This window comes from Akebia trifoliata, chromosome 1 (genome assembly GCF_017979445.1).
Source record: "Akebia trifoliata isolate Shusen 1 chromosome 1, ASM1797944v1, whole genome shotgun sequence".
NCBI lineage: Eukaryota > Viridiplantae > Streptophyta > Magnoliopsida > Ranunculales > Lardizabalaceae > Akebia > Akebia trifoliata.
This window is the reverse complement of record NC_141375.1, coordinates 20,397,294-20,469,382: the sequence shown is the minus strand read 5'-3', so window position 1 is coordinate 20,469,382 and position 72,089 is coordinate 20,397,294. Positions and strand designations below refer to the sequence as shown.

Here is a 72,089-nt window from a genome sequence, read left to right as displayed (position 1 = left end):
TCTACGTAACTCAACCGAGGCTTGCTCATCAATCGGGTTGAGCCCATGTTGAGTTATGGTCCACCTGCCCAGGTTGCAGTCCTACAACTTATTGAGGTTAATCTCCTCCTACCTTGAATTTGATATTGATGGATGAACTCGATTCAGTTGACCAAACCACCTTTATTCATTTAGTTAACTCTGCACCAAAGGCATTATTGAAATTCAACGTAAAAATTATCACAAAAAGTAGAAGTTGAGTATGTCAACTCGAATAAGTTAAAGAGATCATTCCTATCATCCCAAAACTTTTCCCCTATAAGACCATTGTTGCAACATAAATGCCAAAATGGGTTAATAAATAGTTTTGTACACCGTTTCGAAAAGATTCTACATAGTTAAATCTTTGTTTATCTTTTTATTATTTTAGTCAATGTTAATATGAAAAATGTTATATGAATCGAAAGACTATATAGAACCTGGATCGTTGTCTTCTTTTGGGGCAATGTGGATAGTGGACTGCCATATTGGCCCAAATGACACCTCAACTCTCGAAAGTTCATGGTTTAGATTGGGTTTAAAAACATATTTGAAAAAAAATCTTTTTTTCTCGGGCAACTACTGAACTCTCAAATTTAAAATACGCTGGCCAATGGTAAAACAATATTGGTTTCCATAACCAAGCCAATGCTTATGAATCACCGTCTCATTCTTCCATAGGCATGCGGTCAACTTCTTTCTACTTAGGAGCTTATGGTTTCATGTTTTATTTTACTTCTTAATAAGGGTTCCTTTCACCATTCCCTCATGGTATTTCTTTGCTATCGGTCACCTAGGACTAATCTTGCAAGGTAGTCCTTAATGATTCACACGAGTGTCCACGGGCTCCATACTACTTGGGTCCATGGTGTATGCTACTGATGCTTTCAACTATTGAATTCTTGCCATTAGGGTATACCATTCTATTGCTTTGCCTAGCAACATGATGCTTGTATTGCTCTCCCATAACATTTTTTCATATTTTAGGTTGCTCTCATTTTGCACGCTACTAATATGATAATCACTTTTTCTTTTCTTTTCCTTTGGCTGCTGAGATGTTTAAGTTAATTATTGAAAGTGCCCTCGATCCACGGGGTGTACGGATCCACTTTTGATTTTTGAGGTTTGGGAGTCGTCACCAAGTTATTATGGTCTAAAAACTAAATATTGACTCTTGAATAGATAAAATAACTAATCTACGAATAAAAAGAAACTATGGTCCAGGGATCACGTTACGGGATTGGAAAGTGTTAGGCACCAACCCCGTCCAACAAACGCCGGTCTCTACTATTTTTCAAAAAGGATTATATTGCAAAAAAGACCTAGAACAAATAAAAAAGGTAAAAAACTATACCTAGATGATCGCAACGATTTGTTCTCTTAGAGTTGGCGAAGAGACTCTTCATATGAGATTTCTTATTTTTCCTCCGTTACTGGATCTGCTTCAGATCTCAAAGTTGAGGTATCTTTTTCTTAGATCTGAATATTTTCTAATTTTTTTATGCATTTCTAGGTGTTTTTGAAGGGTTTTTGGATGTTTTTTAGCAAAAGTTGAGGCCTAGATATTAGGTAGGGAATTGAGATTTCAAATTAGGGTTTGGAGAAGGCTAGGGAGACTTTTTGACCTATATTTTCTAGGATTTATTTTGACCTGCGAAATTAGGTTGTGGGGGCTTTATATTTATAGAGTTTTTTGGAAAAATTAGGATTTGACTAGGTCTCCTTTTAGATGAGGTAATTAGGATTTTGACTTAAGTCTTATTTGATTGACTAGGTTTCTTTAAATTAGGGTTTTAATTAGAATTTTAACTTAAGTCTTATGTGATTGACTTGTTTTTTTGAAATTAAGTTTTTTAATCTTACGTACAATGAAAGAACATATTTTTAATTCTTGTAGAGAACCCCCTAATTATATCTCTAATTATTTGGACCCCCAGATGGAAGGGTCTTTTAATAAATATTAGGGTGCTCTACTTAAATAAGTGGGACCCCATCAACAATTTTGCCTGAGGGCTTGATTGATTAATTTTGTTGGTTCACATTTTTAAATCAATTTTATTAAGGTTGTAATTTACGTTAATTAATGTTTTATTTATTAATTTTAAAATTAGAAAATTATCGTTTTGTCCTCGAAGAAAATTTTTGCGTTTCAAGTCATTGTTTGATGTTCCGCGATGTTTAGGAATCGATTTTTCATAAAGAATTCGATAGGATTATCAATTTGTGTCACTTATGAAATTTTTGGCGTGAAATGATTGTGAACCCTTATGAGGGTATTTTCATAATTTTGTCAAATTTGGTGAAAAATGGCGGAATGATTTATTTGATTTTATTTTGCTATTTTATGTGTTTAAATGAATTTTTATAGCATAATAGGCTCTAGGGATGTTTTGATGTTGGGTATTTTGGTAATTTGATCATTTTTAGTGATTTTTATCGTAAAGCTTCTTTTTGTCTAAAAATAATGATTTCTACATTTTGAGTTGTATTTTCCTAGCGTAACGTGCTTTCTAGAGTTTTGTTTGCTTGAGATACCTCATCTGAATTTCTGAAATATATCTAGTAACAGATATAGCATTGGAATAATCATCCATCAGTGGGAATCGACACGATCGGGTTGACAAGTTGATTAATCAGGCGAGTGCAAAAATGGGGTGTCTACAGATGCCCTTCTTTGGCAGAGGGTAGAAGTAAATTAGATAGCAAATCTATTTTGGTAGATAGTACGATATCTGAATGCTAAAGCTAGTGACAGTTCATTTTACAGCCTGATTTAACAATTTGTCGAGGCGTTTGGATCCTTAAGGGTAAAACTTTCCTTGAACTAAAAGTTTGTCAAGTCCTCGAGCCCGAACTCTTATTGACGATATCAGATCCTTGAATTTTGAAAAATTCTCTCCGACTAATCAAAAGTGCACGTATATGCAATTGTGATACCTACTGAGTATTCTATCGGATCATTGAGAATAAACTCTCATCGATAACCACAAATATCACATCCTAGAGATTTTTTCTCGCTGACGATGATGATTCAAATTGAAATGCATATACGCAATAAAGATAATCACATGCGATAGGTGATGTAAAAACTCCATTAAATCCTATCAAAATTCTTTTTTAGAGGTCGAAAAAATTTGAGTCTCATTTATCGGATTCTAGCTAAGGTTTATAGGAACTTAAACAATCCTGTTAATTCAGGTTTGTAGGTACTTCAAAAAACCTATTCATTCTATGATTCAAAAAGTTGGAGTTTCATTTCTCGAACTCAAACTTAGGTTTGTAGGTACTTCAAAAAACCTACTCATTCTATGATTCAAAAAGTTGGAGTTTTCTTTCTCGGACTCGAACTTAGGTTTGTAGGTATTTCAAAAAACCTACTTATTCTATGATTCAAAAAGTTGGAGTCTCATTTTTCGGACTCGAACTTAGGTTTGTAGGTACTTCAAAAAACCTACTCATTCTATGATTCAAAAAGTTGGAATCTCATTTCTTGGATTCGAACTTATTGAAGCCATGCTTCTCAGGTTTGAATTAGTTAAAAACTCAGTATTATCGAATTCAAAATTTAAAAGATTAGGCCTTTATTGGCTTAGCATACATCTGGATTCATAATTATCATTGGGGTTCGTCGGACTTTTAAGCTTTTGTAAGATTTTCTTTTTATCATGTGATCAAGAATGAAAACTTCAGAATCACAGTTATTCTAAAAAAATGCCCTTTGTTTCAAGGTTGGTTTCTAATTGGACTTTGACTATGAAACTGATGAAATAGATTACACTTGGAAAATTTGAACGAGCAACTATGAACTCTGATATATGACAGACAGAAGAATCGACATTCCTTTAAATTCAAGACTCTTAAGATTATCATATGTATAATAAGGAATTTGATCAATTTATTTTGAGAAATGCTTGCGCTGGGCTTAGAATCTTGATAATTAGTAGAATAAAAAATGTTTATCTTCAAAGTGGTCAATGGTTCTACACTTTCCTTTGGTGAACACTTAGACAAGTAAACATATTCCTAAGGATCTTACAATGTTCAAGATGGCTTCTGAGTTTCTTCGACTTCAACCCTATCTTTATTAGATGTGAGCCTTCAGTTAAAAAATGAATGTTGTGACTTGAATAATTTTTTGCATTTCTTAGTTTCTGCAGAAGCTTCCTTCTGAATTTTTCTTCTTGATGGGACATTTCCTCCCATTTGATGATGCCCTAATTTTTGTCTAGATCGTCTATTCAGATTTTTAATCTAGCGGACTTTGTTTTTCTTCTTTTGATGATGCCTTGATTTTTGCCTAAGTCGCCTTTTCAGGTTTTCAACTAGCAGGCCTTTTTATTTATAGTTTGGCCCTAAGTCGTCATTTTGAGTTTTCAACTTAGTGGATTTTTTTTCTTCTTGATGATCTTGAATATTCAACTCAACAACTTCTTAGTTCTTTGGATCTTTATCGAGTCAATTAGCATTCAAGATGACTTAATAGGTGGGCTTAGGACATGGTTTAGAAAGAAAAAGTATAAGGCTCAACTTTCCAAAATGCCCCTAGTTTGATATTCTCTCTTTTCTGTCAATTATTTTGATTTTCCTTTTTTCTAAATGCCCCTAGTTTGACATTATTTTCTTTTTATCAATTCTTTTGATTCTTTTTTCTAATGCCCTTAGTTTAACATTATTTTCTTTTAAACATTTTAATAGGAGATTTTCCTTTTAGATGACATTTTCCTTAAGAGAATACATTTTTTTTTGTGACCGGGCCTGAAGTAACTTCTTAGATTGTCTACGTACCCCAAATATTTCTTTTTTTTACTTTTGGGATAAAGTCAAACGTAGTTCATATTAAGATTCCCTCCTAAGGTTGGTTAGTGTGCTTTAGAAAGAAAAGACTATTGATGTTTCTAAAGGCTGCGATGGGCTAAAAAATATTTTCTTTTTCTTGGTAAGACAGGAAAATGGTTTGACCAAAGAAGACCTTCTTGGGTGAAACACTACTTGATTTGGTCAAAGTTTAAGAAACTTGATGTCTTGATTGATCTGTCGAGTAAAGTCTTCTTCTACGAAATTGAGAATGAGTAATCTTCAATCTTCTTCTGAGAAAGAATAATCTTCAGTTTCTTTTACGAAATTGAGTGTGATTGAGTTATTTGTATTTGACATTGACTCGTTCAACCCTTTCTAAACTTTGAAGAATATCTCATATTCTTTTGTGAATGAGAGCTCTTCTCCTTCTAGTGAAAAACATGATGGATCCCTTCTTGTGGGTCTTAGCACATTTATCGATGGTTTCAACTACATCATTCTTAACCGATAATATTTGATTTTGAAGTTCACCATCGACTTTATTTCTTGATCTATTTTAGTGCAATCTATCAATATATCCTCATGAGACAATGCAGGAACGTTGTTGAATTTCTCAAGTAAGTCTATTATTCTCTCATGTTCCCTTGAGGATAATGTAGTACTCATTTGTACTTTTTGAGTATACCCTTTAATTCCAATATTTATCACATTTAATTAGTGAGTTTTGAGGCATTCTTCATGTCAAATTTATATGTTCACACCATTATTGCATGCATAATAATCGAAAGCTTCTTTATTTTATTGGAATAAAAAGACATAGACTAACAAACATAATTAAAAGTTAAAAAATAAAGGAATTAACCGACTGAATTTCAAGACCGACGAAAACTGAACTGAAACTAAAAGGAAACTCAGGGACACTTACTGCAAATTGGGGAAGTCCTTCTAGGTGGATGGACTATGGTGTAAGGGTAGACTATTTAGACTTGACATTGGTACTTTGGCTAGACGACTATTTTCACAGACCCAAAGTGGCACAGATGGTGGTTTAAAACGTTTGGGACCAACTATCATGTGAGTAGACGTATACCAAGATTAACCATTGATTCTGAAGATTTGATTCTTAATCACATGATTAAAATTTTGAGATTAACCTAAGTTTGGTGGAAAACATTGAATCCAATTGCACTATAAGTCTATAGTGACTAAGAAGGTGAAAAAGGTTAGTTACGGGTCTACCCCTGATTAGGATAGAACCTTTGATCAGATAAAGTAATTTGACAATAAGATCGAATCTTTTTGGTATAAAATAGTCTGAGTTTTTTAAAGTAAAACCAATTGGTCCAACTGGTTTGGTGTTGATCAGTTTGATCCATTTTTTGATTGGGCCAATTGATTTACATTTCACACATTGGGTCGGACCGATATTATGGGTTTAGTTTGAACAGTCTGGATCTGTCCGCCCACTTACCTGTTGATTGGATTTATTATAGCAACCCAGAAACACCCATAGTTAGTTCAGATCGTGACCTATAGGAAGGCTTTTAAATTCTAGGTTTACTACGTGCAATGCAATTTATCCGGCCACCCTTACCAAATGCACCTATATACCTCTTAAGTATACTCAATCAGATGGTACGTGGTGACTTGATTTGATATACCATATAGGTGATAATCTAAGACTCCAACTCAAATCTTTGAAGTCAAAAGCAGCCAGTTTAATCAACAGTTAAAAAGTGGCGCATGATGCTGAGCAAGGGTCCATTTAAATACCTATCATCTAGAATAGACGTTGGCTATCACCCTCATACAATAGGGTATAGCAGGATCTCACTTAGGCACTGATTTTAACCAAGAAGTACAGTTGGTGAACTTAGATTAACTTTGATATACCGTATAGGTACGAGTCCAAGGTTGGCGATTGGGACATGTGACTATGCGGCTTACAATAGGACAAAAGGCTCAGGTCGTCCTAGCATGGGTGTATTGATATACCTTTCATTGTCACCTAATCAAACGGTACTGATGTCCCAGTTTTATATACCTTAAGGTACGTGATTGAAGTTGTGATTTTCATGAATGACGTCGCATCTCCGAGGAGATCGGGCTACACATTAATGCCACGTTGGCTAGAAGGGACATACAAGCATGCAATGCAATAAAATAAACGTGCTAGTGGTATGTGCAAAATAAGGTGAGGTGTACCAGGGGCGTTTTTCAAATAAATAGGCCTATGGGCCTGATCATATCATTACAACATAGAATATCACATGATATTAACCAAACATTCAAAATCCACAACGTTAATATCAAGACCTGCACATCTCATACGTATATCAATTAAGATTATGGCATATCAATTAATGAATATAACACAGAATAATCGATCAGATTTAATATTGAAACAGGCACAAAAATCAAAATGATTTTTTTTCTATGGTCCAATCAAGGGTTATTTTAGACGATCCAAAATAAATTGAGATTTTAATGAATATTAAATCAAGGATAGGATGATAATTGTTGAGATAAGGGGTGATGACTTTTTTTTTAAAAACAAATTATTATTATTATTATTATTATTATTATTATTTTTTATGATTTTTTATTGGAATCCTCTCCTCATCACGAACAACATTAAAAAAATAATAATTTTTTTATTTCTTAACGTATCACTCACAAATAATTTATTTGAAAAGAAGATGAAAAATAAAAAATCGTTTTTACTAACGGCACACCACGTATAAAAATAATTTTTTTTTTGTGATTTTTTATTGGAATCCTCTCCTCATCATGAACAATAGTAAAAAAAGTAATGTTTTTGTTTCTTAGCACATCACTCACAAATAATTTATTTGAGAAGAAGATGAAAAATAAAAAATTGTTTTCTACTAACGGCACACCACGCAGAAAAAAAATAATTTTTTTATATTTTTTACAATTTTTTTCTTGGAATTCTCTCCTCATCATGAATAATATTAAAAAAAGTAATTTTTTTCATTTCTTAGCACATCACTCGCAAATAATTTATTTTCACAACTTATCACCCATGCATAGTAACGTGCTAAAAAATTTTATCCAAAAATCTTCTAAAATAAAAATAAAATTCCATGACTCTCACCCCAACCACCATCATTCTTCCATCTTCAATTCATTTGTCAATTTGAATATTTCATTATTTAGAGTCATTCTAAAATGACCCTAAATTGAATCATAAAAAGTGATACTCCAAAATAACATACCCAAAATCAATCCAAATAATGTCAAGAGAAGATAATACAACCTAAAAATATAAAATAAATTAGATTAAAAAAAAATGGGTCAGCAATCATTATTTCATATCATTACCCTCTTGAAATCTTACATGATTTAGGATTATTCCGAGTGACTCTAGATTGAACCATAAAAAAATGTGCCAAAATAAAATATTCATCATTCAAACAAGTAATCAATAATTGAACAAAAAATAATGATAAAAAAATAAAAATAAATAAATAACTAAAAATAAAAATAAAAAAAATTAGGTCGTTTTAGCAATGCTTCTCATACTTGGGGCTTTTCAAGTCTGATCCTCAATAATCCCCAATGGAGTTGCTAATGAAAACGTCATCAATCCGCGGGATGTGCTGATCTGTTTTTGATTTTTGAGGTTTCGGAGTCGCCACCTAGTTATTATGGTCTACGAACTAAATATTGACTCTAACAGATAAAACAACCAATCTACAAATAAAAAGAAACTATAGTCCGGGGATCACATTACGGGGTTGGAAGGTGTTAGGCACCAACCCCGTTCGACAAACGTCAGTCTCTACTATTTTTCAAAAAAGGATTACATTGCAAAAAATAGCTAGAACAAATAAAAAAAATAAAAAGTATACATAGATGATCGCAACGATTTGTTTCCTCAGAGCTGACGGAGAGACACTTCGTATGAGATTCCTTGCTTTTCCTCCATTATTGAATCTGCTTCAGATCTCAAAGTTGAGGTGTCTTCTTTTTAGATCTGAGTATTTTCTAATTTTTTTTATGGATTTCTAGTTGTTTTTTAAGGATTTTTGGATGTTTTTGAACAAAAGTTGAGGCATGGATATAGTTAGAGAGTTGGGACTTCAAAATCAGGGTTTGGAGAAGGTTAGGGAGATTTTTTTGACCTACTTTTTTTAGGGTTTATTTTGACCTGCGAAATTAGGTTGTGGATACTTTATATTTATAGAGTTTTTTGGAAAAATTAGGATTTGACTAGGTCTCCTTTTAGATGAGGTAATTATAGTTTTGACTTAAGTCTTATTTGATTGATTAGATTTCTTTAAATTAGGATTTTAATTAAGGTTTTGATTTAAGTCTTATGTGATTGACTTGTTTTTTTGAAATTAGATTTTTTAATCTTTCGTACAATGAAAGAATATATTTTTAAATTTTATGGATAACCCTATAATTATGTCTTTAATTATTTGGACCCCTAGATGAAATGGTCTTTTAATAAATATCTGGGGGCTCCACTTAAATAAGTGGGCAACCATCAACAATTTTGCTTGAGGGCTTGATTGATTAATTTTTTTGGTTCAGATTTTTAAATCAATTTTATTAAGGTTTCAATTTAAGTTAATTAATATTTTAGTTATTAATTTAAAATTTTAAAAATTTAAAATTTTAAAAATTTAAAATTTAAAAATTTTAAAATTTAAAATTTAAAAATTATCGTTTTGTCCCCGAAGAGAACTTTTCGTTTCAAGTCGTTTTTTGATGTTCTAGGATGTTTTGGAATCGATTTTTCTTAAAGAATTTGATGGGATTATCAGTTTGTGTCACTTATGAAATTTTTGATGTGAAATGATTATAAACCCTTATGAGAGGCATTTTCGTAATTTTATCAAATTTGGTGAAAATTAGCGGAATGATTTATTTGATTTCATTTTGTTATTTTATGTATTCAAATGGACTTTCCTAAGCATAATGTAGGCTCTAGGGATGTTTGATGTTAGGGGTATTTTGGTAATTTGATCATTTTTAGTGATTTTTATCGTAAAGTTTATTTTTATCTGAAAAATGATGATTTCTATATTTTGGGTCATATTTTCCTAGCATAGTATGGTTTCTAGAGTTTTATTTGCTTGAGATACCTCATCTGAATTTCTGAAACATATCTACTAACAGATATAGCATTGGAATAATCATTCATCATTGGGAATCTTCACGATCGGGTTAACGAGTTGATTAATCAGGCGAGTACAAAAATGGGGTGTCTATAATTATATATAATTTTTTTAGTTTTTAACATAATGTGATCTATAACCACAACAATTAATCATGTTCTTGAGTACCACATTAACACGCGAGCCATATAAATAATTGGTTTTTTGTTCAATGCAACCCAAGTTCTTGATAGCAAAAGTTTTTCGATCAATGTAAGGGTTTGTTGATTGTAGGAAATTCATTTTTAAAGAAATCCAATTCCTTGGGAAATTTGGAAAAAAAAAATGAATAAAGTGGTAAGCTTGATTGTACCTAGGAAAATATTTAGAAGAGAATTGGTTTTTAGTGTAGTTTTAAAACTTATTAAATGAACTTCAAACTAGGCCAAGTTGTCTCGACTCAATTAAATTTCAAGGTGATTTGGCCCCAAAATTCAATGGAACCAACTCGTTGAGTAAATTTGGTAAATCATCAAGCAAACAAGGTCAATTCAACTCAAAAATTCATCTTGTCAGGTCTTAAACTCGACCAAGTTATTTGATTATATGTAATAATTTTGTAGATAAAATGATTAATAATTTATTTATTTTTTAAATTAAAAATTATTTTTAGAAATCTATAAATTTAATTTTCCAAACTCGATTTGTTGGACATCCAAGTCTAATTAAGTTTGAGTTTTAAAATTCTGATATTGATTTGAAGGCGGGAGTAATCGTTAAAAAATATCACTACATAGTGGATAAATCATTTTCCTAGGAATGGGATGGGAATCCGTTTCATCCCATGGTGGAAAATCACCTAAATTGGAAGTTAAAATCAAAGAAAAATAGATAACCATATGCCTAAAAATTACATTTTTAAGGGGATTTCATTTTCGTGCCCATTTTATCTTTATTATTATAATGACAAAAGACGGAGGAGATATCAAATTTTGGATCTTACAAATGACCCTACCTTTATATTTGAAATTTATATAATTAAGGTCAATTTGGTCAAAAACCAAGAAAATTGCAGCCCACAACCCTAGAATCACATAATTAGGTTGGTTTTCAAAATTTAAAAAAATTTCTTTTTTTACTATGTAATAATTAAAACCCCCAATAATGTTTTATATTACAGAAAATCCATTTTGATACATTTGCAAAAATTCTTAAGCACTTATGAATTGATGAATTATGCAAGACAATAATGAATACAACCACATGAACTAATTGCATTGAATAGACTTTGTGTAGAACTTATTTTCTTGATTTACAATAACGACTAGGTAGTCCAACATACCATGTTTACTAAATAGTTGTAAGTTTGATTGGTTTTCACTAAGAAATGTTCAAATCCACAAGAAACCTTTCCTGATGCAAAAGATATTCATTTTGTACTAGCACTTTGTATATCTTTTTATTTTTTCCGCATTCATATGGAGGGTTGTTGAAAATATATGGTGAATTTAGAAAACCTAATGTGCTTCAAAATCCCTTGTTTTAGTTGGATTTTACCTTATTTTTTATTTAGCTCCACATTGGAAAGAAGAAGAATTGAAAATCAATTCTTGTATTGTTGTTGTTTCTAAGTCTTGAAAGCTGAGTGAGTTAGTAGGCGGACTCACACACGCATGTGAGGGCCAATGAAGGAAGCCATGGTTTCTAGTAGGATTTAGATCTAAGCTCTGAAAATCCTCAGTGCGTGTGTGTTGGCGATGCACATCCTACGCGTTTCACACACACAACAAGCTGGGGTTGGGCTTGGATTTTAATTGACTTTATTTTTATTCAAATTTTGTTTTGAAAAACTTGATGAATCATTTTTTAAAATCTTAGTATGCTTGAGACCATTTTTGATATTTTGGTAAGAATTCTCTTTGGTGACAGTTCTCGAAAGAGGTGGTCTCTTCCAAACACCATGTCTATGTGAACAATCACCTTTTCCTCTATTTAATTCTCATTTTGCTTCTGTTTTCAATATACAATCGATCAAATTGCCAATCTCTTTTTCTTTAATTAGTTGTGATCTATAATACACAATAGTGTTCAATACATTTGGGTTTGCCATTAACAAAGATTGGAGTGCTACCTTCTCTGTTACAAATCATTATATCCTGGTACACATAAGCCTATGAATTGTTGGCAAGAAGTAGGGATAAAATCTGTCTTAAAGATATTACGTTCAACATGTAGCCTTTATCTTCTGAATTTTCTTTCTGATGAGTTTTCCTTCATTCTATTTATTTAATTTCTTTCTTTACATTTAATTTTGATTCAACTTCTCCTATCCTTATTTTTTATTTAGTTTCTAAACAAATTAATTTACACCCTACAAGTGGCACCTAGAAAATATCAAGCATAGAATTGATTTTTAGCATAGTTTTAAAACTTCTCTAATGAACTTCAAACTAGGCTGTGTTGCCACGACTCGATTGGATTTTGAGGTGACTCGCCCCCCAAAATTCAATGGAACCAACTCATTGAGTAAACTTGGTAAATCATCAAGCCAACAAGATCGAGTCAACTTGAAAATGCACCTAGTTAGCCAATAAACTTGACCAAGTTATTCAATTATTTATATAATATTTTTTTCGATAAAAAGATATCACATCAAGAAGCATAGGGGACGCACTCCAGAAAATAGAAGGGAAATATTTGACAAATCACATTCACAACTTTGAAACACAATTGAGCAAGCATTTGGAGTTGTTAAGAAACGATGGCCTATGCTATCGACAGAGTCACATTACCTATTTAGAATTCAAGTGAATATTGTAGTTGCATGTTTCATATTAAATAACCATATCATGGGGGTTGGTCCAAATGATCCACTATTAACAGAAGTGGATCTAGAGCTTCAGAATGCTTTTGTAAATGCTGATGAAATTAGAAATAATACACCTAACTTTAGTAATCGTTTCACATTTATCATTTATTTTAAATTGTTGGTGGTTATTGTTGGAAATTTCTTTTTGTTAGCAATTGATGGTTATTGAAATTTGAATTTATTTGTTATATTATCAATTGATGGTTATTGTTGAAATTGTTTATAATGCTGATTGTTAAGAATGGATTTTAGGGCAAACAAAGACAATTCGATGTGAACAATTACAAAAATCAGTTGAGTTGGAATACTAGCATGGACAATATTTTGATTGAAATGTTGTTTGAAGATGCGAGACAAGAGAGGAAGAGTGGCAACCATTGTGATACTAGTGTTTGAAAACCTATCACTTCTGTATTATCTAAAAAATGTCGACAACCTATTATAAAGAGAAATATCGAAAGTCGTTTACGTATTATGAAGATAGAATACAAGAACTTCTCAGAGTTAAAAGGTAAGAGTGGATTTGGGTGGGACAATGTTAGAAAGGCCGTGATAGTCTCAGATGATCAATGAGATCAATTTCTACAAGGTCCAGTTAAGTACTTATTGCATTTTACTTTATATTTTACATGTATTAGTTTTATAATATGATGTATGTTTTACTAAGTCAGTTTATAACACAAAATTTATATTTTTATATGTTTTTTTTTATAATGGAGATAAGAAGTTTAGGCAATTTCCAGACAAATGACTATATGGAGCTTTGACAAGTTATCAATTGTCATCGGCAATGATCATGCCATAGGACGTTATGCATATGGAGGAATGAAATATATGTATTTGGAATAGAATGAGGGTGTAAATGATACTAACCAATTGCCAGATGTACAACTAGATCAAGCTTGGAAGATATTAAAGAAAATGTTAGTGTTACAGTTGGAAGTGGAAGTAAAAGGGTATGTTCTTCTAAAAAAAAATGACATCATGGTAAGAAGTCACGGAATGTTGAAGAAGTTAAAGAAATGATCCCAGGGATTAATGAAAATATGAAGGAGCTTAGGATGACCATTGATCCCTTCTCTATTCTTAAAAAGTTGTACGAGGAAATTATGAAGACAGAAAGATTCAATGAGGACTATTTGGAGGCAACTTTTATAATAATTAGGATGGATCCCTATGCTACAAAAATGTTTGTAGTGAAGAGGGAAAAATACAGGAAGAAAGAGTTGGAGTCTTTATGTGAAGAAATTGGGGAACTCTAGGAGACTTTCCTTTGAACAATTGTAGAGTTTAATTCGTAGGAGACTTTCAATTGATATGAACTTTAATTATTTAATTTTAAACAATTTTAGAAGTTTCTAAGAGTTTAACTTATTTTCGAATTTTACTATGTTGACTTCTTCATTATGAAATATTGAATGGTCATTGATTTATTATATTTGTTACTAGTTTCTCAAATAATTTGTTTTTTTTTTTTATATGTATTTTTATATAGTTTGAAATAGGTTTGATTTTCATGGTTTAATATGTTTATGATGTCATTTAGATATAATAAATTAATTCAGGTTAATGGCCAAATGTTAATTTCATATGAAAATGCTTTGTTTGTAATCTTTCAATTTTCTTTAAATGATACATGGAGCCATATTTTAATTTTTATTTAACTTTAAACAAAAATTTTAGAAAAAAAAAGTTATTTTTATATATAAAAAATAGAAATTGTGTGTGTGTGTGTTTTTTTTTGGCGTTTGTGGGGGTAACCAAGCAAACATAACATTTTTCATTGGACCCAATAATTGCAAAATTGTGTAAATTACACAAAACCCTATAAACATAAAATTTCGTGTTTGTGATAATTTGCAGTGCAAACGAGCAGGGCCTTAATGGGCTTTTCTCACTTAAAAATGAGAAAAGCTGACGCTAAGAGCTTAAATGAACAAGCCCTAAGATAAAAAGGTCTCACTTAAAAATGCGAAAAGCTGACGCTAAGAGCCTACACGAACAAGCCCTAAGCCAAAAAGGTGGGAAAATCATTTACCTAGGTATGGGATAGGAATATGTTTCACTCCCAAGTAGGAAAATTACTTTGATAGGAAATTGAATTCTAGGTAGATACGTAATCATATGCCTAAAAATTATATTTTTCAAGAGATTTCATTTTCTTGCTCGTGCTAAATTAAACCGACACACCCTCAAAGTGGAAAAGTAGGACAAATTGTATCTAAAATATTTCACAAAACATTATATTGAGAAATTTTTTGATTTGAAGGCCAAAGGGCGGTGAGGGAACAAAACCTTCAGCTCGTGAAGCAGATTGGTTGGATATTCCTCTAGGATTGGATTGTGAATTTGTAATTCCAAATTCATTCTGGACAAAATTACCCTCGGAAATTTTCATTTATTTCTAATAAGTTTATCAATCCATGTTTCGATAATTTGGTCAAAATTGTCTTTAGGTCACCTGGCTGTCAGGTAAGGAACAAAATAAAAACAGTAACAAGAGACAGAGATCCAAAGCTTTAAAACGCCAAGCGGCTCTTCTTTCTTTCTTAGACTATTGTTTTTCTTCGCGAGAACCACAACAAGAAGATTCAAATGACGAGATCAGGGAAAAAAGGACTGAAGAAAGGAAATGGGACGACTGCTAAAGTTGATGAACGCACAAGAATTCGAATATCGAAAGTTCTTGAAGAGTTTAGTTCAAGAGATGACGAAGGTTTGTCTTTTTTCTCCAATTTTTTTTATTATAGGTTTTTTTTTTTTCCCCCTTTATTTCTACTGGAATTTCTGATTTTCATAGTGGGTATTGTTTGAAGCTAAGAAATTTCAGCGTTTTTAGGTTCTAAAAGCTCGATAATGAAATAGGTTTTGAGTTTGAAATATAATTTTTTTCTATGTTTCTTTTATTTATTTTTATTTTTTTTTTTTTTTTTTTTTTAGTTATATGAAAGTTGCAGTTCCTTTCGATGGTAAATTAGAAAATTTTGGGGTATTTGAATTCAGTGAGGAATTGGGTTTTCTTTGTTTCAATCTCAAAATTTGTTACAAGCTAGATTTTGTCTGTTATTGTGGATTTCATGTTCATTTCAGTTGACATTTTATTGCCGCATTGAACAATTTTCTGTAGCAAATCCAGGCGGTCCATCCTATAAATGGCCATCTGGATTTTGACCATATCGACAGTGCCCTTATCCATGTCACACCCCATATATGTTGCAAGGTAGGATGTCAACGTGGACATTGCGTTTAGTGCCATGTAGTGCCCATCACACCCATGAGTATGCCAACAGTTTCCATAGAGGCACCACTAAGACAACATTGGCATGCCAGGGAAGGCTCCATAGGCAATCCTATTTTGATGTCTTAGTCCACCACTTTGCACCAATTGTTGTCACATGATGCGATAGGAGTGCACATTACTCTCCCATAGGGCAAATATGTGGCATCGAATGGGACCCACAAGGCAATACTTTTCTCAGCAAGTTCCACGAGACAACTGGATGCCGTTGTCCATTGAGGTCGTCATTAAAAGTTCTGCCATAGAGCAATAATAACATTCTAGAGTTTGTATAGACCATGAAACATGCCTTCATCACACTAAAATGCTTTTTTGTTACCAAACGAAGTAAGCCATGTCTCAAGGTCTGCATCAACAAAATGACCTATTGACTTCTATATTCAGCCTCGATAGAGACTCTATGAATTCTAGCTTTCTTTGAGTTGCATTCTACCAACAAATCGACATCAACTTTTGTTTCGATAATTGAAAACAAGCCATGGAGAGCCCATGATGATCGACAGAGCACAAACAAAAGATTAAGCACACACCACGCCTTGGTGTTCTCACACTAGCCATCCACCTAGCCAAAAGGATCTGACCGTCATCCTAAAAAGGCAAGATATACCGATAAAAAAAAGAAGGGCAAGATACTTGTTGGGAGGATGTTGATGATGTGCTTGATTTTATGCATCATTGAAAATTTTGACAATATCTTGTTGCTTAGATTCATGACTTTTGTCATCACAATACTCTCAAGAATTGGATTCATCACATTTTTCATCTAACTGCCCTCACGTCGTATCCTGTCACATCCATAGTTAGTTTGGCCATCCAATAAGGACTTGCAAGGTTTTAATGGAATTTCATGCATGCCAAACTCCTCCTTTAGTTTCTTCCCAATGCTTCACTTGCAAAAGAAGACATATTAATAGGCTAGTTTGACTTGCAACGCATTTAACTTTGTTCTTAAAGACTTTACAGTATCCACTTATTCGACATGGAGATTACTTTTTGTTTCTTATGCATTTGGGGGTGGAGTTCTGAAATTGAAATCGTGTAGTATCTACGTTTTTCTTATACAAGGTGTTAGATTTTGGTTTTGGTGCCTATTTTGGTCGGCCTAGAAATAGATTATTTTGATGAATGCGTGTTAATTTCTTCTAAATGATAGAAATATTTGATGAAATTTTCACATAAACCATAAAAGATGATGAACAAGCATAAAAACACACTTTGATAAGCCATTAAACTACAATGTACAATATAGGAATTTTGGAAATGAAGATCAATGGTATTTTCTCACAATTCTTCACAGGTTTCTAAAAGCCTGCCGGCCAAATACAACTATATTATATGTGGAGATGGAAATAACCATGTTAACTACATACACCTTAATATTTAAAAAAATTGCTTAAATGAACTAACTATTATTTTTAATCTTCTATTGCCTTGTACTTGTTTTTCATCTTCTAATAAAATTCTACACCTATCAAAGCCTTACCCAAAAATTTGGGGCCAACTGAACAAATCATGTTCCTCCATTCAATTAAGTACTATAAAAAATTAACAAAATATTAAATAATTTTCCTCCATTTACTAAGTACTATGGAAAAATTAGCAAAATATTAAATCTTACATGATTATCAAAAGTTAAATAAATAAATAAATAGGTCCTAAACTCACAATATTACATATTTGTCGGTTAAGTAATTGGTTCATACATATTTTGGGATAAGAACGTTGTCGAAGTAAAGAAACACAAATGAGATTTAGCATGGTCTCCTCAACTTCCTTGTTTTATATTTTTTTTCCTTCCTTTTTGGCTTTGCTAGCATTGATGAAATCTTGTACTTTATCAAGAAATGACGTATATATAAATTAGCATATATCAACTAATTAGAACTTGACTGATTGTATGTCTGTGCTCCTATGTGTGTACAATGCATCAAAACAAGATGGTGCGGGGATATGTAATCAATCATGATTGTTTTTACTAATGATGAATGTAATGCGTAATTTGGAATTCTTTTTTAGGAGTAATTCATATTTCTTCAATATTTTTAGAAAGACGAATATATCAATTGAAATTTACTGTTCATTGAAAATATCCGCAAAATCTTCGATTGTTATTAACTGAAATTTGATATTTTTGGTCAAAATTTACTGTTTATCAAAATATTTCATGAAACGATCTTTCCCTCTGAAATATGTACCAAAAAAAAAAAAACTATTGGCTGAATTTCCTGCTGAGCCCCATGAAAAGAGAAGTCTTCCTGTATATTTGTGGATTATGCAAAATTCAATACCATGGCTCTATATGTGGAAAATTTAGTAATTTATCGACTTAGGTTAAATGGGAAGGTCTTAAAGATCTTTTCTATTGAAGTATGACTTGCCCTAATTGATGTCTATCAACCCCTTCTTTTCGAGATACAGTGCACACATTTGAAGCCGGTCTAACGAATCCTGAACGGGCTGTGGTGCATGAATTGTCCAGGAAAATGGGTATGGTGTCGAGAAGTTCTGGGTGAGTTCAAGTTAGTTTTGTTGATGATTTACTTCTGAATTTTCTTGTTTGCGGAGCTACCAAACTTGTAACACCCTTGCTTTAATTGGGTTTGATCGAGTGTACCTCAACTTTGAACAGGCGTGGCAACCAGCGGCGTGTTTCTGTTTTCAAAAGTAAAAAGAAGAAACAGCAAACTGTGAAGAAAAAGGATGATCTCACTTGTTTGTCATTTTCAGAGGAGACAAAAGAGGTTCTACGGGATTTATTTACCCACTATCCTCCTGATGAGGATGAGCAAAGTGAACAAATGTTTGCGAATCAAAGTGAGAAGGCTTATAAAGGACTGAAGAATAAAGATAATAGTTTCTGCAAACCTTCAATGAGCAAAGTTGATATTGCAAACAAGGTGGAATCACATGCTTCTAAAATGAATAAGGGAAATCTAAGACAGGTTATCTCTACCTACCAGATTTATTTTAAAATTTAACTCAATTTTGCCAATCGTTGGAGTCTTGTGCCGAAATATATTTACCTTATGCTCAAATTTTGCTTTGATGAAGTTTTACAATGGTTTCATGCTTGCAGATAGCTGAAGGAAGGTCTAAGCTTCCAATTGCTTCCTTCAAGGATGCCATTACATCGGCAGTAGAATCTGACCAGGTTCTAATATTTTTGCATATACTGTTGTTCTATTGCTTGATAGTCTATAAAATGTTAAGAGCCATGAGCTCTACTAACTTCATATTTATACTAAAGGCAAGAAATACAATTATAGACACTTACTACACACACATAAACTGACCTATACAATTCATAATTACCTTAAACATGCCAACATCCCTGCTCAAGCTGTAACATATACATCAAAAAGGTTATCAAAAAACATATACATCAAACATGGCCAGGTTGATAGAAAAATCATGACTATTAACAGGTCCAATTGCTTTGGTGAAGATATTTGCAAGTTGTTGAGAAGAAGAATCATGCTGGAGAATCAAAGAGTCATCATAAACTTAAACTCTCTCTAACAAGGTGCACATCAACATTAATATGCGGTCCCCTCATGAAGAAAGAAATCAGATGTAATATTTTGAGTTTGTTCATCATTGCAGTCAAGAGGCATGAAACCACTGATAAGGACATTAGAAATCATGGGCCGTTATGTAGTAGTTTTTGTAGCCCATTAATGCGTTCACGAATGTTAGGGTTATAAGAGTCTTTTTAGGATATAAGAGTCAAAAAAAGTTCTTTTGGAGGCGACATCTACGTCTCTTGTCCATGATGTAGTTGTACTATCACTAGAGTATTTCAACTTGCCTAAATTCTTGACCTCTAAAATTACAATCAAGCTCACCATTCACATGGGAGATGAATGAAGAGTCATCCATGGTAAGAATATGTAGACCAAGAGAATAGATACTAGAATGTGTGAAACTTGTAAGGTCGGAGTAACATCTCTGAAATCCCATACAAATAACCACCTCACTAAAGTGACAAAATCAAGCATGAGGTGACTATTTCAAATCATATATGGACTTTCAAAGATGATAAATCTTCCCCGTCTCCCTCTAAAGTAGGAGGCCAAGAGGAGGATCCATATAGGTCTCCTCTGTGAGATGCCCATGAAGAAAATCATTCTTCACATTCAACTAATATAAAGGCCAACCTCAATTAGTAGCAATGGAGATAAGGATGCGAATGGACATCAACTTGGCCATAGGAACAAATGTGAGATCATAATCTAGACCTCATGATCAAATGAAACCTTGTGCTACAATGCGAGCATTGGACATCCCAATTCCCTACACTTTCATTAGAGTTGTGCTCTACAACAAAGACCTAGTAGCAACAGCCAACTGTTGTCCATTTTGATGGAAGAGAGACCATCTCCCGAGTATTATTAGTCCGTAGGGCTTTCATCTCCCCCACCATCACAACTTTACACTCAAGATGACGAAGAACACATGAATAATACAAGGAATAGCAAAGCATCACTAACAAAAAGAAAAACTTTATAAGGAGACATGGATTGGTAAAATGCATAGATTGAGCAAGAGGGTAAATGGTGAAAAACAAAGTTATGAAATCCCTTTCCGAAAGAAATAGGTATATCAAGATTAGAAATAGGAATGTGTGGAATATGACTAGAAAAAGTAGTATGATGAAGAAATAGGGATTGATAACATCAACTGGAGCAACCTGTGAGGAGGATGAAGGTTACAATGTGATAAAGGAAGGTGCACACGATCTTCTGTGAAGATATGTAAGATAATCCCTTTGCTGCAAAGAAGAATCGGAAAAAAGCCATAGAGGCAAGTAAAGGAGTAAGAGGTATTGATCCAGATATAGAACAATCTAGAGAAAAATAAGAAACCTATTAAAAAGGAGACATCCATAGAAGTGAAGCAACTTTGGGATGCAAGATCATAGCACCTCTAGCCCTGGAACACTTTAGAACTACCCACTGAATACATGTTGAGTGACTTTATCATCCATTTTTATTTCCGATTAGGATGATGGTTTTGAACAAAATAGGTACACCCAAAGACCCAAGGCTCAATGGGTAAATGGAGATCCTATAGATAGAGAGTGTATAAGGGAGTATAACCCTCTTAAGATCTTGGGAGGGCTTCGATTGATCAAGAACAAGCGATAAGGAAGGCCAAGGCCCAATAAGACTTTGATTTGTTCATATCTTGCAAAAAAATCTGGGCATGCCAAGATGTTTGTTCTAGAATTTTGCAACGCTATTTTGTTGAGGAGTGTATAAACATAACTACTTGTGCTGTGTTGCACCAACAAAGGAAGGGCATTTGGTGAGGAGCGATGGTCCGGTGGCTGACAAGCCACTTCGAGGAGGCGATTGGATTGGAGTGCTCGAGGTCACAATGGGATCGGGTGTTTTCTCGTCTCATCGTAGTGCCCGGTTTGTCTTGATTGGAGATTGATGAACGTGTATCATACCATAATTATGAAGATAATGGAGAAAAGACCGCTCCAGTGGTTGTTCAATGGTTCACCAACTTGGGTGTGCTCGTCAGTGTCGGGAGATCGAGTCTCCCCATCCCCGAATTTACGCAATACGCTTGTTTGTAGTTGCAAGGTGTATTTGTAGGGATTAATCACACTTGGAGTAGGGACACCTTGTAACATAAAAAGAGACATTGGAAGAATGAGTTAAAAGATTTTTAGGATGGGATGTTGGTTGCAAACAAGTGTATAGACTCAAGGCAAGGAGCCAACTATCTAGGGGTGGTGTGTAAGGTAGATTTATAGAAGGCATGTTAGCTGGAATTTCTTGAGGTACCTTCTGGTTTGTATGGGTTTTGGGAAAATATGGATTAATTGGGTGATTAAATGTGTCTTTATTCCTTCGTTCTCCATTTTGGTTAAGGGGTCTCTTGCTAATGTTTTCAAAAGCTCTAGAAGTATCAGGTAACTAGACCACTTTATCCCCTTCTTGTTTCTTATAGTGGCCGAGGCCCTTGGAAGAAGGTTTCAAAGGCGGTGGTGAATAGAGATCTTTTGGTTTTTTTGCTGGGGGATGGATGGCCTATGGTTTCCCATCTTTAGCTTGTGAGTGACATCTTGATTTTCGTGGATGTGTCCATCCATTAAAGCCAAGTCTTTTTTTTGGAAACTTGATGTACTTCCGTAAAAGCAAGGTGTTTCCAGTTGGCATCGGGGATGACTTAGAGGTGATTGGGGTGCCATTACTCATTAGGCCGTCAAGTTGGAAGCTTTATTTCTTTCTCTCATGGTCTTGGACAAAGTGGGTAGAAGACTCTCTTGGAAGAAATGCCTCTACCTATTGAAAGGTGGTAAAATGACCCTAATCATGAACATTCTTGCGAACATTCTGGTGTATTTTATTTCCTTGTTTTCAATTCCTAGGAATGAGGAAATGAAATTGAATAAGTTTTTGGAGACTTACTCTGGCATGATAAGGAGGGCAACAAGAAGTTCCATTTCGTGAGTTGGAATGTATTTGCTGTCCAAAGAAGAGTGGGGGTTTGGGTTTTCGTGATCTTAGATGGATAAGTCATTCTTTATTGAGTAAATGGTTGTGGAGGTTTGGATGTGACCAATTCAGCTTATAGAGGAAAGTTATAGTGAAAAAGTTTGGGAATGGACTGCTTAGTTGAGACAGTGGGCCAATGCATTCTACCTATGGTTGCAACGTGTGGAACGGCATTCAGAAGATCCTACCTCTCTTTCAAGAAAAAAGTGAGGTTTAGGGTGGGAAATGGCTCCAGTATCAGATTTTGGGAGGACCGTTGGTGTGGGCCTTCACCTCTCAAGGATCGGTTTTTGGATTTGTTCCTCTTGGTCATGAAAAGGGTGTTCGTATTTCGGTCTATATCGTTCGATCTGAGCATGGTGTGCATTGAGACTTCGGGTTGAGGAGACCTTTCAACAATTGGGAGTTGGATTCTGTATTGAATTTGGCGAATTGGTGAATCTGCATTTGGAAGAAGAGGGCAGATTACTTTGGGAGTTGGAGAAGAAAGGGGTGTTCTCGGTTTGGTCCTTTTACCATGCTTTGTCTCGTGGTGGGTCTGTGAGTTTTCTATCCGCGGCTGTCTTCGTGTCCTAAGGTTTCATCAAAGATCACTTCTTTCATTTGGACTACTGCTAAGGGATTCTAATGATGGATAATGTGTTGACAAGGGACATCTTTGACGCTAATTTTTGTCGCATGTAAGAAGAATGGGGAATTGGTAAACCATATGTTTTTGCATTGCAACTTGCCATTACTTCCAATTGCATCCTTCGAGGATGCTGTTACTTTAAATTTGGAATCTCACCAGATTCTTTTAATATCTTTTACATGTACTGTTGTTCTATTTACCTTTCCTAGGATGTAGATTAGCTTAATGTATATAATATATCTTAATCCTCTATAATATCCAAGTACCTTTTGCTGAAAAATCTACAAGACTTATTTTAGAAAAATAGGATATTCTTCTTGATTATTCTTGATCATTTTTTACTTTCTAGAACATTCTTGTAACCTTCTACAATAGGATAGTTTTCTAGAATATTCTTGTAATAGGATAGTTGGTATAGTTTTCTTGAATATTCTTGTAATCCTCTATAATAGGATATTCTAGAATATTCTTGTAATATGATAATTGGTATAGTTTTCTAGAATATTCTTTTAATCCTCTACAATAGATAGTTTTCTAAAATCTTCTTATAATAGGATAGTTGGTTTATAAATACCCTATTAGGGCATTTGTAATGGATATAAAAAAAAGAATTCTCAATAAATTCAGTTTCCTACATGGTATCAGAGCCTTAGGTTCATATCCTAGGAATCAATTTTTTTTTCTTTTTTTGCCATCTTGTTCGTTGTTCATTTGTTTTTACCCTCCCTTTATTTTTTCCTTGTGATCTTTGCTAAATTCACGATGTCAGAAGAGTCAGGAGCCACCAATCAGTCTGTGATGGTGACACTTCATGGGAGACCACAAAACTTTTCTGGTAGAAATGGGGGAAGATAAAAAAACTAGCAACAAAAGTTACATGCTAATATGGCACAAACCGGCAGTGATGGCTCGGGTGCTCAAGAGAATTTTAATAGCAAGGAGATCAACAAAGAAGACATTGAATGGCTAAGATCACTTCTCAACTCCTTGGAGAAACCATCGGGTATGTGTTCATTTGCACATTTAGGTATGGTTTCTTCTTCTCATGCCTTTAGTGTCTCGGATAGTAACTATTTTGACTCTTGGATTATTGATTCAGGAGCAACTGACCATATGACTCATTACTCCTTTATATTCTCCACATATAGTCCATGTTCTAGTAATAGAAAAATTACATTGGCCGATGGGTCACTTGCCACTGTAGCAGGTCAAGGAGATATCCACATAAGTCCTTCATTAATTCTGAAAAATGTTTTGCACGTTCCAAAACTTACAATAAATCTAGTCTCTGTCCAAAATCTTACAAAGGATTTGAATTGTAGCTTGACATTTTCATCCACCTCTTGTATTTTTCAAGATCGAGCTACGGGGATGACGATTGGGCATGCTAAGGAAAGCAGTGGTCTCTATTACCTTGATGTGCAGAATAAAAATAAGAGTTGTAGGATTGACAATCCATCTTCCTTGTTGTCAGATACAAGATCTCCAATAAAAGACCAGATTTGGCTTTATCACCTTCAGTTTGGACATCCTTCCTTTAGGACTTTGAGTGTCATGTTTCCTTCCTTATTTAAGAATATTGATATTCGTGAATTTCATTGTGACATTTGTGAGTTTGCCAAACATAAACGAGTTTCTTTTCCTTTGAGTAATAAAAAATCCTCATTTCCTTTTCAATTAATCCATAGTGATATTTGGGGACTGTCAAGAATTTCAAATATTTCAGGGGCTAAATGGTTTGTCATGTTTATTGACGACTGTACTCGTGTCACATGGGTTTTTTTACTAAAACAAAAAATCTGATGTTTGTACGGTTCTCCCTATCTTTCATGACATGGTCAAAAATCAGTTTGGGGTTAAAATAAAAAAAATGAGATCTGACAATGCAAGAGAATATTTTAATCAAGTATTATCTACATATTTTCAAAAAGAGGGGATAATACATGAATCCTCTTACATAGATACACCCCAACAGAATGGAGTGGCAGAAAGGAAGAATGGCCATCTCTTGTCAACAACTCATGCATTGTTATTCCAACGAAATGTCCCCAAATACTTATGGGTTGAAGCAGTTCTCACATCAGCCCACTTAATAAATCGTATTCCATATCGAGTTCTTGATTTTAATAGTCCCTGGGAGGTCTTTTCCAAATTTTTTCCTAATTTTGCATCTCACAATCAATTGTCACCTCGAGTTTTTGGATGTGTCTCGTTTGTTCATATTCATTCTCATGGTCGTAGTAAACTTGATCCTCGAGCTCTTAGGTGTGTCTTTATGGGGTATTCCTCAACTCAAAAGGGTTATAAATGTTATCATCCACCATCTCGCAAAATCTTTGTGTCCGCCGATATAACTTTTGTTGAAAGTGAAAGTTTTTTCCAACCTTCTCTTCAGGGGGAGACACTTACTAGTGAAGATAAGGACCAAAAGGATCATGGCTTTCTAATCGACTTTCCTGCTCAAGCTAACCAACCACCAACCCAAAACACTCCACCATTTCCCTTGCTTGAAATTGAACCACCAAAACAACTTGAACAAGAAGAAGTTGAGCCTTCAAAACAGCCCGAAGCTGGACAACTTGAACCTATAACCCCAGAACATACTTGTATTGAATCAGTTATCACGAAACCATTACAAGTTTACTCAAGGAAGAGAGGTTCCACTGCTAAGCCGAAGCTAACTCAAGCGTCCGAACCAATTCTCGGAAATGAGGTAAATATTGATATCCTTGTCATCAACTTGTCTTCTGAACTTTTTGAAAAAAATGATCTTGACTTACCCATTGCAGTTAGAAAAGGTACCCGAAATTGTACAAAATATCCGTTGTCTCATTTTGTGTTAGTCGAAAAAGTGTCACCATCATACAAAAGCTTTCTTACCCATCTAAACTCCACAACCATACCACAAACACAATCCGAGGCCCTAAGTAAAGAAGAATGGAGACATGCTATGAAAGTGGAAATGGATGCACTCACAAAGAACAAAACCTGGGAGTTGGTGGAGCTGCCCAAAGGAAAGAAACCTGTTGGATGCAAATGGGTGTTTTCTCTGAAGTATAAAGCTGATGGATCACTTGAACGATACAAGGCCAGGTTAGTTGCAAAAGGTTATACACAGACCTATGGAGTGGACTATGAAGAAACATTTGCACTGGTGGCTAAGATGAACACAGTAAGGATTTTGTTGTCATTGGTAGCCAACTTAGATTGGAGTTTACACCAATTCGACGTGAAAAACCCCTTTCTTCACGGAGACCTAGAGGAAGAGATTTATATGGTGAGGCCTCCAGGATTTGATGACAATTCAGGAGATAAGAAGGTATGCAGGTTGAAGAAAGCATTGTATAGGTTAAAACAATCTCCACGAGCATGGTTTGGAAGGTTTACAAAGACAATGTTAGGAATGGGCTACAAACAAAGTCAAGGTGATCACACTCTATTCGTAAAACACTCGGCCTTTGGGGGAGTAACTGCACTACTGGTATATGTGGACGATGTTATTGTCACTGGTAATGATGCGAAGGAAGAATGAGCATTCAAGAAACGTCTTGCAGAAGAGTTTGAAATAAAGGACCTAGGCAAGCTGAAGTATTTCCTAGGTATAGAGGTTGCTCGTTCAAAGGAAGGAATATTTGTCTCACAACAGAAGTATGTGCTAGATCTTCTCAAGGAAACTGGAAAAATAGGTTGCAGGCCCATGGAGACACCAATAGAAGCAAATCATAAGCTAAGTGAAGCTCCAGAAGATGAGATTGTAGACAAAGGGATGTATCAACGTTTGGTTGGAAGACTGATTTACCTCTCTCATACTAGGCCTGACATAGCATACTCTGTTAGTGTGGTTAGCCAATTCATGCACAATCCTAAGAGTATGCACCTGCAAGCTGTATACCGCATCCTCCAATACTTCAAAGGTAGTCCAGGTAAGTGAATTTTATTTAAAAAGGGAGCAAACTTGCGTTTGGAAGCATACACAGACTCAGATTATGCAGGGTCCGTGGTGGATAGAAGATCGACATCCGGTTATTGTACATTTCTAGGAGGAAATCTAGTTACATGGAGAAGTAAAAAACAACCGGTTATAGCAAGATCAAGTGCAGAGGCAGAGTTTCGGGCAATGGCACAAGGAATTTGTGAACTTCTGTGGATCAAAATAATTCTGGAAGATCTTAAAATCACCTAGGATAGTCCAATGAGGTTGTATTGTGATAACAAGTCAGCCATCAATATTGCTCATAATCCAGTGCAACATGATCGTATAAAACATGTGGAAGTGGATCGACATTTCATAAAGGAAAAACTAGACAGTGGTTTAATTTGCACCCCATACGTTTCAACAGAAGGGCAACTGGCAGACGTTCTAACGAAAGGATTACCTGGAACCACATTTCAAAAGGTCATTGGCAAGTTGGGAATGGAAAACATATATTCACCAGCTTGAGGGGGAGTGCTGAAAAATATACAAGACTTATTTTAGAAAAATAGGATATTCTTGATTATTGTTGATCATTTTTTACTTTCTAGAACATTTTTGTAACCTTCTACAATAGGATGGTTTTCTAGAATATTCTTGTAATAGGATAGTTGGTATAGTTTTCTAGAATATTCTTGTAATCCTCTATAATAGGATATTCTAGAATATTCTTGTAATAGGATAGTTGGTATAGTTTTCTAGAATATTCTTGTAATCCTCTACAATAGATAGTTTTCTATAATCTTCTTGTAATAGGATAGTTGGTCTATAAATACCCTATTAGGGCATTTGTAATGGATATAAAAAAAAGAATTCTCAATAAATTCAGTTTCCTACACCTTTACATGCCGGTCGGTCATACTTGTATCATGTATGTGCCATATAGGAACTGGTAGTAAATATTGCATGGAATTTTTTCTTTCCAATTTATTCATCGATACTGTACTGTTGATTATTTTCTTTATTCTTAACAGTATCCTGTTCTTGTTTTGAGAAAAATTATATAACTAGTATGTTTTGAGAAAAATTATATAACTAGTATGTTTTGACAACTTATATTGTAGAATGGTAGAAACAAACTTTCCAATATTATAAGTATCATTAGATTTGGAATAAGTAAATACTAAAAATTGTCAGTCTTAGCTTAGGCAATAGACCTCTCTATTCTGCATTTTTCCCTACTCTAATGCATAGTTGGGAGAATGCTCATGTTGCTTAAGTAGTAACATTTCTCAGTTAGACTGGTAGAGGTGTTTCTGAATTATGAGAATTTCTGAAAAAAAGTAACGGGAAAACTTACTAAAACACGCGGTAGGCAACTGTGTGCACCATTTTTTTTCGTAGAAAGTAGTTTATAATTCTATTACAGAAAGTTTTCTTAATATAATGAAGTAAAATATTTAGTGTAGCTGTCATTGTAATGATCTTGGTCAGCTTTCTAATGGTACTGTTTTGATCACAAATTGACTTATCGAATGGAAGTTATGTTATTTTGAAATACTCAAACCAAAATGAAATCACTTTTTAAGAGAAAGAGGAAAGGGGAAACACATGGTTAGACATGGTTGGTTGCCAGGAATGGTTTCCTGGTTATTCTAAGGTTATAACAATTTTGTGTACCTTTTAGTTTTTATTAACTCTTTATCTGAGGATGAGATTTATGGGTCTGCTATAACATTTTTGGATTACTCTTTATGTGTTTTATTTTCAAAGCAGGTAGTGCTCATATGTGGTGAGACTGGCTGTGGGAAGACTACACAGGTTACAACTTTTTTGCTTTCTCTTCTTCATGGATATTTAACAATCTTGCATGAAAGTTATTCTTCTAGTGTAACTATTTCCCATGTGCGAATCTTTTGGTTTCTCCTTGTATATTTTGTCTGAAAGGCCTTTGATTCTTTCCCTACCATATAATTCATTCCTGTTTAAAAATCCATTTATATTTAATTTTTTAGATAATTGCCATCTTTAAAACTAGTTACACACTTCACAAACAGTTAATCAAATTTAAATTCAATTGAATTAGTCAATATTTTAGCTTTAGTCATCAACATTAGTGTTTTTAAAGGTGTGTGTTCCTTGGGATGAGGCTCATTAAAAAAATAAAGAAACTAATGTAAAAATAGTCGAGGCATACGCCTTAAACCAAGAAGTTTCCAAAAGGTGTGTACCCCCATGGTAGTAAATTATTAAACTTTGATTTTAGTGTCTATTTTAGTCAACCTGGAAATAGAAAATTTCGGGGATCAGGAAAATATTTCCATCAATATGGAAATTAATATAATTTTCATGGAAATGTTGCAGAAATCAAGGGAATATTGAGGAATTTGTTATTGAAATTGCAGGAATGATAAAACAAACATTAAAACACACTCATAAATAAAATAAGTTAAACAACTGTATGAAGTGTGGAAATGAAGATCAACTACATTCTACCACACACACACACACGCACACATAAGTATTTGGGAGATCCAGAGTGAAGCAGCAATTTTTTTTTTTTCCGTGTAAATGATAAAAATATTGTCATAATAACAATAGACACCTTAATATGTTAAAAATGGTTAATGAACAAATTATTAAGTATTATATTCATGCACCACTCTTAATCTGAATATAGTATCCCACTTAAACACCAAATCTTCAAAGATAATCCCTCTAAATTCTTCAGAGATTTTGCGCCAACTATGAATAAGACCCAGAATGGATATAATGACCTCTTGGAAGTAGTGCTTCTTTCCCAAACTCCCTCATGTTGCGCTCCAACCAAATACCCAACAAATGGCAAAAGGGGTCAAGAACTAGAGGATTCTTTTCATGTGCGAGCATCCTTTGATCTTCCAACTTTGGAATAAAGCTAGAATTGAAGCCGGAAAGTATCACGGAATTTGGAATGAGGATAGAAAATAAGCCCAAATTTCTGAGGCGTAAGGACAATGAATGAGTAAACGGTTAACCGGTTCCCCATTTGACTTGCACAGAAACAATAATTGTATTGCTTGCTTTTATTTTTCTATTACTTGGAATAGACGTTACAAACTTGGATGCTTCATAATAGGTTCAGTATTTTCTAATGCAGCTACATTTTTCAAATGTCTTTTAAAACCCTTCTGTTTTTTTTTTTTTTTTTCCTTTTGATATATTTCTAATATTTATGGTCTTTTTTTATTTTATTTTAATTTTTACGAACACAATCCAGGTTCCACAATTTCTGTTGGACTATATATGGGGTAAGGGTGAGGTGTGTAAAATTGTGTGCACCCAACCTCGACGTATATCAGCAACATCAGGTGCATGCTACCTGAAAATGATCTAAAATTCGTACTTAGTTCTCTCTCTCTCTCTCTTCCACATTCTTTTCTTCTTTTTTCTACTTCGTATGGTACACAAGTTGGTGCTTATGATTGGAGATTTTTTGTGTACAGTTGCTGAGAGAATCTCTTATGAAAGAGGAGAAAATGTTGGAGACAGCATTGGATACAAGGTATTATTTGTAATTTGTCTTTGGGTTATAAAGAAATCCACTTTGTTTATCCTCCAAAAGAAAAAGAAAATCCACATTGTGCGTGGAACTGAGTTTAGAAAAACCATTACAAAAATGCATAAGAAATCATGGAAAATGCAACACAACACTTAGAAATCTAGAGATGGTCTAACCAGATTTTGCTGCTCGCACATAATAGATTATGTCAATGCATGCAATGACATAATTACTTGCTACCAATTGGGTGCATCGGTCCCTTGTATTGAAGATAGACTATGGTGGATCTTACGGAGAATCTCGAACAAAAAATTTGTTTACCATCACTATAAACCTTAAAAATCTACTTACTCGAGCAAAACATGTATGCACACGTTCACTCACAACACCACACTCTCTTCCTAGAGATTGGGTTGCATGGATCTATCTATATGGGCCACATGTCCACGTGGCCAGTGTTGTTAGATAGCATATTCTACCATATATGACTTGCATAGGCTGTGCGCATATGCGAAATCGCATATTCGTTTGCAGATCTTTTATTTTATTTTTGAAAAAAAACCAGAACAAATCATAATAAATTATTAAAAACTCATAAACATGTATATAATATAACAGATCAACAAAACTTTATGAAATGCAAGTAAAAATCTCAAATCTTTATTAAAATTGTAAGTTAAAAATTACAAATTACAAAGTATATTCTTTAATATTGATAATTTGCATCATATTCCACACGACCATCCCTAATCCATTGGGGAATAACATCTTCATTAGGATCACCGCCTTCGCCACTTTCGCCATCATCACTTCCATTCCCTTCATCATCTGAATCATCACCTTCTTCTACATACATCTCTTCCTCTTTTGTTTCGTCATTATCTGATCTCACTAACATCTCATCTACTCCCAATTTTTCTTCAACTTCATACATCATCCTCTTCCTCTTGTATCTTTCGTCTTGTAATCTTGAGTGTCCTCATTTTCTTCTTTGGCTTGAGCTTTCTCTAGGTGTCGGTGCAAAAGCTACTTGCTCAACTTAGGCCTAAGTCAAGTATTTTGCTTTAGACACCAGCTCGTCTCGTGCATTGGTGAGCCACAAATGATCTTCACCTAAGTCTTCAATGGAGATAGAGTCGTAAAATCCCCTATTCTCCTTCATTTGCTTGAATCTTTCATGCAATTTCTTATTGTATTGCACAAAGACTAAGTCATTGTGCTTCTTTTGCTTAAGTCTATTTCTCTTCTTTGTGTGAATCTGTTCAATACATAACAAGTTTTAAGTTAATACATAATAAGTAATTAAATATGTGAAGAAATTAAAATAAGATAACAAGATAACAATTAATAAACAACAAGTAACAAGTTAAGATGTTATACCATCTCCAATGTGCTCCAATTACCTTTGCATCCTGATGCTGAACATGTTAGGCTAAGTATTGTAATAACTAATCTCTTTAAGGCTCATTTTGTAATAGGATCAACTCCATAAGAGGATCACCAATCAGCTGTATCATTTAGGTAGGTTGTTACTAACTTATAAGTATTTTAATTTTAAAAGCAAACAAAGACAAAATATATATTTAATTTTTTCAAATTATTTATTATACTTGGAATCTTCGTAGTTCTATGTCTCCTTATGACCCCCCTCCAAAAATCCCTTCGCAGTTCTTGTATTGATCTAGTTGTGACGAGATCCTATCTTGTTCTTTCCGCGTTGGAACCAGTGTTTTAAAGTACGTAAAGCATACTTGAGGCGTTTTGGGTTCTTAAGGTGAGGCGTAAGCCTCAAGGGGCATTGAGGCTTATGCCTCGATTAATTTAAGAAAAAATCCTAAAAAAATGTATAAAAATTATAATAAATTCAGAAAAAATATAAAAACAAGTAAACAATCTTCAAGTACCAAATAAAAATTAAACATTAAAAATGTAGAGAGTAACAATATAATATAGAATCAAACACCAAAACAAGAGTGAAATATTAGTTTTTGAAAAAAATAGGTAAAAAGTTCAAGAATATACATAGAAAAATTACATACCTTAGACCTTAGAAAATCCTTAATTTCTTGGTTCTATTTGATCACAATCTTCTTAAGAAAGTTGTAGTAACTGATGGATTCGAATTTGGATGAGTATTGGAGCCTCTAAGAAGAAATCTAGGTGTGGGGAGATTTTAAGATTTCAAAGAGAGATTTTGAGAGATCTCTTGATAGTCTAAGTTTAGAAAACAAAAAACACTTTTATTTTGTAGGGTTATGTAAATAAGAGACTTGGGGGGGGGGGGGGGGGGAGGTATTTGTGTAAAATAAAGCAAGAAAATAAAATAAAAATTAATTTTTGACCCACAATATTGGGTTCTACCGAATCTAAGGCATAATCCTTACTAATGTTTGATGAGGCTTAAGCATCAAGGCATGAAGCTTACACCTTGCCTTGAGGCGTAGGTTTTTTAAAACACTGGTTGGAACCATCTTTTCCAAGACATTAAGGAATCCAATCATATGCATCAAATTTGCCTCATCACGATTGACAAATTGGAAGTATATGACTGGATTAATGATGTATGCAGTCTAATATAAGGCAGAAAGTGAGATCTAAGATAATGAGAGAATTGAGGGAGAAAAAGAGATTTGCGATCTGAAAGAGAGAGAGAGAGAGAGAGGTGCTTGGGTGGCAGATCTACTATTCTCCTCTCCTATTCTTTTCGACATTCTGAAATGAAATAACAGCTGTGGAAGACCTAGTCTTCGTCTCCATTAGATTTCAAAAGCATGAGATGCCCTTGACCATGGTCTCCTGTGGAAGACTCGATCATTTAAATTAAACCCCTCATCTTTTGAAAATATTTGGTATACCCATGTGCTATGTGTTGTAAAACTGGTGACATAACTCTTGACCACAGTTTCTTGGGAAAGACTTTGATTTCTAATAATTATTAGTGTTATGAATGTTTTAGGAATGATTCATAATGTTTTGGTTTTTGAAACAACCGAAGCATCGAGACGAAACTAAATTTTAAACCATGGATTATTTTCCTTAATTTTATCAATTGTTTTTTTTTTCCAGTCATAAATATAACCCATGGGTGGCTTTTCATCGCCACCTACTAATCTAAGCACAGTAATTAGAGGTTTGGAATCTCTAAGTGCTTTAACACCACCCATCAAAAAGTTTTGGGACGCGATAGTTTTGACAACCAATTTTCCATCAGGCTTTTTAGACTGAGGCCTATTGTTCCAATTAGTTGATACTATAAAGCTTCTAAGTTCCACCTTTTCCAATGAAGGCTTTGTAGTGTCAGAAAGGCAGTAGCAAAATGTGTGATTGCAGGTCTATGTAATTTACCATTTATATGAGCATACATTCTTTGTAATAGTAAAGTGGTTTATACATATTTCTAGCTTTAGCTACAATATGTATATGAAATTTACCTATATCTTCTAATATGAGATCTATGTAATGGGCCGCACATGATGAGCAATATAAGTGAGGCCTCTTAGCCAGTAAGAGGAGGCCGATGGCCTCATAGGCGGCGGCATTGTCCAACAACATACACTTCACCAATTTCATCAATTGTTTTATCTAACATTTGAAATAAATACTCGACTGTATGAGAATGGGATGTAGCATCTGCAGATTTAAGGAACATTGTTCCTAGACCTTTATCTAAAAAGTTAATTATTGTCTGGCCGATTCTATCTGTCCATCCGTTGCCATTAGAGTACATCCTAGGTTTTCCAAGATTCTCGATATTATGTAATTAAACCTTGGGTAAACTCTACCTCCTTTTTAGACATGACTCGTATTTCATGGTATGGAGTTGGTTTGAGGCCAGGTCCAAGTGGACCAATCGCTTCCACCATTTCTTTGAATCTTTTTAGTTTAACGGTATTGAAAGCAATACTGACTTGGTATAACCATTTAACTATGTGTGGAATGATAGTTTTCTATTTTTAGTACTACATTTCATGGTTGTTTGAACTTGACCTTTACCCTTTGCTCTCTGATCCACTACATCCTCTTCAGAAAAGTACTCACTGGATACCATAATGCCTATCTACATTAGAAAATATTTGTTTTGTAATTTAATTAAATGCCATTTATTGACTTTTTATTTTTAATTATTAATAATATTTTTTTAGGGCCAGTTAAGGACTTACTGACTTTTTTCTTGCTGTTGCAATGTCAGATACGATTAGAGACTAAAGGTGGAAAGCAGTCATCTATTATGTTCTGCACGAATGGGATTCTTTTGAGGGTGCTGGTTGGAAAAGGCACTGGTAAATCAAATACAAGAAATAAAAATGAATCCCCAAAGGATGGTGCTTTTGAAATAACACACATTATTGTGGTAATGATCCTATTTCTCATCTAACTTGTAAATCTGACTATTATTCGTTTGCTAGATTGTTAATACATCACTTTTCTGGCTATTCCTATACATGTACGGATTAATTTTGTTTCTTTGTTACTTGTGTTCTTTACCATTCATTTAATCTAGACAAATTATCCACAATTATTTGTCAAAAAAACAATAAAATTCAAACTATACTTCATTTATTAGTTCGTCAAATTACCCACCTACTGATCCACACACAACCTTTAGCAGTTTTATGCAAATTGAGTTTGCCAGATTTTAAAGTTGTAAAGTCGTCAAATATTGATGATGCAACCTTGTATTAATCCCATATCATGCATTTACCTCCTAATTTTTGGTTTGTGCCTGGTCTTGGTTTTCGTTATTTTTGAGGAGTAATACAACTAAAATTCAGGTCCATGGGCTGACCTATTGAACACTTTAATAATTTCAGAAAATTTTATTGTTCATGACAGAAACTTAAAAACTAATTAGAAGTGGTAAAAGCATTTTCCTATTTTTTCTGCATCTGCTTGCTTTTGATGGGTTGTTAGGTGAGAAATAGTTGCTCCATTACGGGTTCTCATGCCAAACACAACTTGTAGGGGATTGAAATCTGGATCAAACAATCCGGTTGTATATTTTGAAGTTGTTCTTAGGTGGAAATTATTATTTTATATTCCACATATTTAAGCTAACTTACTATTACAAAAATGCCAGTCAGTATTTTTATGGATCTATAATGCCTTTAAACAATATTTATTTGTTCTTCTTTTGGATTTTTACCTTGCTGAAACTTAAAATTTATGTTTTTTCACCCTAAACAATCAAATTTACGGTTGTAGGTCAATTTTGTATGTAAACTGGATGATTTAACAGTGTTATTCAACTCATGAAATAGGATTGAACAGTAAGATTCAAATCAAATCCTACCAAAAAAATTGAATCTCATGCATGAATCATATATTCACCAATTGTATGATTATTCGAAGTGTATCTCAATACTGTGAAACATAGCATCTAAAATGTATTGAAGATTCAACATTGTTATTTTTTTCTCTTTGTAGAGTGGATGCAGTGTATTGATGTACCTGTACCGTGCATTATCGTGAATTGTTCCATTAACTTGAGTCCTGTAGCCCATCAGTAAACTTGGCTTGGTCAATACTTGTATTAATGTGGATTTTTTTTTTGTATTAATGTGCTCTGGCTGCGAAAGTATTTCCGTATCATCTTTGTTGCCTACAACATGTACTTACCATGTACACTTTCGTATTTTATTTCTTGAGGGCTTGTATTGTTTATGATCTCTGCTCTTATATTTTACCTTTGTAGGATGAAATTCATGAAAGGGATCGCTTTTCTGATCTTATGCTAGCGATTCTCAGGTACCTTAGAAAAGAATAATGTTGTTTTGCTTGCTTTATGTTACATCCATATGGACCTGTAGTATAAGGTGACTGTTGGAATTTGTGAAATAGAGGATGTATGGAATCATGGCATCCTTTAATATTGTATGTAATCAATTGATGGAAACCTCTGCAAATATAAGAATAGTGTTGAAGCTAATGGGTCTACCGATTCTTTTCCTTAGAGAGAAGGTTTGGTTAGTGACTCATTACATTCAGGGTGTCTCTGTTAATATTTATCTTTTGTTTGGCTTTTTACATTCTTTTTGGTATCATGGGCTTTTGCTTTATCTTCCTTTGGAACATGAATTTATTGGAAAAAATGGAAAAGGAAGGGCGAATCATCTTTACTATTATAATGAGAGAAGGCGGCATAGAAGTGGTTCGACACCAAAATTTGGATTCCAAAAATGTCCCCACCTTAACATGTAAACTTAATATAATTAGGGTCATTTTGGTCAAAACTGAAGAAAATTGCAATCATCTAATATTTTAATAAGCCTTTCATGTACATGTGTGTTTGCACATGCCACCTTCTGGTATTATTAAAACACGGAAAAAGCTTTCCAACTCTATCATGCATAATTTCCCTTAAAAACAGTTCTGTTTGCCCAACCAATATTTTGAATATATATATTGCCTGACTGTCGTTGTTTCCCTGCAGAGACATGCTCCCTTCATATCCTCATCTACGTTTGGTCAGTTTATATCATATTATATTCTAGATTTTTTGTGGTTTTCTCCCTCAAATCTTTGATACTTTAATTTGTCTCTTAGTAACTAATGACTTTTTATACCATTACTTAAAGCGAACAGGTACTTATGAGTGCTACTATCGACGCCGAACGGTTTTCGCAATATTTTGGTGGTTGCCCAATCATCCGTGTTCCTGGTTTTACTTATCCCGTAAAAACTTTTCCTATGTGATTCTGATGAATTAATTCTCTGAGTCTTAGTTGATTTATTATTTGTTGTAACTGTGCATCTCTCTTGCTTCAGGTCAAAACTTTCTATTTGGAGGATGTTCTTTCCATTCTAAACTTAGCGGAGGATAATCATCTTGATTCTGCTTCATCAAGTGACACAGTTCAAGATGCTGAACTTACTGAGGATTATAGGGCTGCCCTTGATGAAGCTATTCACTTGGCATGGTCAAGTGATGAGTTTGATCCCCTCCTTGAATTAGTTTCTTCCGAGGCAACTTCAAAAGTATTTAATTACCAACATTCATTGACTGGAGCATCACCATTGATGGTATTTTCTAGGAAAGGTAGTGTTGGTGATGTCTGTATGCTCCTCTCACTTGGTGCTGATTGCCATCTACGTGGCAAGGATGGAAAAACAGCTTTGGAATGGGCCCAACAAGAAAACCAAGAAGAAGTTGTCGAAATTCTCAAACAACACATTGAGAATGCTCTTTCCAAACCTACAGAAGAACAAGAGTTACTTGAAAAATACCTTGCAAGTGTCAATCCGGAACATATTGATATCTTTCTTATAGAGCGATTGTTAAGGAAAATATGCATCGATTCCAAGGACGGAGCTATCCTTGTTTTCCTGTCAGGATGGGATGACATAAACAAAATCCGGGAGAGATTAATTGCCTCCCCATTTTTCGGAGATACTTCGAAATTTGTTATAATATCTCTTCATTCTATGGTTCCATCTGCCGAACAGAAAAAAGTTTTTAAACGCCCACCTCATGGTTCCCGTAAAATTATTCTTTCAACTAACATTGCTGAGACAGCAGTTACGATTGATGATGTTGTTTATGTTATAGATAGTGGTCGGATGAAGGAGAAAAGTTATGATCCTTATAATAATGTATCGACGCTCCAATCCTCTTGGGTTTCCAAAGCTAGTGCAAAGCAGCGAGAGGGGCGGGCAGGGCGGTGTCAGGCAGGAATTTGTTACCATCTTTACTCAACATCTCGGGCGGCTTCTCTGCCTGATTTTCAAGTTCCTGAAATCAAGCGGATGCCGATTGAGGAACTCTGCTTGCAGGTATTTATTATGTCTACTAGTTTATAGAGTCAGAAATTTTGTTGCAGAGAAATATTTGGAATTGAAAATGTTACTAGTTTTTTAATCAATTTTTATTGGACATTCTTTGGGAAATCAGAAAAGGGGAGTATAAGAAGATGTCGGAATATAAGCAGGCACAAATTAGAAAAAGGGAAATAAAGACTTAAATCATAGTAGATGAATTTAGAATGAAGACGAAAAAATCTTGGTTAAGATGAATAGATTAAGGAAAGGTAGCATGGTTATTTAAAAAATATTTGCAAATGAAAACCAACAGGAGACTTAGGATTAGGAGGAGACACGTGGGAGGCCATAGATTGTCAGTTTTAAAGTATTTTTTTTGCAGACACTGCATTCCTTTTTTGTAGATATTGTTGGTATCATTCGAATCTCTATTGTTGTGCAGATACTCAATTGATTTGTAGATTCGATTATTTTTTTGAGTCCTTTGTTTATTTTGGTTTGTTTCAAAATGTTTCAGTTGAAAGATTCCAACACATACTGATACAATCCAAAATGTTTAATTCTAGGAATGTTTGCAGATTTGATCCATAATGTCTTATCCAAGGCCATATCCATATAGAGAACTAAATCTTTGAAGGCACTTTTGAACCCCTGACCACCACATCCGGAATCGAGTCAGGGCCTATGTGTGCAAGGGACTGATAAAATGATCTCACCAAGAACAAACCATCTCTATTCCCCTCTTACAACCTCTCATCCTCTGATTGAGGATTCAAGGGGACATCGCTATACTAGCTAACAACCTAGTAACACCTCATACTTCCAATCATTAAATGTCTCTGAAACTCAAGTCCCATGAAGCATCCCCATGAGAACACAAGAATAACCTAGAGATAGGAAGACTTCTTTCAAGAAACTGTGAATAAGAGTGGAAAGTTTCTCCTTTAGGTGCGAAGAACGATACCATCAATCTTTCCAAAAGTGAACCCTATTCCCCTTCCTAATCCTGAAGGCGGTCTATCATGCAAAAGAACGGAAGCACCTTCAAGATCCCTTTCCATACCCCACATCCATTTGTGGCCCTGGCCCTACCACTTTCACCACATAGTTGTGAACGTCCATAGCTGCTAAGCTATGTTCCATAGTTAAACTATCCCTTGGATAAGCTTATTGTCTTTGCATGTCCAATATTCTTCCTTAAAGAAAATAATTTATTTGGGCTTTACTTGTTCTACTATGATTCACTCTTTTTTGAAAATATTTATTTGGTAAATATCAGATTATGTGTTGGAAAACTCAAGGTTTATACCCCTATCTCATTTTCTCATTTCAACCAAATCCTTGTTCTTTGTACGCCCTTTTATTTCATATTCCGTCTTTCCCTACATGCTCCATTAGATCCTTTCATATAAATATACTTCTCCATTTGAAATTGTTTGTAGTTAAAGTACAAATAATATTATGAATTAATTTTTTTTTTCTAGTAATGTTAATTCTCTCATCTCCTAACTATTAGTTACTCTGGTAATACTTACAACACTATCCTTTTAGTGTTTCTATATCATTATAGCCATCTCAATACATTACTTATTTGAACTTATTATTTGGCAGGTGAAGTTGCTTGATCCAAATTGCAAAATAATAGATTTCTTAAAGAAAACATTGGACCCTCCTGTATTTGAAACGATACGCAATGCAGTTGTGATTCTTCAAGAAATTGGGGCCTTAACACTTGATGAAAAGCTTACTGAACTTGGCGAAAAACTTGGTTCTCTACCTGTACATCCATCAACAAGCAAGATGATTTTCTTTGCCATATTAATGAACTGCCTTGATCCCGCTCTGACTCTCGCATGTGCTTATGACTATAGAGATCCCTTTATTCTACCTATGGCCCCTGACGAAAAGAAGAGAGCTTTAATTGCTAAAGCCGAGCTTGCTTCGTTGTATGGTGGGTGCAGTGATCAACTAATGATCATTGCGGCATTTGAGTGTTGGAAACGTGCAAAAGAGAGGGGTCAAGAAGCAAAGTTTTGTTCTGAGTATTTTGTCTCTGCTAGTACCATGAGAATGTTGTTTGGGTTACGTAATCAGCTTCACAATGAGTTGATCCGGACTGGGTTTATCCAAAAAGATGTATCTAATTGTAGCTTGAATGCACGGGATCCCGGTATACTTCACGCGGTACTTTTAGCGGGTTTATATCCTATGGTGGGAAAATTGCTTCCTCCACGAGATGGAAAGAGAGCTGTCGTGGAAACTACTAGTGGTGCTAAAGTTCGGTTACACCCTCAGTCCTCTATTTTTAGATTATCGTTTGATAAACCTAATAGACACCCGTTGGTCGTATATGATGAGATAACTCGTGGGGATGGAGGAATGTATATAAGGAATTGTACTCTTGTGGGGCCATACCCCTTATTGTTGCTTTCTGCGGAGATGGTTGTTGCTCCTGGGAAAGATAATGAAGATGAGGATAGTGATGAAGATGATGGTTATGGAACTCTGAGTGATGAAGATGGAATGGATATGCGTACTGAATCTTCTGGACAACATGGAGAGCAATTCATGTCGTCTCCTGATAATACTGTTTCGGTTGTTGTTGATCGGTGGCTTACGTTTGAGTCAACTGCACTTGATGTTGCTCAGATTTACTGCTTGAGAGAGCGATTACATGCAGCAATCTTGTTCAAAGTAAGTTCCTCTCTTTGCTTTAGTTTTAGGCATAAACAAAGTGCAACACACACACATGCAATAAGAATGGCCGTGTCCCTCATTGTAAAGGTGGGTATATCTGTATACAATCATCCTCGTAAACTCAAAGGAGGTGTTTGGTTGCAATGATAATCTGTTTGAGTAGAGTTAGTGAGGTTAAGTTGTAAATAGGGCTGCAACTCGGGCGGTTTGGGGATCAACTAACAGCCAACCCAAACTTGACAAACATCAACCCGTGCCTGTGCCTGTGCCGAAACCTATCTCGGGCATGAAATGCTCAACCTGAACTTAACCCAACTCAGGATGTTCGGGTTGATTCATTCCTAATTAACACTAGATGATTTAAGTATTGATAAGGGTTTATATGAAGATAAGTGACATGTAAAAGAACTTAATTTTACAATTGTTTGTCCTAAAAATGTGTTTCAAAATTGTATATACATAATATTATAAACAAATTTAAAGAATAAGATAAAGATGAAGATGATTAACAAAAATAATCATCTTTATCTCCTGATAATCGTAATTTCTTATATATATATTTTAAATTGTAATATTCAATGTATGACAATATGAAATTACACTTGAATAGAAGCATTAATAATAAAGCAATTGTTTATTTAATAAAAATAATCACTCATTAGTTGTGATATATAGATACAAATCGATAAAAAATATATAGATAAACAAAAGCATGCATATTAAAATATGAATTGGGAGTGTAAAAGAAATCAATGTATAATAAATATTTTTAAATTATAGCCATAGTAAGTTCGGGTTTGGGCGAACCCAACCCGATTTGAGGCGGGTATTTTTTTGTTGTTGCCCTAACCCAAGGCCAAATCCAAGCTAACTATGCCCAGACTGGACCCAAGGTCGGGTTCAACCTATCGGATTTGGGTTTGGCCTGCCCAATTTGGAGCCCTGGTTGTAAACATTATTTTATTACACCAGACATTTTGTCTATTTTTGTGGTAGTATATGTTTTCAACTGAAAAGTTAACTTTCACCTAAATCTCCTTCTATTCAATTTGTGTAATTGCTAGCCTTAGAGTGATGGAGCTGTTAGTGAGCTCTCAAGCCTTTATGCAAGGAAACTAAATTATTTCAACTACTTTGATCTCTTATAATTTAGAATGATGTAATCTTATTCTGAAATCTCATTAATCTAATATGTTTTCCTCCTCTTGATGAGTTCACGAGTCCAAGAATTCTGTTTTGTAGGTAAAACACCCACATAAAGTTCTACCTCCAGTTCTTGGGGCATCTATGTATGCAATAGCTTGCATTCTTTCTTACGATGGGTTATCGGGCATCTCACCATCCTTGAAACATGTTGACTCGCTGAACTCTATGGGAAGTACAGATGGAATCGACAGTTCAGCTTCGGGGAGTGGGCATCGATCACCAAGTTCACGGGGTCAGAAAGGGATGAATAGCAATTCAAACAGTTATCTGAGGTCACTAATGGATGAAGACACAAGACATAACTCCCCTCCTCCTTCCCATGTTCAGAAACCGAGGGTAAGGGTGGCCTCTGGCAATGGTATGTATGGTAATGGCACACCAGGTAGCTATATAAGGCCACCATTGATACCGAGTGGTATGTATGGTTATGGCACATCAGGTGGGGGCAATATAAGGCCACCATTTACACCAACCAATAGAGACCCACACCACATGACACAGTTACACAGTGGTCTGAGGGGTGATTCTTTCAAACGTCGACGTGGTAGTGGGCCTCATTGAGGATGAATGACGGTTTTTGTGTTTAAAATCTATAATCAGCTGATCGGTCTCGAATTCCTGTCTCCAAGTATTAGGGGATACTCCAAAGGTACAGTGTATTTGACAGAGTTCTTAGCGTGTGTTTTGGAAATTATGAGATTGGATGGTTTTGATAGACACCCATCTCATCTTTTGTACAAGAACCATGAAGAGCTCGAACACAAAATGTTAAATGTTGTTCAATGGAGAAATATTGCAGAACGTTTCATCAGAATCAACCATGTTTCTTTTGGGTGAGGGATGGTGTTCGGGTTTCAGTGTTGGGAGAGAATAATCATTCTATACATGTCACATGGGACAGGACCACCCTTGATGGTTACTACTTACAACTTCACGAGTCGTCATAGAGTGACTGTGCAAGACACTGTTCTGAGCTGATGTGGAGGTGTGCACAAACTGTAAATACTTTCAATCTTCATCTCGGTGAAAATCATCTATGGTTCTGTGCGCACCTCTATGTCAGCTCAGTGTGCAGTGTCCTGCTCAGTCACTTCATCATTATCCCAACTTCATATGAGAGCCCCTCCACGTTTTGGTGGATATTTGAGTTAGTCCTTAGTAGGCATGCAGCCTTTGACTCTGATCTTCTCTAATTGATGAATGTAAAATGACCTAAATATCTTTAACGAAGTCCGTCTTCAACACATAGGCAAAGACCTTCGAGATTTTCTTCCCAATGCATGGCATCTACTTCTACCCTCGAACCTCAGAAACAAGATAGGATTTTTTTTTGGAAGTAGGATTGAAAAACCAAAGGTTTTACACTAGGGATTAAGTTAAGGTTGATGATCTTGAAGATGTTTATTGACTTTGGGAAGAAAACACAAGCGTTTTATTTGTTTTAACAAGGTTAACTATGTGGGCATTTATTTCAGTTTTCATTAGCTTATCATAGAAGACTGAGGTCAAGGAAGGCATGTCATCATCTATAAAATACAGATTAGGTATTCAAATATTCACGGGGGGCACTTCTAAATCACCATTAATTTCTCATACAAATTGTGAACTTAGTGCTTGCAAAATATTGGACCTATTCGGAATTTTTTGTAAAAGAAAATTTCAATAACCTTTCAAAAGGCTAGAAACATGTTCACTTTGATGAGGATATCCATTATGGAGATTTTATTATTTTATTTTTAATGGAAGTGATTCAAGTGATGGGGGTACAATTGGTAATGGGTTGTGTCCAACTAGTCGGTCTCATAATTTAATAAATTGGGGTGTAATTAAGCAAAAATTGTGGTGCCAATAGCTTCTGTATTTATTTTCACTCTTTTAGAACCTTCAAGTTGCTACTTCGAGACAACATTCATACATGAAGATATGCATCGGGATATCTATTAAATAATGCTGCATCTGTGGCAATTTTAAGCTCTAACTATGATCTAAATACAACTCAAAACATCAAAATCGGCCATAATAACTGAAAACATCCCTGCTTATGTTTGACAGAGAAATCTCAGTTTCTGCATCTAATAAGAACACGTGGCCACTTAAAACATTGTACGACTCACAAGAACCCATACAGTGATATTGGTCATGAAGTTGGCCTCGTTACACTATTGAAACAAATTCACAATGGGTTTGTAACAGCATACGCACAAGTATCCTGTTGGGTGAGGTTTGTGTTTCACTGCAGCTTTGGTTCGGACAAACTCGAGTGTTCCAAATATAACTGCAATGATAGAGGTTCGCTGCTCATTGACTTGATCGGTGTTATTAGTGGAGGATGTTGCCACTGCCTTGTGTCTGTTGGAATCCATAACTCTGCTTCTTTGCTTGTATTAACGTGAGGGAGAGTACGAAAGTATGCAGTTATCTCCCATTTGCAATCTGTTCAAGAGCCAAAACTTGAGACGCAATTCCATGGTTAATGAAGTATGGAAGAAAACACCATACCATTCAACTAAGCATTATGTACGAACTATGTTGTGTTCATACAGGTATGGGTGTAGTTAGCAAAATCCCAAAAATAGGATCAGTGTTTTTGGATTTTAAATATTTTAGAACAAATTAATTTTAAAGAGATTCTATTGCCACACACAATTTTTCTAACAGCCCCCAATTCATATGAAATTACCGAAAAATTATCACGCATCTTGGGGTGCTCTTAGTAAAAGTTGGTGTGGCAATAGAAACTCTCTACTTTTATATATTAAGGATAAATATGAATTACATGATGGGATATATTCTGATATGCATCATACACCTGCATAAATTCATATTATCATATATTAATATTACACAAATTTCAATTGGAAAAAAGTCGCAACATTTGATAAAATAATAATTAATATCTTTGAAATGGAGAAAAAAAAAAAAATTCCTATCCCTTGAATTAGTGATGCAGAGTATTAGAATCTAAAAGTGTTTGATTACAGGTACTTTGTCCATTTAGAAGAGGCCTTGCAACAAAGTATACAAGATGTACAAATTTCTATTGGAAAAAAGTCGCGACATTTGATAAATAATAATTAATATCTTTGAAATGGAGAAAAAAAAAAAATTCCTATCCGTTGAATTAGTGATGCTGAGTATTAGAATCTAAAAGTGTTTGATTACAGGTACTTTGTCCATTTAGAAGAGGCCGTGCAACAAAGTATACAAGATGTGTAAAGCAAGCAAAATTGGCATCTTCCCTCAACTCTCTCGTGTATCAAAAACCATTTAGAGCAAAATATCAAACTAAGAAAAAGAGTTAAATGATGCTTGAAATTGTTGGTGCACATACCCTTTGGGAGAACCTTTGTAAGGGGTTCAGATACTGAAAGCTTGATCAAGAATGATCTTAGTGAGAACTCCAGATCAGATTCTTCGACATTCGAGCCATATGGTTGGTTCAATGTGAGATTGAATTTGAATCTCTCGATTGGAATATTGCTATCGTTGAAGAATATAACTGCTACACTCTCCACCACTCCCTAGATTAAAAACAGAAAAGAGTTTTGCTTTAGCTTTAAGCTCTAAGTTGATAGAAAAACAATAAGCTAGTACAGTATTCCAATAGGTGGTTGGCACAACCTAATGGTTCTCATATGGATGAACATCTAGCCCCAAATCATTCCACTTGATGATATTAATTGGAAGTCTTCCCTAGAAACTCTGTACTTAAATCTTTTAACCATTCGAGAGAATACAATTGATGAAAAAGTTAAGATCATCCATCAGGTTGAATTTGGGCAATGCGATAAAGCTTGGAGCCCTCAATTTTTTTTTTTCCTTCTTTTTTTGACGGGTAAGCTGGGCTTGAACCCATGACCTCAAAGTTGTTTTGCAATGTGTCAAACCAACTGTGATATGGAGCCCTCAATTGCATAGTTTAAGATATATATATATATTTTTTTGCTTATCATGGGTATCCCCGCCCTTCGGGTGAGACTAATCCCATGATCACACACACCACTCCTTCGGAAAGTCCTATGTGCAACTGGTTGAGTCGAGGGTCAACAGACCCTGGAGGGTGGCCCCAAGGAATTCATTGCTTCGTGGGGTTTTGAAACATAGTTAAAGATAAATAAATGGTCACACAACAGTGTAACCATTCAGTAGGATGGACAGAGTGAAATTGAGGAACATGATTCATATAGCCGACTGTAAGCATTTTGAAACCGAAGGAACGGGGATTGAAGTAATGAGAGTGGACATGAACACCATTGAATAACACAAGTTATGGCTTTGTACAAAATTGAATGGAGGAAAAAAGATCAGTTTAGGGGGCAACACACAGCTCCTTTCCTTCTGGACGACTTCATTGTATCTTCTTCTTATAGTAGTTAATATCTATTCCGTTACCCAACGAACCATTAGTACAACTTACAACTTATAATCACCCATTCAATGAAGGCCATTGTGGGTCTACAACGTCTCTAGGTTAGACCCTTAGAACAGTAGAGCACACCTTGATAAATTGTTGCACAAGTATAGTTCATTCATAGATGTAGTAATGGTCCATAAGATTGAACATAGAAATGCATTGCAGTTCTTATCTACTCCATTGCATCCATGGATTTTAAAAAACGCTCGATACCGAGATGGCTTGCCCAAGGCATATAGGAATCGTTCACGAACAAGCGGGATATTAAAATGTGAATTGTCCAACATCTGATGTGAATCATACCATATTTTGAATATAAATTCAAATTGCTAAATAATTTTAAACCAAGTTAAATGGATTATATACTCGGGGCCATCAGGCGAGTCAACTCAGTATCGTTGGGGGGATCGAGACGGAATATTGAGATTTAAAACCATGATTCCATCTCAATTCTCTGATGTATTATTTTTAGGTTATACTCCAATTTGATCAAAATTAATTGAGGAGTCAAAATCTTCAAAAACAGAAATCTCCAATCTCCATTTAGACTTAAAAATCTCCTTTAAAGAAAATTTGAAATAAGGACCTTTTGAATGAAGGGTTGAAGACCTGTGACTGCAGAATGGATGTAGTCTCTTAGCTGAGGATGCAGAGCTCTGTGAACCACCAAATTCATATAACGCCGTCTCTCGAAAGCACCTGAAACAGTAAGATCTCAATCCAGAAGTCCAATTCATAGTCAAAGATTTGAATTTTTGTACCAGATGGGTAAACCCCTTTGAGGAAAACTATTGCATTAATGGCGACTTCGAGGAATTCGATTACAATCTGAGTTGTCTCGACTGCAATTGAGAGAGAAATTAAAGTTACCCAATTGATTTTCATCACAAAAAAGGAAAATAAATTAGGAATTACAATATCAAATCAAACCCTGTAGAGATTGTCGTTCTCTTCGTTCCATCTCCCAATCTGTTCGATTTGATTTGAATTGGTATTTAGTAGTACTATAAGAAGAGAACTACACCAACTTTATTCTTACAACACACCAAACTATATATTATATTATGAGAGAGAACTTCTATTGGCACATCAACTTTTTTCTTACAACACACCAAACTATATATTATGGACAATCCTTAAGGAGACTTTTCCCACACGTGCTGACTTATGTCCAAATTTTGATTTTGATACACTGCCCATTTTAATTTCTAAAATATGTTTGAATTCGTCATTTTTATAATCAATGAATTCGTTGATAATTTATCAATGAGATAGCTAATAAAGCAAAATCACTGGTATTTTATCACGAATTCGTAGATTATAAAGTGACGAGTTCATTATAAAAACATATTTTGGGAATTAAAATAAATACTATACCAAAATTGAAATTTTGTCATATTCAACGCAAGAAATGCAGATTCACCTATCATTCAATTTGAAACGGATAGGCGTGTTAATACAAGCTCTCTACAATAACTATTACCACACTAACATTTACTGAGCGCAGCCAAACATGTATGTACATGTTCAAATCTTCACCAATATCATATGAATTGGGATGCTCCAAGTAAAAGATGTTATGACATTAAATATCTCAAAAATAATAAGCATGGTTTAGCAACTAGATTTTTAATTGGAAAATGCTGAACTGACTTCATTCGACACTATGTTCAACATTGCGCTGACGTGATAGTACATAGAGAACGATCAAATCTTGCTAAAGTGGTTCAAAGTTAATTGACAAGTACATATTTTAGATTTCAAAATTTTACAAGCGACCACCCAAGTAGTATGGTACAAAATTATTACAAAAAGTTTATGAGTTCGATTGTCTAATCCTATGAAGATAATCCGAAATACTATGTATCTTGAGAAAAATTATCAATAAGATATATGAGATCAAATAAATTAAATCTACAATGTCAAAAAAGTTGTTACAATAAGATTGATCAAGTATCATAAAAAATTGACGAAAAAATCAAGACAAGTGAGAATATATCATAAAGACAGGTGATATAAGAAGTAAGAGTTTCAAAAAATTAAGTAATACCATTAGATAGATCGGGGTACTTGTTTAAAATGGAATATTCTCAAGTTGAAATTCCACGATAAACAAGACCGGTCAAGGGTACCAAAATTGGATTCCCAAAAATAGTCAATTGGGTCAACTTAGATTGACTTGGGTCAAAGATCAGAAGATCCATATTATTTTAACCTATGGTGGGTCCCACCAATTATTTAACCAATCTTGGACAAATGAGACCATGGTTAAAAGCTAATCATGATTAGGTTACAAAGTCAAATCATTGACTTTGGTCATGATGATTTACGTAATTGTGTGACGCCTCTCCAAGCCACATATGTTAAGATGGCGCCATCCATGGACACATGTCAGCTCCCACCTAAACCACATGGCATGATAAGAACATGCATGATTAAGTATAGTTAATCATGCCATGGTTAGCTAACCATGGCTATCAATGTTACCCACCATTATAAAAAGAGCCCACTCTTGAGCATTTCTACCTCTTTACCTAGTTGAAATTTCAACAACTCTTTCATTCTTATTTATTCACAAAAAGAAAATGAAATCAGCAACTAACACTCCTAAAACTCTCAGAAATTCCAGCTCAATAGATTCAATCATGCAACACTAGAACCCTCACCAATTGTTACACCATATCATCAAGCTGATTTTCTAGTTCCATTGCGAAGATCTCAGCCATAGTTTGGAGTAATTGGGGATTTAAGGGTAAAAGTAGGAAGCAAACTTGCTAAGGTAGAATTCTTTCCCTCTCGGTTTAGTTGAGAAGTTCACATTTATGTCATAGATATTTTTATACTTAAGCATATACGTTAATGTTCTTCTTATCAAAGTTTTGCTTTATATACCATGACGGTAGGATTCCTTCCCTTTTTGAATCATTTCGATAATATTCCTATGTGATTGTAGTTTATATTATGTATCTCAAAATATATATGATATATTTTCGATCAAATTTTCTTTTTGAATATTTATGATTGTATGATCATAATCACAAATTTATAATTTTGCATGGTAGATGTGATTGATTCTTTTAAGAAATGAATTCTTTTAACAAATGATGTGGAGAACACAAATAAAATAAGCATGAACCAAGTTGTGAAAAACAACAAGTTTCAGTGCAAGTTCGAATCTACAAGGTGGGAGTCACGGTAACACCCCCACCCACTGCAAGCTATTTCTGCGGTGCCACTGCTAAAATCAGCCCACTGCCACCATAGGTAACATGTGACAGTAGAAAATGACATTATTTGTTGAATGCTCTGTGGGCCCGTATGATCCCCGATTAGTATAAAATCATTTTTAAACAATTCTTCTTACTCAATGAAGTTTTAAAATGCAATTTCCTTGTTATTTTGTGTTGTACGATAATTATGAATGATCGATTTTTAAGTTAAAATACAAACAATACTTTGGCGTAAACTCAAATATACTTTAGAAAATACTATTATGTTATTTGTGATAATATAGTAGTAAGTCTAACTTGATCCGATTGTGTGATATGGAATGTGAGTTCAAATAAGATATTTTGAGGAATACATTATATCGGAGGGCAAAACTCGAACTTAAACCTGACAAGTTAGCATAGTTACAAATTAGGAAGTTGACGAAAAAATGTTATAAATTAATTAGGGACTAGGTTTAAGGAATCATAGTCTTTGGGAGATGGCAATAAATTATATTGTAAGGATGAATGATGTTGTATACATCAAAACTTATGAGATGGAATTTCTATACTAGAAATATTAACAAATGGGTAGTTGGAATCAATTAGTACTCGAATCATTGACTTTGGGTGAAAAAGTGCTCGGTGTTCTTTTATATTTCTTGTTAGGAGCACCCAATGTATTTACTTATGGTCAGGGAGGGCCTATGCATTTATATTAGGGTCAAGAGTATTTGGGATGTATTTTATTTATTTTTAGGTTATAATGATAAAGGAAAGTGGGTGTATAAGATAATGATACTTTAGATTTCACATGCGATCGTGACAGGCACAACGAAGAAACGAAGGAAGCTTATAGTAGTCAACCCGATTAATCCAAGTGAAGAAGGGTTCCCATGATTATAGGCTATCCCAATCAACGACCAACCTAAACTAGACAAAAGGCGAACCACTTGATGTTAGGCTAACCGTAGGATCAGGAACTAATGTCGTGTCCCTCAACAGTAATTATGAGATCCTTGACTAAGTTGACTAAGGCATGAATGCTAGTTGTGAAATTTATCGTACTTATTGGTAATCAACACCATACTTATCCGCATTATAACGCAAGTGTGCTGGATGTGTTCATTTTCTATTAACGAGATGTGGATTATGATTTATATTTTGAGAATATTAGAATCTAGAAACCTAGACATTTGAACAGAGGAGTTTGATTTCTAACTACAAACTGTAACCATGGAAGGTAAGAAAAAAAATGACATGAATTAGTAAGGTTTTGAGGAAAATTATAGTTTATAACATAATGGTATTAGATTGTCTAGATAGAATGTGTTTGATGAATTTTATAATTAGTTATGGTTAATTGTGTAAATATTATATAATTACTCGATTTAATTGATAAACCACACCACAATGTGACGAGATTTTCTTATCTATATAAGTGAGTCCATAAGTTATGATTTTATGATTACTCGTTCATTCTACAAACATATTATGATCCAATTCTACTAGGTAACATACATGTTACTCATCCATTCTACACCTCAATACAGTATTCGTATTACCTAATCAAATCCACATGTGAGCAAGATACTAGCTTGAATAGATAAGTTAGAGGACTTTGCGATGAGGTGTTTCGAGTCGATGTCAGATAATGAGACTGTGATCGATTATGTTTATATGATATCAGTGGAAGCCTAGGAAGATGGGTCAGTTAATGTAAACCATATGATATGGATTACTGTAGAGTATTAGTAGTACACTAGATATGTAGGTTTTTAAGGTTGGGGTCACTTTTTGGGATATACACTTTTTGGGGATGCAATTTTGGAGTTTTTGTAAATCTCGAATATTTCCTTTTGAGAACTTAATGTACATATGCTTTTGGAATATCACTATGTTTATATATATATATATATAAATCTTTTAAAGCTGCACTTTGATAGTTTTGGTATACTTTGTGAGGAGTTGTCTCTTTTAATTCAGATTTTAATTTACCCCATAATTGGGTCATGCGCCATTGCTGTATTATATTTTAGCAAAAAATGATGTGTCAGGTTGTGTCCCCGGAGGAGATGTGAAAAATCCTCTCCTCTTTAACTATCTTGAGGGAGCCTTTAGAAACTTTAATCTTCATAAACCTAAGTCTTGAGTCATCATATTTGAGGTCTTCCCTAAAATAATTATGAGAGTAATTGTTCTTCTAGATTTTTTATGGAAGACAAATGTTTTATTGATAATAGAATATACAATACATATAAATAAGAATATAAACTAACAAATAAGATTCCTAATTACAACAAACTTTCAATTTCTGTTCATGTGACTGAATCCTCCTCGGAGAATCATGTTTAACAAGGTTTATTTGACACAAACTTATTTTCTTTGGGTTTATCTTTAATATGTCCCCTCAAATGCAATTATCTATTAGAGACATTGAGCTTGTTAGGTAACAAAATGAAGCGAACAATGTTGAGACCCTTGGTAAATGTATCTGAAATTTAAATTTTCTTAGAAATGAAACGAACAATAAGTTGTTTCTTTGCTACCATATCTTGTCCAAAATGAAAATTAATCTCAACATGCTTGGTACAAGTATGGAAAACAAGATTACTTATGAGATATGTGACACCAACATTTTCACACCATAACGTTGAGGGAGTTATAATAGGGCCCTTTAGTTCTTGTAATAAAGATGTAAGCCATATAAAAATTGTCACAATGCAATGTTTGACTGATATTCAATCTTGATACTAGAACGAGCAATAATTTATTCCTAACTAAAACTCTTAGAAACTAAGTTTAAACCTAGATACACTACATAGCCACTAGTATATATCCAGTCGTTAGGAAAATTAGCCCAATCAACATCAGAAAATGCAAAAATGGTTAAGAAGACAGACTACCAATGACCTGTTGTAAGTTGATGCATAAATTGACAGGCCTTGTTAACAATGAATGGGATCAAGTCGGTCAAATATTGAAGTGCACCAACGATACATACTATAATACATATTGAGTTCCTTGATTAGATCACTAATAGGTTTGAAAAGCTTCCTAAAAACAACAATGAGGAGGATATAATAGTTTTGTACCAAACACTTTTGATCGAGTAATCTTAATGCCCAAAAAATAGTGAAGACTTTCCAAATCTTTTAATGCAAACTCACTATGAAGCATTGTAAAAAAGACTGAATGAAATAAACATCATTCTTAAGTGATTAGTATGTCATCAACATAGACTAGCAAAAAAAATAATGAAGACTTCCCTAATCTTTTAGTGCAAACTCATCACGAGGCATGGTAAAAAAAGATCAAATGAAAGAAGCATCGTTCTCGGGTGACTAGTATGTTATCAATATAGAGTAACAGATATGTTTAAGTCCAGGGTTGGCACAACATCAGTAGTATAGCAATATCTTCAATGAAATGATTACTTCTATTCTTTAGTATTGCTTAGAAACAATCAATAAGATAGTATTATAATAATATTATGATCACTTCAATATTGTAGTGATTTTTACGATATAAAAATGACTAGCAGAGTAGTTCCGTGAATCTTGATATCCCAAAAATGCATATACTAATAGTCAAACAGATTGCTAGATCAAAAGTTATATCTTCTTTTTTTAATTAGTTTGGTGTGATATCAAATATGAAACAATCATTTAGATTTATTATTATCGTTCAAAAAAGAAAGAAAGAAAAAGATAATTGAACTTATCTTTTTTAAAGGAAATAATTAAATTTAATAAAAAGTGGGAGGGGTGCAATACAAGGAATTCTTAGGAGGTTACCCATCCTAGTACTACTCTCACCCAAGCATGCTTAACTCTGGAGTTCTGATGGGATCTACTGCATTAGTGCTGGTATGATCATACCCTTAGTTGAATTTATCATTAAATAAGAAAATCAAAATACTAGGGAGTAGATGACGATAAAAACTCTTATCTTAAATAAATTGAAAAAATGAAAGTTAAAACTGATAAAAGTAATTTTTTGGGAAGAGAGCTTAAAATTAGACTAATTTGGTAGGGAATAGGAGAGAAAGTTATGACTCTTAGGATGACAATATTTTTAAGGGTATTTGTATCTTTTATGTTTATTAAAAAGTAACATGTGCAAACGCACATCAAAAGGGGTTATCCGTAGTTTAAAATATTTAGTAAAGACTTTTTAGATATTACATAAGAACACACTATTTACACTCACTTTTTTGCTCGTCATACCCACTTAAATGTTAAATGTCAATAATATGTAAGTACAAAAATACCTTTTTGGATTTTATTATGTTTTACTGCATATATCCACCGAACAAACACAACTTTTCTTCCTATTAATTCGAAGTATATCAAACCCTAGCAAAACATCCATATCGAAAAATCATATCAAAGTTAAGTCGAATCCACATAACCAATCGATTTTTCTTCAAAGATTCATCAAACAATCGTGTTTTGATCTACTTGTGGCGACATCATTCATTAGAATATGATTTTTTTAACCATTATTTGGTATAATTAAACATTTTGATAGATGGAAGTGATTTTTTTATCACTTATATTCACCATCTTTTGTTTTTGGAATTGTTTTTAATTATTTTGGAAATGAACCATGTTAAAAATCAATTTTATCTTTATTGTTTGCATAAATAAAAAATTTCTTTAAAATTTTCATTATATTCAGTAAGTCAAGACCAAACTTATCAGGACTATTTTTGTAGGTACATACTAAATGTATTTTTTCACATGGGGTTCCCATATAAAAAATTATTCAATTTGACCTTATGATAACGTATTTCTTTAGTATGTTTTTATCGAATTTTTCGTTCTTAGATCAGTAGTTACATACTAAACAATTCTTTGCACGAAATCCCATGTGAAAAAACATTTGATATGTATTTACCAAAAATTATTGAAAGATTTAGTAGGTTATTGTTTGTTTTAAAATAAATCGATCAGTGAAATTAACAGATAATTTTTTGTTGCACACACTAACAAGTACAGTGGGTAAAAGTAGTAAGTGGGCGTACTGAGCAAAAAAATGGGTGTCAATAGCCCACATCTATTATATAATAAAAAAATGATATTTTTATAATTTTAAAAACTAACCACCATGATTCTAGGATATTAGGAGCTTTTATGGGATCTAAAGTTTAGTGTCGAATTATTTCTTACCCCACTTCTCTTATTAGAGCAACTCCAAGAGACTCTTTAATTGTAAGACACTCTTTATTATGAAAAGTGAAACCACTACATTCACATCCAACAGATTTTTCTACTGTAAGATATGTGTCAGAATTAAAATAATACATGATCTTCACTAGCCAGATCTAGCGCATGATCTTTACTCACTACTTAATAAAATATTATTTTAAATTAAAATTTTCAATTTTAAAAGCTATCATATCTGTCATTTATAGTAAAAAAAATAATAAATTTTTTAAAATTCTTCACAATCTGTTACAGTAAAAAAAAAAGGAAAAACATTTTACTCTTTTATTTTTTCCAACGATTAAAAAAAATGGTAGCATTTTCTTCTTAAGTTCATTTTTTTAATAAAATCTAATTCATTTTATTATTCTCACAAATTCATTTTTTTTCCCTTCTAATTGTTTTCCATCTACAATAGGGATCCTCATAGAGATGATGATCACACCATTCCTCCAAGAAATGCATACAACTAACAAAGATTATCAATTTTCGATGTAATTTATCGATCAATTGACAAAATTTCTCACTCAACAAGAATCCAACAAAAAAAATATTGAGGTAGTAATTTTACTATTAGAGAGGACCTTCTCCTTGTGTCAACATAACTCAATATCAATTTGGATGCGATGCAAGGAGAATGAGTAAAAATACAAAAGTTATTGTGCACGAGTGTGTGATTATTTTCACAAATACAAAAATTCAACTCTGATTAAACTCAAATTTAATGAATCATTGGTACAGATCCAACTGCTTACAAATAAGTTTTGTGGATGTAATTGCCAAATTGAATCAAGATAGCAAAGTGAATCGAGAAAGACAAGGTATTTGAAATATGTAAATTATCATTGTTATTATTATTTTTTATATATTTTTTTATAATACTTATTTTACTTTTTATTTTCAGATTGTTAATTCGATTTTTTTATATCAAGAGTTGTATAAAGGTAAAATATCATTTCAACTTGAACATTTTTAGAATTTATTAAGGTACCAACCAAAGTGGTTAGAAGATTGTTAAAAGAAAAAATAGACAAAAATTCTACTTTTTCTCCTATCACCTCTTCTTCCTCTACTTTAGGGACTCTATTGAATCTTAGGGAAGATGTCCCACATGTCGATTTTGTAGACTTAGAGAGACCATTGAGAAGAAAGGTTAAAAAAATGGTTAAAAAAAAAAAATACTAAATGATCGAATTTCTTTAAAATATTTTCAACATAATGAGACTGAGATAAAATCAAATTATTATCTTTATTTATAATTGTAATACTTGAAATTACATCAACTTGTCCCATATCTTTCATACTAAAAGAGGAACTCAAGAAATTTTTAATTCTTTAATAATTTCTAAATCAATTTTAAAAATAAATAAATCATTAACATAAAGACAAATAATTACATACATTTTATCACTAATTTTAGAGTCTACACATTTATCTGATTCATTAATATTAAATCCAAATTTAATAATAGTGTCATCAAACTTTTCGTATAATTATTTGTGTATTTATTTCAAATTATATAAAATTTTTAATAAACTTACATACTTTATTTTCATGTTCCTCTAAAATAAAATTTTTCAATTTCTTCGCTTAATTCACTATTTAAAAATATAGTTTTAACATCTATTTAATAAATTTCTAATTTAAGTATAGAAATTAAAGTAATTAAAATTTTAATTATACTTATTCTGGTAACAGGAACATATACATCAAAATAATTAACACATTAATTTTATCTATATCTTTTAACAAGTAAACCGACTTTAAAATTTTCAATTGAACCACCAATTCTTAGGTTTTATATTAATTTTATTATCATTTGATGATATACCAATTTATTTAGATTTAAAAAAAAATATTATCTTGACTAGGTTTATTATCATATTTATTAGGTATTGTATTAAAAGAAGTTTTATAAAATATAATAGTTCTATATTTAATAATCACATCTTTATCAAAAGTATTATTATATTTCATTACTAGAAATCTATAAGTTTTATATTTTTAGTATAACCAATAAATGAATATTCAATAACTCTTAATCTTAATTTGAGTATTTTATAATTACTTAATCTAACTAATGCTCTACACCCCTACACTTAAAATAATTTAAATTAGATTGTCTATATGGAATAATACTAGAATTATTATAAGGAATTTTATTTAATATATGTATTTTTGTTAATAAAACTTATCTCCACAAATTAATATTTAAATTTGAATTTACTAACATAGCATTTATCATATCCTTTAATGTCCTATTCGTTTTTTCCGTTACTCTTTTTTGTTGTGGATTATAAGGGGTCGTTTCTTCATATCTAATTTTATGGATTTCACAAAATTTTGATAATTTATTTAAATGATACTCTCCACTCCTATCAAATCTTAATGATTTAATTTTTCTATTTACTTGATTTTCAACTAATATCTTATAAATTTTAAAATTTTTTAAAACTTCATATTTTATTTTTAATAAATAGATTTACGCATACTTAGAATGATCATTTACAAAAGTTATAAAATATCTTTTTCCTCTTTTACTTAACATATTATTAAAATCACAAACATCTCTATAATTTAAATCTAAAAACAAGAATTTCTTGTTATATACTAAGAAAATATTTTCTAATTATTTTAAATTTAGCACAACCAACATATTTATTGTCATTTAAAAATCTATGATCAGAGATTACTCCTAAATTAGCCATGTACTTTATAAATTTATAATTAACATTTTATAATCGATCATGACATAATTAGTTGCACAAACCGAGTAAGAAGAAGAAGAATTGCATTCATTATATTCAATTTGAACATCGCTCCAAAGATAATTTTTTTCAATAAATACATGATACTTTGATAAAATAAATGTATTCAATTCAAATATTAGTTTAAAACTATGCTTAACAAATAAGTCACCGATACAAGATTTTTTTTTGAATGTTCGATACATGAAGAATATCAACTAATGTGTCAATTTTTCTAAAAGTCAATTGTAAATTAATCATCCTTTACCCAATGATTTTTGTCGTTGATAAATTTCTCATATAAATATTTAGACACCATTAATTTTTTAATAAGACGAAAATATATTTCGATCATTACAAAAATGACTAATGGCTCCGGTATCAATCCCCCATTCTTTGTTATCGTCGATCATGTTGATTTTCGAAATTATTGCTATAAGTTTTTTTTTTCTTCTATGTTTACTTGCTTTTTCAATTTTTTGAAATGACGACAATCTCATTTGAAATAATTGGATTTCTTATAGTGATAACAATGCCTTTTTTTTATAATTTTTTTCCTTTCTAGTGTTCTTTTTGTGCTCAATCGATTAGAGATTCACGAGCTTCCGCTTCTTTGTTGGTTGCCCCTGGATGAATGATCTTGGAAATATTATTTTCTTTAGTTTTTTCAAGAAAATAAAATAGATATGCATGAGGCACTCTCATACCTTAGACTTGAGGTCCATCAACGTTTCAATTTATTTTTGTTCAGTAATAACTTAATCCTTCAATATTCACTAAAATACTCGTTGTATCGATGGATATTTCAACTCATATATTTCGACATTTCGTCCTTTTATTCAATTAGATTAACTTTGGATGATATTTCAATTTAATTTTCTTGTTTATCTCTAAATTGAGACTGCTTTTCAATTGTAAGATGTTGAAGAATTTCTTCCATGATTTTTCTCTTTTTACTATGTTTGAGAGACTTACGATGATCATTCGAAGAAGGAGGCAACTTAACAATTATCGAATTAATAAGAAAATATTCATCAAAATGAGATCCTTCATCAATCATATAATTTATGATTAGTTGTAACTCATGAACTTGGCCAAAAATAAGTTCATTATCAATCATTTTAAAATAAAAATTTACTCACTATGTAGGAGTGATATCCGACATCTTCGATTTTGTACTTCTTTTCAAGTGCATCCCAAAACACTTTAGTTGATTTGGTTAATTGGTAGACATCAAACAACGAATCCGATAAAACATTGAAAATGTGTCCACTACATGTTTAATCACCCACTTTTCATTTTTATTTTCTCTGAACTTCGTCAATGATAGATGAATCGTTCACAATTGAAATTATTGAAGTGAGAACTTGCACCACTTTTAAAGTGGTCAATAGAAAATAAAGTTTTTGTTGCCATCACTTGAAATTATCTAATTTGGAGTATTGATTGGACATTGGTGAATGTGGAAGATGGGTCATAATATTGGTTTAAAATTATTAGAGAAATTTGAAAGTACAAGAGAAAAGAGATGAGAAAATTCAGAAAATCGATCTGAGACAAAAGAAATATTATTATCTTTAAACCAAAATTTACCCCCACCACATGAAACATGATCAACAATGGGTTGTCAGTAAAGTCAGTTTCAAGATACAACTTATCAAATCTGAATTCTTATGATTAACTTGTCGAATCTAATTACGCTCCTTTGTACACCAAAATTTAAAGAATACTTTGATTGAATGAGAGCACTTGTGAGAAAGAGTTTAAAAAACATAGATTTTTAATGAGTTTGTATGTTGAAATTTCTTATCAATTTGAAATGAAAATAATAATCTTTAAATAGATTACTAATGGTTGTATTAAACACATTTTCTAACAAAACCAAATGATCAATTGTTGCCAAAACAACCATTAGATTTGAAATCAATTTGTTAAAGATCAAGGGGAGCAACTATTAATAAAATAAGTTTTCTTTTAAAAAAGTAACTACTTAAAAAAAAAAAAAAACTATATGTACACAACGAATGTACCAAAACTGATTCCAACCGTTCGGATTTAAGAATTCTCTAACATGTAAGACTTTAAACTCAACGTGTAAAATTAATTAATATTAAAAAAAAAGACACTTCTTTCTTTAAAGTTTAAACCAATTAATACTAAAGAAAGTTTTTATTTCTTGCATCTTAAAAGAGTCCATGCTCTAACGTTTTCAATTGATTAATACTAATTTTTTTTATAGATTTTCTTAGTTCTTCACAGTTCAATTTAAAATTAAAAAGAAATAATTGGATCGTTGTTCTCACCTCTCTCTTCGTCATTCACAATCTTCTTGATTGTCTTTTTTTCTTGCATGAGTTGGAACCCTAAACCTTTTCCCAATATTTTTTTTATTCATATACACTTTTTTTTAAAGTAATGAATGCGAAGTTTGTGATTCTGTTAATTGTAATTGTATGAATGTAAATTTTTTATTTCCAACTTGAGGATAAATTTTGAATCCTTATTATAAATATCAATCGTAGTTACAACAAGTTGGTTTTGGCACAACAAGAATTACATCAATCTTTTAAGAAAATCAATTAATTGAATCAATTTATTGAGCCAACTCGAAAAATAATGAATCAACTTATCAATTCAGACAGAATATGTATATATATATATGGGTAGCGTTCAATGGCTAACTTTTTGGCAAAACATTTTTCAAAACATGAGTTAGAAGTTTTGGAATGGGCTGATTTTTGGTGAGGATGATCTCTACGAGGAGATCATTATCACCAAAAATCAGCCCATTCCAAAACTTCTAACCCATGTTTACAAGTTGAAAAATCGTGGACCGTCCATTTTTTGTAAACTGTTTTTGATGGGGTTAGAAGTTTTGGAATTGGCTGATTTTTGGTGATGATGATCTCCTCATCGTAGAGATCATCCTCACAAAAAATCAGCCCATTCCAAAACTTTTAACTCATGTTTTGAAAAATGTTTTGCCAAAAAGTTTGCCATTGAACGTGACCCTATATATATATATATATATATATATATATATATATATATAATATATATATATATATGAAGAATACAAACGTCCAAGACATTATGGGGACATTAGCATTGTCTAACACTTTTTTTTTCCAATAATACCTCTTTCGATTTGTCTTTTAAGGAAGAAGACAAGGGTGTGTTAGTCTTTTATACAATAAGTACATTTATTATGCCATTAATAAATGCATTTATTATTTTGGCATGAATTGTTAAAATATTTATTACAAAAAAAAAAGTCCTAGTAGGTTTCCTTAGCTCTCTTGGTAGTGTTAGGTTGGATCCTTTAAGCCTCCTTAGTGATCTCAAGACCATCGTATGTAAGGATGCCTATGGGCATATTCATGAAAGAGTGTAAGGGTCTGTTGTTTTCTGGTTAGGGGTCTACCTAACCCCTATTTAATTTTTTTTATTATTTATTTTTAAAAAGAATTTTAATTCAAAATACTTAAATGCTCATAACATTTATAATGTAAACAAATATTTATTGTGTATTAAAAGACAAAACAAGGAGGGGTATTATTGAAAAAAATTGTTAGATAATACTAACATCCACATTAAGTTTTAGACATTAGCATCACCTTATATATATAATAAAAATAAATATTTTTTTATTATTTAAATTATTTAAAGATTTAATTTGTTTAATTTGATTTGTTTGGGTCAACTCAAAAGTTGTCGACTTGACTTTACTTAAGTCTAGTTTTAAAATGAGTCCACTAAGAAAATCCTCATTTTTTAAAGTATTAATTGGTTGAACTTGTTGGAGTTTGGAGACTTTTTTTTTAATATTAAATATTAATTGATTACAAAACTACATTATAGTACTCATTCAAATAATTTCAGTAGATGTCTACATTTATGACTAAGTGCATATAGGATCATTAAAAAAAAATTAGGAGAGAGTGAAAGTTATTTGCACCCAACTCTTATTTATTCTTACTCATATACTTTTTTCTAATGGGGTGTAATATGTAAAGTTGGGGTGCCAATAACAACTTTTTATTTTATAATAGTAACGGATTTAACACCATAAGGACTCTAATCTCTTATTTTGTAATCTTGTTTGTTACTCTTAATTAATATTAATTGAGGTTAACTTTGAAAGAGCAAAATCGTGTGAGAGAAAATCTTATAAATTTTCTATGCCACGTCGACATAGTTTTGAAAGTGAGGGGTCCCAAAAATCGGATTCAGAATCCTTTGATTTGAAGCACCGATTTTATGGGAGAAAATCAAGGGATTGGACGAAGTATTGGAGAGGGGATTGTTTAGATTAGTAACTAAAAAACATCATCATGTCGTGGGCCCAATTTTAGATTACACTTGGCGCATTTTCAATGGACCTTATCAAACTCGTTGTAACGTGAAAACAACAAATTCAATCCTCTCGTAACGAATCGCGTAACTCCCATCGTGTTCGTACACTTATAACAGCAAGTAGTTATCATGAAAGGTTATTTTGGTAATTTAAAATCGTCTCTTTCTTTATAAATTCCCTCCATAGGCTTCTCTGCTTGTTCATTTCAAACTGTCAAACTTCCAACACTCGTACTTCCACCACTTCACTCCAATGGAAAACCAGAGAAGAGGAAGATCGAGCAGCAGCAGAGGGAGAAGTGGAGAGAGAGGGACATCTAGGGGAAGAGAAGCGAATCAATCCAGTCCAAATCAAGTTCAGTTTCACGGAAACAGAGGGAGGACTCGTTGTATTAATGGATCTACAAGGGGGCGTTCTTGTGATCGAGATTCGAGACCTTCATCTCAAGATCGAGATCATGGAGCGATGGATTTACAATCTCATCCAATTGATTCGAGAAGTTCTAATCCAGCAGCTATCTGTAAGTATGGAGGAGGTTTTTTTTTTTTTTTTACCTGTAAAGTTTTGTTAGTTTTGATGGATTTTGGTTCAGATTTGGATTTCTAGGTTTATTTTTGGTGTTTTTCGATCATAAACTAACCAATGTAGTAATTCTAGGATCTTTACTTACTCGATTTAACCTAATTCTATTTTTCGTTTATGATGCTGTACTGGTTGTTTATCTCTAATTATTAGTTTTAATGAATTTTGGTTCGGATTTGGGTTTCTAGGTTTTTTTTTTGCTATTTTCGATCATAAACTAACCAATGTAGTAATTCTAGGATCTTTACTTACTTGATTTAACCTATTCCATTTTATTTTTTTTTTGTTTATGATGCATCAATGGCTGTTTATTTCTATTTCTTAGTTTTGATGAGTTTTGGTTCGGATTTGGATTTCTAGATTTATTTTTATTTTCTTTTGGTGTTTTTTATTATGTAAATGTAGTAATTCTATGATCTTTACTTATTTGGTTTACCTAATTCCTCCTTTTTTTTGTTTGTTTATGATGAATTACTGGCTGTTTATCTCTAATTCTTAGTTTTTAATTTTCTGGTTACTGTTCTAAATCTTGAATTTCTTTCTGAGATTCATCTGAATTTAACTTAAATAGAGAACAATATGATTTGAATATTTGAATTTGTAACTGATCTTGATCTGACCCATTTACAATGGAAAAATATTCTCTGTAAATTACTTTGATCTTTCTTTTTCTCTTATTTCTTGTAGGATTTAAAGTTTAAATCTAACAAACATGGATCAAACTAACTAATGGATTAAGTTAATGATCTTCATGTAATCAATTTTGTTTCGGATTTGGATTTCTAGGTTTCCTTTTTGATGTCTTTCGATCATAAATTAACCAATGTAGTAATTCTAGGATTTTTTTTTTTATGTTTATGATGCATTGCTGGCTGTTTATCTCTAATTCTTAGTTTTTAGTTTTCTAGTTGATGTTCTAAATATTGAATTTCTTTCTGAGCTGCATCTGGTTGTTTCTTGACAGAGCACAATAAGATTTGAATATTTGAATTTGTAACTGATCTTGATCTGTAGCCATTTACAGTGGAAAAATATTCTCTCTGCATTACTTTGATATGGTTTCTTCTTATTTCTTGTTTAGTTTAAACTTCAATGATGTCAAACATAAACTAAACTGATGCAATAAGTATATGTTCTTCATAATACGATCAATTTTGACAAGAGCATGTCCTGTTTATCTCTAAAACTTCTTAGTTTTACATCTTTCTGATGATTGAGATAAACCTTGAATTTGCTTCGATTTGACTTCCTGAGTCTCTTATTTCTGTCTCTGTTTTAAAATTTAAATTATACAAACATCAGTCATAAACTAAACAATGTGTTAATTCTAGTATCTTCAACCATATGATTTAGCATAAGAAAGATGACTCTAGGAGCTAGGGTACCCATTCAATCTCTCCAAATGGTCAAGGCATGCTCCTATTTTAATTAGATAGATTAATATCCTAAAGATCAACTAGATGCTTTGGCAAACCATTTTGAGCTCAAAAGTCACAATTTGGTAAATTGAATGTTTTCAATCAAGGAAATTCCTTTGTTCTGATTGCTAGTTTGATTTTTTGCAAATTCGCTCTTTCCCTGTTGAACAGCTTGGAAGCATTTCTAACCACAATTTCCTCTCTAGTTCAGGCAGCACATTGATTACCTACCCTGCTGGGCTAGATAATTACTGTGTTCCATCTTTACGTCCTTTTAAATCTCTTGCAATAAAATCTGTAGATCCTATTGAGGGCCAAAGAAATTCTAATAGTTCATGCTTTGCCGTATTTCTCATATATTTTCTTTGTTTCTAAATATATTTCTCTCTTGAATTAACAACCTTTATTGTTTTTTTCTAGTCCCAGAACCTCCAGCATTGGAGTTACAATCACTGGGAATTTCCAAGTCCACGCCACAATCATCACTCCCTGGAAGTAGCATAAGAACTCTGCTTAAAAGACCAGACAGTGGAGGGACGCTTTACAAGCAACGTGTCCAACTTCTCACGAATCATATCCATGTCACGTTCAACCCTCAAACCATAAACCATTACAACATTAAAATTGAACAGGAGGTAGAACAAGATCATGATAGGAATACTGAAATCTCCAAGTCCCTTGCATGTAACATCGTTGAAAAATTATTCGCTGATAGATACACAGAGTCTCCTTTGTTCAAAACTGCGTATGATGGGGGCAGTAGCATTTTTAGTTCAATTGAACTGGATACTGGGTCTTTTGATGTGAAGGTATTTAGGGATGAGAGCCCTGAAGCATACACAACATACAAAGCTACAATACAACTAGTAAAGGAGCTAGAGCTTCCGAAGTTGGGCCCATACTTAAAGGGTAAGGTGATGAAGGAGAACCCAACCAGGAATTCAATTCGGACTGTTCAAAACTTTTTCTCTAGTGAATTCGATTTTGTTGAACCTGGCCCGGGCATCATTGCTTCTAGAGGGTTTCAACAAAGCCTAAAGCCCACTTCTAAAGTTCCAGCCCTTGGTGTTGACCACTTGGTTCTGCCATTTCGAAAGAAACTCCCAGTAAAAGATTTCATAAAGGAGAATTTGGCTATCGAGCTTCATAAGGAAGAACATTTGCATGATTGGGAATTGACGAAGATTGAGAATGCCTTGAAAGGACTGCTGGTGACTGTGAATCATAGGAAGACAAAGCAGAAGTACAGAATTCTGGGACTGACAGAAAAAATCTCGAATGATTTGGAGTTCATTGATGATAAAGATGATAAGAATCAGCGAAAGATGGGAATTATGAATTTCTTTAGGGATAAGTACAACAAGATAATTGAGTACAAATATCTTCCTTGCTTAGATTTGAGCAAAAACAGGATGAACTATGTACCCATTGAGTTTTGTGAGCTAGTTGAGCAGCAGAGATATCCCAATGGGTATGTAAAACCAAATCTTTTCATTTTTAGTTTATCTGGCAGGATTTGACAAGGATGGTTGCACAATTTTACTTGTTCAACAAAATGGTGCAGCCCATTTGATCTAAAGACCCAAATCCAGATCTTTTCTCCAAATCTGGATTCTTTCTCTTTTCCTTTCTTTAAAAAAATTCTGAATTTACAAAAAATAAAAAAAGGAGCTAGTTTGAAATGTTCATTTAAAGATCTCATGGGGTTTTACTTGTCCACTTTTAGCAGAGGAGACATTGCTGCAAATTTGGAAAAATCAGTTTCCACCAAGATGACAGAAGTGACTGCTCGTGTTCTCGCACCACCCTATTTGAAACTTGCTGATGCCAATCACAATTCAATTAAGTTCACACTCGATAAGGAAGAAGGCCATTGGAACCTCAACAACAAATATGTGTTGGAAGGTAAGCAAATCAAGCGGTGGGGAATCCTTGAGTTTGTTTCACATAATCGATTAGTCAACGATCAATTTGTCGAAGCGTTCAAGGATCGGTGTGCTAAACTCAACATCCACTTGGATCATCCCATCATCAGTGAAGAATCTCAAATGCATGTGCTTTCAGATAACAATGCACTTCGTGAGCTCCTCAAGCGGGTTGCCGGTGAACAGTTGCAGATACTCATTTGCGTATTGGCAAAGAAGGATCCAGGTTATAAGAATCTCAAGCGGATTAGTGAGACTGAGATTGGGATACTAACACAATGCTGTGTTGTCAGCCATGTTAACAAGGCCAAAGATCATTATTTTGTAAACCTTGCTCTCAAGATCAATGCAAAGCTAGGTGGTAGCAATATGGAGCTCTTCGACCGTCTTCCTGGTCTTGAGGGTGAAGACCATGTCATGTTTATTGGAGCTAATGTCAATCCTCCAAGTCACATGAATACTTCGAGTCCATCAATAGCTGCTGTTGTCGCCACTGTAAACTGGCCAGCTGCAAATCAGTATTCCGGAAGAATCAGCCCACAGGGCCACTGGATGGAAAATATACAAAATTTTGGGGAAATCTGTTTGGAGCTTCTCAGCACGTATGTGCAGCTCAACAAAGTCCGGCCAAAGAAGATTGTAGTGTTTCGTGATGGGGTCAGTGAGAGTCAGTTTGAAATGGTTCTGAACGAAGAGTTAACAGACCTTAAAAGTAAAATCGAGTTATATGGATACAGTCCAACAATCACAGTAGTGATATCTCAGAAGCGTCACTCAACTCGTCTCTTCCCCAAAGACGTGATGGAAATAACCGGAAATGAGAAGATATTGCCAGGGACAGTTGTGGATACGGGGATTGTACATCCGGAGTACTTTGATTTCTATCTATGCAGTCAGCATGGGAGCCTTTGGAGGAGCAAACCAACTCACTATACTGTCATCTATGACGAGAATGGGTTTACTTCGGATAAAATACAGAGGATCATATACAATCTATGCTTCACTTTTGCTCGATGCACCAAACCAGTCTCATTGGTTCCACCAGCTTACTATGCTGAACTCCTCTCTTATCGAGGGAGGCTCTACCATGACTCCTCCTCATCACAACTGTTTGATGGTAAGTTGAAGCTTCATAGAGATCTTGAAAATGTTATGTTCTTTTGTTAAAGATCCTCGAATGGGAATAGGATAATAATAATGACCATTCAAGTGTTTACAATCTAAGACTTTTCTTCTCTCCTTTAATGTCTTAAATAAAACCCAACGGAGCCTTTTCAAGGATTTGTGATTAAAATTGTCCTGTCAGGGTAGTTGAAAAAATGTTTACACACAATGTAGTTTCTGTCACTGCATATGCATGCAGGTGACAGGGTGGTGAATTTTATTTTTATTGTTATTTTTTGGTGGGTAAGCTGGATTCGAGATCATCACGAAAAGCAGAAAAGGTAGTTTAGTAAAATCATGTTTTCAGATTTTGCATTTTTACCTTTTTGGTAGAAAAGGATAAATTACCGTTTTCGGAATTAAAAAGGAAGAAGGGAATGATGCTATTTTGATAATTTTTCGATACAACTACAAAGTGCAAAGTGTATCTCAGAGTATTACTTTTTCTACTTATTTCCCTCGTGTACATTATAATAAAATTAGTGCCCACTGGCCCAGATCCATAAAACTCTGTCCTATATTAGGTAGTTAGGCCAATAACACGGGTCAGTCCTGTAACTGATGATCTCGGTCCCGACACTCTTGAACCCAACCCATGAGCCAAGATCCATAATTGAGAATGTGAGATTTCACGTGGGCCGAGATCCATAAAGGGCACACAAACCTGGCTATCATTCTGGAGGCCCTCAAGCGTGCTCCACATTCTTTGTAGTAGCCCAATGAGAAACCTAACATGTATAAAGAATCGCCCAATTATAAACCTGCCATGAATAGGTCCATAATCTAAAATTTTTGTTGAAAATCGTCCATGAGTAGTCTCATGTCTTACTAAAATGGGTGCAAATTCATCATGAGATCGAAGAGCTTCATATTCTATAAGTTGAGTGGAAGCCCATCATGGGTGGAGTCTCAAGTTCTATAAGACATACGATGCAAAACCATCCCTAGCGATTTCTACGTTTCCTTTCCACTCCACTAATGCTTAGATATTTTTGGAGTATTGGTTTGGATTTTAACATTTCGTATTAGAGCCAATTCCATGTCAAGGGTTCAAGGCAATTATGGGTAAAAAAAAGGACTCCTTTATTGTATGAGATATGAAAGGTTCTGAAAAAAAAAAAAAAAAAACTCCTCTATAGTATGGAACCATGAAAAACAATAATAAAAATAAGGGAATCACCATAGTATCGGATATGGAAGGGGTCCGCCATAGTAGGCCACCGTGATTAATCTACGAAGGGGCGACTTATGGAAAAAAGAAAAATGGGTACCAGGTACTTACAAAGAAGAACAAGGGATTGGGGACTGAATATAAATTGGGCTAACGAGGGCATCGGCCTTAAAGCGTGGGGGAATGTTATCATCCTTCCATTAACACGTAGGTATTTTTGGCTCATTGGTTTGGACATTCTAATTTTCATTGAAGGTTTCCTGCACATTCTAGATGAGCGAGATTCCCCATATGATGCCTTATGTTGAACTCATACTATTAGACATACTTCCAGAGGATTGATTTTCTTGGAGGAAGGCCCGAGTTGTACCTTGCTCCACCTTTGCAAGGAAACTATTTTGAGTACATAATTGTACTTGATATGAGTCACGCAGTGTCAACTTGCATTTGATATTGAACGTAGGGGGCCAAGTTGGGAATCAACCCGTGCCGATGCCCAACCAGACATCGGGCATGAAATGCTCTACCCGAACCTAACCCAAGTCTGATTGGTTGGATAGTTTTGGTTGGTAGGATTAACTCATTCCTCAGTAATACCAGGTAATTTAGTACTGATAAGGGTTTATATAAATATAACCGGCATGGAAAAGAAATTAAAATTTACAATTATTTATCTTAAAAATGTGTTTCAAAGTATTATATAACTAAAATTATAAGCAAATTTAAAGAAAAATAAGAAGATTAAGTTAAATAATCATTTTTATTGTTAATAGCAATTTTCAATAAAAGAAAAACATTTAAAGTTTTAACATAATCATTGTATGAGATTATGGAATTACACTTAAAACAAAAGCATTAATAACGAAACAAATGTCTATTTAATGAAAATAATCACACAATATTTTTGATATATAGATAAACGAAAGTATACCTATTGAAATACTTTTAAATTATAATCATATTAAGTTCGGGTTCGGGCAAATCAGGTTGGCTGATACTGATGCTTAAACCCAACCCAATTTGAGTCAGGCATTTTTTGTTGTTGGCTGAACCCAAGATAATCATGCCCAAACCTAACCCAAGGTCATGTTCACTAATCTTTTTTTCTTTCTATCCCGAATCATGTGTCTTTCTCGTAAGACCAAGAACAATAAATACATAAACAAAATCAAATCTCACCATCTCTGTAATAGGTAAATGCCTCTTTTTCTCTTGAAATTGTCGGAATTATTCGTAATAAGATATTGATTATTGACTACAATTGAAGAGGTCTTATCAATAAAATTTCCATTTATCTACAATCTAGGCATAGTTTTCAAGTTTGGCCTGCCCAAGTTGCAGCCCGAATGGGACATATGGTGCAAGAAGATAAGTAAATATTCTAAGCTTTGCTTTCCGTCATATAAATTGAGATAGTTAAGGAACTTAATTAGGATCTAAAATCTATCAAATCTTGTAACTTAAAGGATTAATTGTAGTGTGTTTTACGGGTGATTATTTTGCAAAAATAATTGAACCAGTCATGTTTTTTAATATTTGCAAATGTGGCCTATTTACCTGATTTTGTAATTATTTAGTTTTACCAAAATAGTTATATATATTGCATTGTAACATTTTCTATTTAGTTATTTACCTCTCCCGTGAACCTACATTAATTATCTCAAGGGAATACCTTACAATCACTTTACAATGTACACAGATAGCTATTTTTTTTCTACTTTTTTTTTTTTTTTTTAGTTTTTTAGTTTTTTTTCTTTTTCTTTAAAAAGAAAAACATAGTTCTGAAATTGGGTATACGATATTTTTCAATAACGTTAAAAAAATTGGCTGGTTTAGTCCTTTCAGCAAAATACGCAACTGTTTTATTAATTTCCCCTTAATTAATCTTTATTATTAGCTCTGTAATTTTCTCTTAAATACTCCAACCCAATTGAGAGGGAGAAGGAAATTATGTACAACTATGGAGAAAATGAAATTAGCTTGGAGCGCTCATCAACATAATTGGACTTCCAAGAGCCTCATAATAAAGAGATATAATGTCATTTGTCTCTATTTTTTGGCCCCCAACTTGGTGTGATCTTACTATGTATGTATATAGCCTAATGCAATACAAATTTTTTGCATAAAAATATGTGTTCTCCTATCAAATGCAAATTTATATTGTAAATACCTACTCGGAAGTTTTACTAATCTTTTAATCCAATACTTCACGTGAACATTTAAGAAGGGCTTGAGCTCGATTTTTATTTTTTATTTTTTAGATGAACTTCTCCTAATGGAGGAATAATATTAGAGTAGTGATAGAGTGACCTCAAGATTGTACCTCATATCTCACTTTCATGACGTGGAAGTGTGTAGGAATCATATATGATTTTTCACTCGTATCATATCTCACTTTCGTGATGTGGAAGTGTGTAGGAACCATATATGATTTTTCACATGATTTGGTTCCTACACACTTCTAAATCACAAAAGTGAGATATGATGTACAATCTTGAAGTCACGGCAGCTTTATTCGTACTATTATCAGTGTTGAACATGAGACTTTGAATTTTGTTAAAATCCTCAAGTGAGATCCTTTAGGAATAAAAGAACACGAGAACATGAAAATCATTAAAATATAATGTATTGAAAATACTTAGATATTTTGAAATTTAAAATATAATCATTAGGTATTTCCCATTATAGGAGAAGAAGATCAAAGCTAATAGTCGATTTTCCAATATGACTCCATGAATTTTTTAGTCAACTTGGTTGCACTATTCTAATTTTTTATACAAAATCCCTCGAAATTCTACCAAGATGAGCCATCTTAGTCAAGTTTTGAGGTGACTCATTGAGTTATGAAACTATTGACTGGGTAGCTATTTCTGTATATAATCTTAAACCGTAAACTATAGTGCACACCTAATTTGCTAGAAACATCTATTAATTATAACTAGTAGGTGGCATGTGCCAAGGCCTATTACAAGTTTTTTTGTAAGTTAAAATATTAACCAAAGTGACTTTGAAGATAATATATAAAGATATTTTTGTAATTTTACAAGTCTACGTAAGGTGATTATAGGGCCGTGTGATTGTTGTTTTATTCGTTTTTCTCCAAAAATGACATTGATTATGTTAAATTTAGATATAAATAGAGGGGTATCCACGGTCTTCCAATGGCCTTCTCTCGTCATAATAGTAAAGACTTTACTTACAAGATCTTCCTTGGAATAAGTATGGTAAATTATGTCAAAGTTTATTGTTGTCATGCCCCCCAATTTAGGATTTAGATTCTCTTAAATCTCGAGGGTAGAGTGAAAAAAAAAAAATTAAAATCGAGATCTTCAAATAAAAAATATGATATGAATTTCTTTCAAATAATTTCGATAAAATTTCTTCTAAAAATTGGACTTATGAAATTTTTTTACATGTATGGACATACTTGTATAATTAAAATCTATATATCTAATTACATTCCAACTATCATATCATAACGAATATATATCATTCCCCAAAAAATAAAACTATAATTACAACCCAA

The 72,089-nt window shown here is 33.4% G+C and overlaps 3 protein-coding genes and 1 pseudogene across 6 annotated transcripts; 2 read left to right on the top strand and 2 right to left on the bottom strand.

The window, feature by feature from the left end:
* Window positions 1-15,230: 15,230 nt before the first annotated feature.
* Window positions 15,231-43,184, top strand: LOC147410879 (DExH-box ATP-dependent RNA helicase DExH6-like). The gene is made up of 14 exons (XM_086441132.1): window positions 15,231-15,529; window positions 18,530-18,620; window positions 18,741-19,053; window positions 19,188-19,262; window positions 28,944-28,988; window positions 30,427-30,517; window positions 30,653-30,711; window positions 34,898-35,059; window positions 36,401-36,453; window positions 37,139-37,172; window positions 37,291-37,380; window positions 37,474-38,478; window positions 40,075-41,157; window positions 42,403-43,184. The coding sequence occupies exons 1-14, from the start codon at window positions 15,409-15,411 to the stop codon at window positions 42,925-42,927; spliced, it is 3,747 nt and encodes a 1,248-aa protein (XP_086297258.1). The 5' UTR covers window positions 15,231-15,408; the 3' UTR covers window positions 42,928-43,184.
* A 1,122-nt stretch (window positions 43,185-44,306) lies between these two features.
* On the bottom strand, window positions 44,307-47,819 carry REV7 (DNA-binding HORMA family protein). Its single transcript, XM_086441142.1, has 5 exons — window positions 47,711-47,819; window positions 47,542-47,622; window positions 47,367-47,479; window positions 45,698-45,887; window positions 44,307-44,799 (listed from the first exon to the last, which is right to left on the bottom strand). Exons 1-5 carry the CDS (start codon window positions 47,739-47,741, stop codon window positions 44,597-44,599), a joined length of 618 nt encoding a protein of 205 aa, XP_086297268.1. The 5' UTR covers window positions 47,742-47,819; the 3' UTR covers window positions 44,307-44,596.
* Window positions 47,820-49,323: 1,504 nt separating this feature from the next.
* On the top strand, window positions 49,324-67,635 carry LOC147410876 (protein argonaute 2-like). 4 transcript variants are annotated; one of them, XM_086441120.1, is made up of 4 exons: window positions 49,324-49,559; window positions 62,568-62,823; window positions 64,724-65,774; window positions 66,030-67,635. In XM_086441120.1, the coding sequence occupies exons 2-4, from the start codon at window positions 62,769-62,771 to the stop codon at window positions 67,393-67,395; spliced, it is 2,472 nt and encodes an 823-aa protein (XP_086297246.1). In that variant the 5' UTR covers window positions 49,324-49,559; window positions 62,568-62,768; the 3' UTR covers window positions 67,396-67,635. The 4 variants fall into 4 exon arrangements, with proteins under 4 accessions (XP_086297246.1, XP_086297226.1, XP_086297241.1 ...); XM_086441100.1 differs by having other exon boundaries at window positions 62,490-62,823; XM_086441115.1 differs by having other exon boundaries at window positions 62,490-62,823; window positions 66,033-67,634.
* On the bottom strand, window positions 53,754-53,872 carry LOC147410877 (5S ribosomal RNA; annotated as a pseudogene).
* Window positions 67,636-72,089: the final 4,454 nt, after the last annotated feature.

What these genes read in the sequence shown, in the direction of transcription:
- REV7 (XM_086441142.1), bottom strand. Translation starts at nt 47,741, where the DNA reads ATGGAACGAAGAGAACGACAATCTCTACAGG. An exon ending in AGAACGACAATCTCTACAGG is followed by an intron (nt 47,623 to 47,710) that starts GTTTGATTTGAT and finishes TCTCAATTGCAG; the next exon opens with TCGAGACAACTCAGATTGTA. An exon ending in CAAAGGGGTTTACCCATCTG is followed by an intron (nt 47,480 to 47,541) that starts GTACAAAAATTC and finishes TTACTGTTTCAG; the next exon opens with GTGCTTTCGAGAGACGGCGT.
- LOC147410876 (XM_086441100.1), top strand. Translation starts at nt 62,556, where the DNA reads ATGGAAAACCAGAGAAGAGGAAGATCGAGCAGCAGCAGAGGGAGAAGT. An exon ending in TTCTAATCCAGCAGCTATCT is followed by an intron (nt 62,824 to 64,723) that starts GTAAGTATGGAG and finishes GTTTTTTTCTAG; the next exon opens with TCCCAGAACCTCCAGCATTG. An exon ending in CAGCAGAGATATCCCAATGG is followed by an intron (nt 65,775 to 66,029) that starts GTATGTAAAACC and finishes GTCCACTTTTAG; the next exon opens with CAGAGGAGACATTGCTGCAA.
- LOC147410879 (XM_086441132.1), top strand. Translation starts at nt 15,409, where the DNA reads ATGACGAGATCAGGGAAAAAAGGACTGAAGAAAGGAAATGGGACGACT. An exon ending in CGGCAGTAGAATCTGACCAG is followed by an intron (nt 19,263 to 28,943) that starts GTTCTAATATTT and finishes TTTTCAAAGCAG; the next exon opens with GTAGTGCTCATATGTGGTGA. An exon ending in CATATCCTCATCTACGTTTG is followed by an intron (nt 37,173 to 37,290) that starts GTCAGTTTATAT and finishes TAAAGCGAACAG; the next exon opens with GTACTTATGAGTGCTACTAT.